Source organism: Zingiber officinale, chromosome 6B (assembly GCF_018446385.1).
Source record: "Zingiber officinale cultivar Zhangliang chromosome 6B, Zo_v1.1, whole genome shotgun sequence".
Taxonomy (NCBI): domain Eukaryota; kingdom Viridiplantae; phylum Streptophyta; class Magnoliopsida; order Zingiberales; family Zingiberaceae; genus Zingiber; species Zingiber officinale.
This window is the reverse complement of record NC_055996.1, coordinates 49,848,103-49,920,191: the sequence shown is the minus strand read 5'-3', so window position 1 is coordinate 49,920,191 and position 72,089 is coordinate 49,848,103. Positions and strand designations below refer to the sequence as shown.

Genomic DNA, 72,089 nt, shown 5'->3' with positions numbered 1-72,089 from the left:
ATACTGCAAACAGGTGAAATCGCTTGCTCGTCCAGTATCTTCATCGCACTCAACCCAAGGTCATCACGCGGGAAATAAATCATGATAATCGAGAGGGTAAATGATGGATGAGGTACACAGAGTCCGGATATTTACACCCCGACATCCTTATAATTCGACCCTGTGTTCTCAGCTACAAACGTAACCAACCATCACTTACCATCTCAGATAATCTCGTGAGATTCTTGTAATATATATTCTGGTGGTAAAAGGTGAATACGCTCATCCCCAGTATCCCTGCCAACCTGTCCTAAGATTAATACGGAGAAGATAAATCATGGACGACTACTAGTCTTTGGAATAATAACTAACACATAAAAAAAATATTTATTTCAATTTTATCGAGATTCAAATCTTAAATTTCATAATAACAATATCTCATATGTTAATCACTAGACTCGTATGGGAAGACACTTTGCAATATATATCCTGCACATCAATTGAGAGTAAAACGAATAATTAATTATCGAATGAGTAGGATAAGCGTGCAAGAATCAAGTTCACATGTTTTGGTTTGTGCTGAATGAAAAATTGGCGCTGGAGAAAGGAGTCATGTCAACAGTTGCATCAATGGTATAATTAAATTGCACTACTAGAAAAGTCATTTTGTTAAATTGGTTGATAATCCTTAGAGAGACCTTTATTTTACAAATCTTTATGTTAGTCAATAAATGTTTGTGCTAAATGTTGTTTAATATTTACTATTCATCTCTTATTCTTCTTATTATCTCTTTTGTTTGTTGAAATTAAATTGTAGGTCTAATATTTTGCATATCAAGATTTCTTTATTATTTTAAAAATCTAATTGTAATACTCATTTTTTGTATATTTTTTATAGGTATTGGAGGGTTGATGCGAAATGGACTTTTTGGAGATCTTAAGAATGCCAACATTTTTATATTATGAAGACTTTATAGAAATGAATACTCTTGATGTAAATGGATTTGAATTTTACAAGTTTAAGAGGTAAAGCATGAACTAATGGATGATATTTTAAGAAATATGGTATTTTTATTTTTAATATATTGTGGTTAAACTTTTGTTAGCCTTATTTCATCTTTAATTAATATTTTGATAGGTTCGGAAAAATAAATTGCGTATAGGTAATAAGAATGAAATAAACACCTATAACGACGGTATTTTTGACCGTCGTTATAGCTTTAACAATCATTAACCGTCGTTGTTGTTATTAATGACGGTATTTATGATCATCGTTTTTGTCATTAACGACGGTATTTAAATCCGTCGTTACTATCATTAACGACGGTAGTGAATACCGTCGTTAAGAACTATTAACGACGGTATTTTATTTTCCGTCGTTAATTAATTTTCGATGGGTACTTTTAGCTACAACTTCTTACGATATTTAATCCCGTCGTTGATGAATTTTATCGATGGGAATTAGCCTTTTAACGACGGGAAATCTCGTCGTTAAAAGGTCTTTTTTTTTAGTAGTGTTGGGAGGATTTTCAATTTAAAATTTTACTACTGTCGAAAAATAAATAAATTAACCTCACTTCCGTCCAAACTAACGAATTGTCCCATATCAATGGTTCATGTGATACTTCTTGGCATTTTCTATGTGCCAGGACAAATACCTGTGAGTTTATGCTTTTAAAGTGGCACGGGTGTTCCTAATGAATTGATTATGTTTAATTGTTTAAAATATTACATCTGTTTTTTTGTTAATTATAAATATCTCCCGATCTTTTGAAGTATGATTAGCTTATTAACTGGATGTATAAATCAGATTAAATCTTCTGTCCTCAAATTTCTTTATCCCTGTGTCCCCTGTCGATTAGATGGATCAGATTATATCTCAAAGATGTCTTGCACATCACAGAGGATACTGCACACATCTTAAAGATGTCATGATACCTTGAGATATAATCTGATCCGTCCGATCAACAAGGGGACACGGAACATAAAATTTTAGGGATAGAATTTGATCTCTCTATAAATATGTGATTACCTACTCTCTCCCACGATATCTGGGACTATTTCTACAACTATTTTATAATTTATGAATTTATTCTAAAACGCACACAGGTAAATAAAGGAGTTTAAAAATTTATTAATCTAATTTTATAACTTTTTACATTGAAAATAAAATATTAATTGATTGGATCTATTATTGTATGACCGCAAGTATATTGATTATGTCACCAAATAATAAAATATTAATTATATAGGGACTGTGGATTAAACACTAGCTGAGCCTACGAAATAAATTATTTAGACTATCGGATGCTATTTGAAAGCTTAAGAACAAGAGATTAAGAGAGAGAGAGTTGAGAGCAAGAGGTCCGGAGGATGTGAAATTGAAAAGTCGGTTGGGAAATGATTTTAGGATTTCAATTTCATCGTAATACTAGTTGATGTACTATGTCACATTATAGGGATTCTAATTAAATACCGATACAACTTTGCGATTGTTACATCAGAGTGTTTAACCCGTTGGATTTCAATGCTATTAAGTAGATGAGGTAACACAGAAAATCCGATTAAAGGGATATCTCTTGTCACATGAGGATACCCCTGTCATACAGTCTAAATTATACAGATCATTTCCTAGCATGGAATTGGGACAACCCCATAAAAGTATAATTAAATAATCCATTGTAGAGAATTGATCTCCATTTATTATATGAAAAACTCTCATTAACAACGGTTTTTTGCCATTGTCATAAGCCCAAAAAATCATTGTTAAAAGACGTGTTGTTAAAAGGGCCCTCAAAGATAACAATTAATTTTTTTTTTTTTTTTTGTTAACGACAACAGTTTGACAACGATTTTTCACCGATGTCATTTAGTGCGATCGACAACCGTTTAACAATAGTTTTAAATTGTTGTCATTGAGTGCTTTAGATAACAATTTCACAACGTATTCAAATCGATGGCTTTGGGTGGAGTAGACAATAATTTGACAATAAATAAAAACTGTTGTCTTTTGTTTGAGGTAGACAAAGTTTGATAAAAAAAAATTGTTGTGTTTTCAATTTAAAGGCAATACTTTGACAATAGTTTAAAACCGTTATCTTTGGTTGTATTGTGCTTTATTTTAAAGTCATTATTTTATTTAAATAATATATTTACAAAACCATTGTTTTATATTTAAAAGATAAATTATTTAAATAATTAAAAAAATATTGGGCTAATGCAACTTTGAACTATATCAATCAAACCTTACATAAAATCAATTTAAACATTATCAAAGTATGTAGCCAAATTCCACAAATTTCTTAGTCAAGTTTACAAAACTAAATAGTACCCACAACAGATAGAGATCTTTCAAGGTGATACTCTAGAATATCTAATTAAAGGAATATTCTCTATCACTATGGGTCCCTCGGTCATACGATCTACAATATCTCTCTTACATGGTGATCAATCCTTTATATCCATTCAATCAAACATACATTTAACAAGCATTCAGTATGCACACACATTCAATCAAACAAGAATAATGCATAAACATGTTATTGAAATAGGAAATTTTCAAATCCTTAGTGTTTACATCAATATCACTTTACAATTACTCTCTACATCTTATAATTCAAAGATCTACTCCATAATAAGGGAATTACAATCCAAAGACATTAAAGGAAGGAATCTACAACTCAAATCTAGAAAAGAAAAGAGGAGAAAGCTTAGCCGGATGAATCAGAGTTTTTGGAAAGATATCCTTGTTTGGATGATGGATCTAATGATGAAATTATCCTCGGATTGTCGAAGAATTGTCAGAATCAGCCATGCATCTAGATCTCGTGGGTTTCCCTAAGGGGAAAACTCTTCTTTCCACAAAGGGCGACTGTGCCTTTGGCCATGATCCTACCATGTATCTTTTTGGATATGTAGTTGCTAGGCTCTTGGGAGACATGACCGTGTCAGCTAGTAGAACATAGTCATGCCAAGGGGCATGACCATGCTTGTTGTTTTCCTCCAAAGTTGCTCCAATGTTCACTTTTATTCTATTTAGCTCCAAAATACATCTTATAGATGAAAAATATATAAAGAGCGTATCTCTAAATAAAAAAAGTAATTATGCTGATATAATGATGAAATAGGGTATGATATAGTAAATCATACTCATGTAATGGAAGTATCTGTGTTTCAAACAATGTATAAAAATATATATAATCTACACATTACACCCCCAAACTTAAATATTTGCTTATCCTCAAGCAAAAACCTACGATTAAGACTCATGTATTAGTATAGTACATCATAATCCTTAGAGAATCAATCTAACTCTATCAAATAGTTTCATTAATGAGAATGATAATAAAATAATATGAGTGTGGCCTTAGTAGAATTCCTCCATGAACAGTGCTATGAGTGGCCTAAAATTTTCAAGTTTCAATCTCTAAGCTTAGTCAAGCCGTCATCTAACTGTGTTTCTTATGCTCTCAACGATAGACAGTTATCTGCCATACACATGGTCCATCCCTTTCAAACTACATAAGTGTAGCGCCCGCCTCCTACTGTCTAGACTGTAAGGTCGGGGGTTACATTATGCTAAACTATTTTGGACTATCACTAAGTGTCCAGGTGCTGAAAATCTAAAATAATTAAAACTCTCTGCTATTTACCATAAAATCTGGAAATCATACTCAGAATACACTTATGAAGTTGTACATGTGCTAAGAAGGGAACCTAACCTTCCTATTTGATCAAAAACTGAAATCAGACACTTCTAGTTGAAATCAAACTTTCCAATCGATCGGTAGATCGATTGGAGTGGTTTGATCGATCCACTGGTCGATCCAACGTGTTACTGTGCATGGAAGTCCCGTCTGGATCGATCGGCTGATCGATCCAGTCTGGCCAATCGATCCAGAGATCGATTCAGAAGCTCTCTGTTCGTGGGAGTAAATTTCCCGATCGATCGGCTGATAGATCCATGACCGATCGATCAGCTGATCAACTCATCAGCTCTCTGTATGCGGCAGATCGCGTTTCGATCGATCGGATCGATCGAGGACTCCTCAATCGATCAGCTGATCGACCCAATAGCGTTCTGTACGCGGGGACTTCTTCCAATCGATCGGCTGATCGATTGAGGGCTGCTCAATCGATCGACTGATCGATTGAGTTTCTGATTTATGCAGAAATCAGACCCGACCTTGTACAAAACCTTCAGAATTCAACTACAACCACAACGCTAATACAAGACATGTCATTTCTCATGATTAGCTATCTAATATCCAGACAACGAGTAATCTAAACTTAATGCTCATAACTCAAGACACCCAAATAACTAAAAGTGTGAAAAAGTAACACTGTAATAAATACTGAGTTCTTAAATTTGCTGGTTTCCCCAAAGATCTTCATTCCAAGTTCCTGCTCACACACATCTTGACGCATTGCCCTCCAGCCTCCGCTAATCCAACTTTCCTTTGCCTTTATCTGCAGTATAAGGAAAAAATGAAACTATAAGCTTGGGAGCTTAGTAAGAACCATCTACCTCACAAAAACATGCATTTGAAGAAATCATGCTTTTAAAAGATGCTATGCTGATATGCAAGCTGAGAATCATACTAGAAAGGCTAAAACATGGCATACTGACATACAAGTCATGGCAATCAGCTACTAAACATAAAGTACCTGTCGTATCAACAAAAGAACTGAACTGTACTGAATTCACATAATTGATTTGTGAAGTTTTGAAAACTATTTTCATAATAGATAAAAATACTAAACATGCTGCTGATGGGCCCGACAACTGTACTTGCTATGCGCACATCCCTAACTAGGCCTGAGGTAGCAAGTCCCGAATCCAGTAGGGTTACTAGGTTATCTAAACCTAGGGACGACTATGGGAGCCCAACCCAATGACAACTGAGGTCCAGTACAGTGCCACTATAAAGTAAAATACTGTTTATAAGCTGATTTATCTTATCTTGCTTTTACTAGGTTATCTAAACCTAGAGCTAGGTTATCTGAACCTAGAGACGACTGTGGGAGCCCACCCATTGGACCGTAGTCCCATATAAACTGAAACAAGGCTACGTATGCTATCTAAAATGCATCTATGGCATTTAACTGGGTTATTAAAATGCCTACGGTAGCATATAACTGTACTAGGCATTCTATCGATCACCTGGCGTGCTCTAATTCTGCATAAGGCTGCACTAAGGGTATAAAAGCGAACTAAGAACATAAAAGTATACAATTAACTACTTATACTGCAGGTGAGGGGTTACTTACATTCTGCGCTAGATTTCTTACAATTCCGATCGCTAGGTTTCCGGAGGAGAAGATCTTTTCGACGATCTTCTTACGTCTATGTGTTCTTCTCACGGAGGGGAGCTTCCTCGTATCAGAGACGTCGCCGGGAGGTGCTCCTTCAACCCTAGGGATGGAACCCTAGGTCTCTTGAGGCTGGCGTGCCAAGAGGGTGCGGGAGAAGAGAGGGGCGGAGTGATGGTGAGGGGAAAAAGTTGTCGATCAAAAATAATAACTCCCCACTTAATTTTTCTATTTATATTTAGTGATTAATACGACCCAACTCACCCATAAATATAATTATTCTCCTCTTCTTTCGGCACACCCCTGCTGGGGCCCCTTGGTTACTAAAGTCACCCTGTAAGCATAGGGTCCATAGGTCTTAGGTTCAATTCCCGCTTAGGCTATTTTTTATTTTTATTTAATTTTGCTACTTCTGCTACTCCAAAAATTTCATAAAAATATTCTAAAATTCTAGAAAAATAATAGAATATTTCTAAAATTAATTTGAGAATTTTTCGGGCATTATAATAAGGTCTCAAAGGAGCGCTCAAAATTAAGAGAAACATAGTAGTTTTTTTCCCAATAACCTAACTTGGTCCTAAAAGGGAACCTTACTATTTTCTACTCACGATAACTCTTTTTTATATCCTTTATTTAAGCCTTTTTTTAGTGCTTTAAAGATGTAGCACTAACACAAATACAAATGCACAATTACAAATGTAGGGTGATGTGCGTAGATTTTATACACTTGTTTAGCATATTTTGACGCACATTCCTATATTTTATGCATGTTTTATCTATGCATTTTCATACTCCTTGCTTTACTTTTAGCATATTTACTCTTCTTTGTTCGGAGATCTCCTCTTGTGCATTTTATGTTTACAGGAGTCAAATTTGGAAAGGAAATGATGTTCGTGTCGAATTTGATCAATGAACAAAGGAAGTCAGCGCTAGCCATGTGTGCCACACGACCATGTCAAAGGAACAGGAAGGAAAATGGTCATGGCCATGTGGAGCAGACCGGGTGTGCAGCATTAGTAGGAGAGGGGGTTGACATGGTCATGTGGTATCACACGATCGTGCCACTTTTGAAGCAGAATCATAACATGGCCGTCTAGATCTACACGGCCGTGCAACCTTTCTAGAGGCCAAGCATTGCTAGGCCATGTGTGCCAGATGGTCGTGCAACCTTTCCAGAGACCAAGACTGGCATGACCGTGTGTGCCACACGTCCATGTAAGCCGTCCAGAGGTGGAGCATGGCATGGCCATGTGAATCTCACATGGCCATGTGACTCTAGCCGATAGCAAAATAGGCAAGGTCGTGTGAGGGTCACACGGCCGTGACACGGGTCGTGTGGCGCCCAAAACCCCTTCTCTATATAAAGGGTTCTTACCTCTTTAAAAGGGGGAGGCTCTCCCTTTGGGGAGATCCAGTTTGAAGGTTCTTCTCCATCTTTTGGGTGTCGATCCGGCGATCTAAGGATGTCTCCATTCCTGATTCGAATCCGGTAGCAAGGATTGGTTCCGAAGATTACTCGTCGTCTCTAGGTAAGCATTTCTTTTTTATCTTCTTAATTTGGATCGAAATGTTTACGATCTTCTTGTCTTCAGATCTTTTCTTTTGTTCCATGGAGTAGATCCCCTTGTTCTAGGATGGAGGGAGTATTTGTGATGTGAATTGATGTATGAATTCAAGGATTTGCCAACTTCTTGTTTCTATGATGTTGTTATGTTTTGTATCAATTCAATCTTGTGTGGATTGTTGTGTTTGGATCTAATTATCATTCTTGATTGAATGTTTGTAATTCTTGTGGATCTTGTTGAGGAATTCTCTAGGTTGTATGATCTGTTGGATCGAGACGCGCTAGAGGGGGGGGTGAATAGCGCTCGCGGCTATTTGTTCGATTATCGGAATCGTAAAATGTTCATAGAGTAATTAACGTAGCGGAAAGAAACAAACACACAGAAAGACAAGGGAATTTACTTCGTTCGGAGCCTGTGACGACTCCTACTTGAAGGCCCGCGATCCTTGATCGCTTTCCGTGGGCAACAACTATAAGCTCGACAAGAGTACAAGTATTACAGTTAAGTATAATGAAAAAGTACAGTTATACCGACGACAATATCGTAATCTGAAGATTTCGGAGCTCCGGGTCGTCGGTGTCTCGTAGCAGCACTTCGGGATCGTCTCGTGAGCAGCTTGTAGCAGAAAGATCGCTTGGAAGTTGTTGTAGAGAGCTGTTGGTCGAGACCCCTTATAAAGAGGGTTCAAGGCGCCTTATACTGTTCATCAAGGCGCCTTGAACGAGCCGAGTCACCCGCGTGGATCAGCACTGACCTGGTCGAACTCTATCTGGTTCAAGGCGCCTTCAGCCTATCCAAGGCGCCTCTAACCTCCGGTCCAAGGCGCCTTGAACTCCATTCAAGGCGCCTCTAGCTCGTACCCGAGGCGCCTCCAAGCTCCATGGAGGCGCCTCGGACACTGCTCATCCGAGTTGTAACTTGCTCCTTTGTTCCTGCAAAATGTGTTAGTCCCAAACACATACCCTGCAAAACAAAGTTAGCACAGAAACATAATGAATAAAAGATTTGACAGCATTCGAACTGTCCGGTCTAACTTCGGGTTTCCAACCGAAACCCTAGGTCGACCCGACGCCTCCCTCTACGGGAACGCGTCCTCACCTACTCCACTTGGAGATTTACCTATTGCCAGATCCTCCGGATCATCGACTTTCTCGGCTCGATGCTTGGACTTTCTTGAACATCCGCTTCACCGGACAGTTCAGACTTCGCGACACCATGACTTTCCACCTAGGTTACCACCCCTAGGACTTTGCCTGAAGCCATCGACCTACCAAGACTTTCCATAGGGTTACCACCCCTATGACCTAGGGTTACTACTCCCTAGGGTTTTACCTTGCCTAACCGCAGCTAGGACTTTCTGCATATTAGAAACCAAAGCACCTTAACTTTGAATCCTTTGCCATTATCAAAACTTAGGTTCGATCGTCGGATGCTTCCCGCACCAACAATCTCCCTTTTGATTATGGCAATGTAATTCAAAGTTAAGAAAACAAATGAATAAATAAAGTTAACAAGCTTAAGTAAATAAACTTCAAATGCAATAACAGTTAAGCTGGAAACTTTTAACTTTGTAATATAAGACTCCCCCTTAATAAAAGCCCTCCTTTTATTAAATACTTGAATTTAACTTTACTTTACCTACTCTCTGCTTTGAATTTTCCTTTAACTTTAATTTACCTACTCTCCCCCTTTGCTATATATCAAAAATAAACCAGTTTGAAAGTAGATTTGTATTTTTCGGAAGGAAAATTTTCAAAAGAGGGAAAAAGAACAATTTTCTTCTTAGCAAAAACGACTTAGCTTTTTGAGTTTTGGAATTTGCCAAATTTGAAAATACTTAGCTATATACTCAGCTTCGAAATGTTTGTATTGAAAAAATATTTTGCCAAGTAACTAAGTTTAGAGTACAATCTAACTAAGTCTAGTTAAAATAGTCTTAAAACTAACTTTGAAAATATGAGTACTTGAATTTTCAATAAAAGGATTTGCTTAGCAGTTATAAAATATGAGGGTCATTAAAAATAACTTTAAAATGTTATAACAAGGTGACTAGATTTGAAAATATTTGAATACTCATTTTGAAGAAACTTTGATATTAAAGAAAAATATTTAGTTTTAGGACAGAGGGAGTAGCAGTAGTTTGTTTTCTAGTCCAAGCATGAGTCAAATTAAGTTATTGAGTTTAATTTGATTAAGTATCAGAGCCTTAAAATAATCAGGTAAGGTAATTTGATTAGAACCTTAAAGTACAATTATGCTTAAAAAAAAATTGAAACACACTTTTCCCAATTGTCTAACCTTTAGCTACTTGTTGATTGCCTAGAGGGCAGTAGCTTTCACATGGTTAGTCAAATTAAGTCCATTTGGTCCAGTTATAGTTGGCTAGAGCTGGAAGACTTGACTTGATTATTATTTATGATGTGTTTAACGCCCAGACTCATATTGATGCACAAATATAAGCATTCCTGAGTCCAGGCTGTACCCTATGCATCTCACGCCATTCTAAGTTTTTTAAAACACAAGCAAGGTAGACCTAGGTGTTTGTGAGATGCTCTGGCTTAAAGCTAGAGGAACATGTTTTCTAGGGGGAAAACCTAGGCTTAATCCGAATTTTTTTGAAACTTTTAAGAAATTGGAATTTTGAAATAAGTGTTTTCCTAGAATTTTAAAAGCAAATGATAAACCAATTTAAAAAACATTGTCTATTCTACCCAACACATTCCTATTTGTCTTCTAAGTGAGCTGAACTCAAGTTCAGGTAAGGGTTTTGTGAAGATGTCAGCTAGATTTGATTTTGACTCAACATAGTTGAGTATAATATCACCCTTAGCTACATGATCCCTTACAAAATGGTGCTTCACTTCTATATGTTTAGTCCTTGAGTGATGAATTGGGTTTTTTTGTTAAATTTATGGAACTTATATTATCAATTGAGATTTTTGTGTTATGATAGTTCAGTTGATAGTCTTTAAGAGTGTGCATCATCCAAAGTAATTGAGATGTGCATTCACCTAAGGCTATATATTCAGGTAGATAAAGCAACACAATGTTGCTTTCTACTTGACCAACTTACTAGGCATTGTCCTAGAAATTGACAACTACCACTTGTGCTTTTTCTATCTAACTTGCATCCGGCGTAATCCGAGTCAGAATAGCCAAGAAGGTCAAAGGTGCAAGTTCTAGGGTACCAGAGTCCTATATTTAGAGTACCTTTAATGTACCTAAGTATTCTTTTAACATAGGTTAAATGTGACTCTTTTGCACAAGATTGGTATCTTACGCACATACCAACCGCAAATAATATGTCGGGTCGGCTTGCAGTTAGGTAAAGCAAGCTTCCTATGGCACTCCTATAGTACTTTGGATCCTTCAGGGTCAGAGTCTATGTTAATGTTGGTGGCCATTGGAGTATTTATTATTTTTGAATTTTCCATGCAGAATTTTTTAATTAATTCCTTTGCATATTTAGTTTGATAAATGTATATTTCATCTTTAGTTTGTTTTATTTGTAAACCTAAGAAAAAATTAAGTTCACCAACCATACTCATTTCAAATTCATTTTCCATTAATCTAATAAATTCTTTTAAAAATTTAGAGTTATTTGATCCAAAAATTATATCATCAACATAGATTTGAGCTATGAAGATGTCTTTTTCTACAGTTTTTACAAATAGAGTTGGATCTATTTGACCTTGGTTGAAACCTTTGGATATTAAGTGATTTGATAATCGTTCATACCATGCCCTAGGGGCTTGTTTAAGTCAGTACAAGGCCTTTTTTAACTTAAATACATGATTAGGATATCCTAAGTCCTCAAATCCTGGGGGTTGGCTTACATAAACTTCCTCCTTAATAAATCCATTTAAGAATGCTGACTTGACATCCATTTGATATAGTTTAAATCCTTTGTTTGCTGCATAGGCTAACAACATTCTAATGGATTCGAGCCTAGCTACTGGGGCATAGGTTTCATCATAGTCCAAACCTTCAACTTGGCTAAATCCTTTAGCTACAAGCCTAGCCTTATTTCTAATTATTTCGCCTTGATCATCTAGCTTGTTTCTAAATACCCATTTTGTATCGATTATTGATTTATTTGAGGGTTTAGATACAAGTTCCCAGACTTGATTTCTCTCAAATTGGGCTAACTCTTCCTGCATAGCTATGATCCAGTCCGGGTCAGGTAGTGCTTCTTCTATTGTTTTTGGTTCGATTTTAGAAATTAGGGCAATCTGACTATGGATTCTATAGGAGGATCTAGTTCTGACTCCTAGATTTGGATCACCCAAAATTTGATCGGATGGGTGAGAAGTCTGGCCCTAGTTGGTCTTATAAGTGGGTCAGGGTGGTTCCTCTGGTTTATTCAGATTTGGTTGAATTTCATCATCTTCTATATTTCTTGGATCAATATCAACATTCTCATTTATATTTGGTAGATTATTTTCTTCATCAAATATTATATTAGTTGTTTCTTCAACTTTTAGGGTGTTTTGATTGTAGACTCTATAGGCTCGACTGTTTGAGGAGTATCCTAAAAATATTCCTTTGTTAGATTTGGGTGTGAATTTTCTTAAATAATCTTTAGTATTTAAAATGTGAACTTTACATCCAAATACTTTTAAATAATTTAAGTTAGGAATTTTATGATAATATAGTTCATAAGGGGTTTTCTTGTGAAATTTGTTGATCAAAATTCGGTTTTGAATATTTATTGCTTCTGCCCAGAATTGGTGATTTAAATTATATTCATTTAACATGGTTCTAGCGGCTTCTTATAGAGTTCTATTTTTACGTTCCACCAGACCATTTTGTTGGAGGGTTCTAGGACATGAAAATTCATGTTGATATCCATTTATTTTACAAAATTGGGTAAATTTATGATTTTCAAATTCCCCTCCGTGATCACTTCTTATTCTTTTAATTTTAGTATCTTTTTCATTTTCTATTAATTTACAAAAGTTACTAAATATTTCATAGGTTTCATCTTTAGTTTTTAGGAATTTTACCCATGAAAATCTAGAGTAGTCATCAATTATTACTAAGCAATACTGGTTCTTGCTTAGTGACTTAGCTCCATGTGAATCAAATAAGTCAAGGTGAAGGAGCTCAAGTAAGGAGCTGGTTCTTTCAAGATTTGTTGATTTGTGTGTTGACTTAGTTTGTTTTCCCTGTTGACAAGCATTACAGATTGAATTTTCAATGAATTTTAGTTTTGGTAAACCTCTAACTAGACCATTATGACTCATTTTTGAAATGAGTCTAGTGTGAGTGTGACATAATCTTCTGTGCCACAAATCAGTTTCCTCTTCTTGTGTTAGAAAACACTTTGTTGAGGATGTCGGTAGATTAATTGAATACATATTATTTATCCTAAGTCCCTTAAGTAAGATTTCAGGATTTTCAATGTTTTTAACTAAACACCTGGTTTTGTCAAAAGTTACTAAGTATCCGCTATCACACAATTGACTTATACTTAGTAGATTAAACTTGAAATTTTCAACTAAAAGGACTTTTCGAATAATAAAATCGGAGTTGAGTTCGATATTACCTCTTCCGATTACCTTAAGTTGACCTTCGTTACCGAATGCAACTGATCCTAAGTTCTTGTACGTGAGTTTAGTAAACTTCAATTTATCTCCAGTCATGTGTCTGGAGCAGCCACTATCCAACATCCATTGATCCAATTCCTACATAGGAAGTGGTTGAGTTTTAAAATAATTTTGAAATTGAGTTTTTAAAATAATTTTGAAGTTGAGTTTTAAAATAATTTTGAAATAGAGTTTTAAAATAATTTTGAAATTGAGTTTTAAAATAATTTTGAAGTTGAGTTTTAAAATAATTTTGAAATTGAGTTAAAAATAATTTTGAAATTGGGTTTTAAAATAATTTTGAAGTTAAGTTTAAAAATAATTTTGAAATTGAGTTTTAAAATAATTTTGAAGTTAAGTTTTAAAATAATTTTGAAATTGAGTTTTAAAATAATTTTGAAATTGAGTTTTAAAATAATTTTGAAATTGAGTATTAAAAATAATTTTGAAATTGAGTTTTAAAAATAATTTTGAAATTGAGTTTTAAAATAATTTTGAAGTTAAGTTTTAAAATAATTTTGAAATTGAGTTTTAAAATAATTGAGTTTTAAAAATAATTTTGAAATTGAGTTTTAAAATAATTTTGAAATTGAGTTTTAAAATAATTGAGTTTTAAAAATAATTTTGAAATTGAGTTTTAAAATAATTTTGAAATTGAGTTTTAAAATAATTTTGAAATTGAGTTTTAAAATATTTTTAAAACTTAGTCATCTTACCCGATCTAAATTTTCAATCAGGGAATCCTATGATTGATGTGAGATGATTTATTGTTGAATTCAGGAGTTTTGGTTTAACTTTGTGTTAGATTCAGATTTGGCTTTGGGTTCAACAAGTAAGCATTCTTTGGATAAACTTCTGGGCTATGGTGAGTCACAAGGAGCTCATTAAAGTAACCATGCCTTTGAGGTTTTCCAAATAGTCCTACCCATTGAACTTAATACCAATCCTTGGTCTAACTAGTCAGGATCCATTTAAGGGTAGCTTCGGTCAGTTCCACTTGGCCAAATGCACCAGGTCGAAGCCATATCTTCCTAGTCATGCGATGCTCAAGCTTCCCTAACGTACTATCATCCAAAAACTTCACCAGTACTGTGGTTCAAGTTAACCTTAGTCCGTTTTAATCTAACCTTAATTACCCTACCGGGTAATCTACTCTTGTTTTACCCATTTCGGGTAGATTAAGTTCAGTTACCCTGCCGGGTAGTTTAGTTGGGGGTGCCAGCGAGTCTGGAACCTCCATCTTTATTTTGAGTTTTAATTTATGATTTTATTTTGACTTTCAATTTCGAATTTTGAATTTAACTTTAATTTTTTAATTTCAATTTCGAATTTTGAATTTTAATTTTAATTTTTAATTTCAATTTCGAATTTTGAATTTTAATTTTAATTTTTAATTTCAATTTCGAATTTTGAATTTAACTTTAATTTCAATTTCGAATTTAATTTTTAATTTTTAATTTAAATTTTGAATTTAGAATTTTAAATTTTAATTTTTAATTTCAATTTCGAATTTTGAATTTTAACTTAATTTTGAAGTTTATTTTATTTTTGAGTTTTGAATTCATAATTTAATTTCAATTTCGAATCTTGAATTTAACTTTAATTTCAATTTCGAATTTAATTTTTAATTTCGAATTTTGAATTTCAATTTCGAATTTAATTTTTAATTTTTAATTTAAATTTTGAATTTAGAATTTTAGATTTTTAGGATTGTTTTTCTTTTTGCTCCCCCTGGATCATGGCCTCGATATGGTCTTTCGAGGTAGTATATTTGATCCTTCGGAACCCAGTATTGGCCAAGTCCAACTTGATTGACCAAGTTAGACTTGGAGACCCATGCTTGGACTGATTTAATACTTTATTTGTTTATTAGTGATAAATAAGATCTATATTTACTTTTGTATCCCAACCCAGTTCTGTTGTAGACGGCTCTTTGTGTCCCAAGAATCAAGTCCAAATTCTTGGAGCCCAAAGTAAACCGTTCTAAGGTATTTTCTAAATCTTTAACGTTATTTGTTAAACTTGAATTTTCTTCCTCAAGTTTTTGAACTTGAGTTGGAAATTCAGTCTGACTCTGGTCAGGTATGGGTTTGGTGTTAGCCACTTCTTTAAGGACACTTACTTCCTTTAGAAGTGACTTAACTTTCAGGTTTGACTTAGCTAATTTGCGCAATAAATAGCTAACTAAAATGTTCAACCGGGAGATACTTACAGCGGGGTCTGGTCCTTCGGAAACGGATACGGATCCGTGGCTTTGCTCGGACTCGCTCTCGCATCCGTATTCGACGACTTGGTCCCGGGCCATTAGTGCGAGTAGACTCGTTTGTTCGAGCTCGTCGTCGTCGTCCTCTGATGAAGATTCGTCCCATGTTGCCTTAAGGACCTTTTTCCTTCTTTGCTTTTTGACCTCCTTCAGGTTAGGGCAGTTGGATTTGATGTGCCCTCTTTGGTTACACCCGTAGCATGTAACTTCAAACTTCATCTTTGTATTTTGTGGGCCTTCCTTTGATTTTACTGCCTTCTTTAGATCCCTTTTGTCGAATCCTTTCGTCTTGTAGAGCTTCTTCACGAGATTTACCAGCTCGGTTGTAATGTCACCTTCTTCATCATCAGAGTCTGGTTCAGCTTCCGATGCTGGTTCGGTTCTCCGTCGTAGTCTCGGTTCCCGGGTTCGGCTTGTACCTGCAACCAACGCAATACCTTTCTCGGTAGGCTGTGCATTAGTCTGCTCATGAAGTTCAAATTCACTAAAAAGTTCATCTAGTTTTAAAGAAGATAAATCCTTGGAAACTTTGTAGGCATCTACCATTGATGCCCACAATGTATTCCTTGGAAACGAGTTTAGGGCATACCTTATTACGTCCCGATTTTCTATCTTCTGGCCAATTCCGTGAAGAGAGTTAAGGATGTCTTGTATTCTCGCGTGAAGAGAACTCGCCGTTTCGCCTTCCTGCATTTTTAGATTATATAATTTATTAAGTAAAAGATCTCTTTTACTTACCTTGGTGTCGTCAGTGCCTTCGTGGAGTTCCATTAGCTTTTCCCAGAGTTCCTTTGCAGAGGAGAACGGGCCAACTCTGTTGAGTTCTTCCTTGGTAAGACCACACTGGAGGGTGCAGGTAGCTTTGGCGTCGGCTTCCACCTATTTTATTAGAGAGGCGTCCCACTTCTCGCAGGGTGTAGTTTTACCGTCGTCATCGACTGGCAGTTTCAGTCCCGTCTTTATGATCATCCACGTTTCGAATTGTATCTTTAGATACGTTTCCATTCTTCCCTTCTAGTAGCCAAAATCCTCTCCGGAGAATAGCGGTGCTAAAACCCTCTTGTTGGGCCATTTATAATATGTAACAAAAGAAAACAACAGAATATGTTCCATGACTAAGTCTTGGATTAGTAGTGCTGGAATAAAGAATAATAAAAACGAGCTCGAGTGGTGTTGCACCTACTTCGAGCAAAAGTCGATTCGAGGGAAACAGAAATTAGAATATAGCTATAAGGCTAAATTCTAACTCGACTCCGAAAACGAAAAAAAACTGCGAAAAATTTGTTTTGAAAGGTGGTTGCACCAATTCAAAACGACCCCGCCTCGATACCAATTGTTGGATCGAGACGCGCTAGAGGGTAGCGCTCGCGACTATTTGTTCAATTATCGGAATCGTAAAATGTTCTGAGAGTAATTAACGCAATGAAAGAAACAAACACACGAAGATGGGAATTTACTTCGCTTCGAGCTGTGACTCCTACTCAAGGCCCGCGATCCTTGATCGCTTTCGTGGGCAACAACTATAAGCTCGACAAGAGTACAAGTATTACAGATTAAGTATAATGAAAAGTACATTATACCGAAGCGACAATATCGTAATCAAGATTTCGAGTCTCGGTCGTCGGTGTCTCAGCAAGACTTGGATCGCCTCGTGAGCAGCTTGTAGAAAGATCGCTGAAGAAGTTGTAGAGAGCTGCTGGTCGAGACCCCTTATAAAGAGGGTTCACGCCTTAACTGTTCAAAAGGCGCCTTGAACGAGCCGAGTCACCCGCGTGGATCAAGCCCGAACTGGTCGAACTCTATCTGGTTCAAGGCGCCTTCGGTCTATCCAAGGCGCCTTCAACCTCGGTCCAAGGCGCCTTGAACTCCATTCAAGGCGCCTCCAGTCTGCTGCGCTGGCCTTTTCCTGGCTCCGGACACTGTTCATCCAAGTTGTAACTTGCTCCTTTGTTCCTGCAAAATGTGTTAGTCCCAAACACATACCTGCAAAACAAAGTTAGCACAAACATAATGAATAAAAGATTTGACAGCAGACTTCCGGTTTCCAACCGGAAACCCTAGGTCGACACGACGCCTCTGGGGAACGCGTCCTCACCTACTCCACTCAGAGATTTACCTGTTGCGATCCTCCAGATCGATGGACTTTGGACTTTCGATGCTTTGGACTTTCTCTGAACATCCGCCCACCGGACTTTCACCGGTTCACGACACGGACTTTCCACCTAGGGCTACCACCCCCTAGGACTTTTGCCTGAAGCCATCGACCTACCAAGACTTTCCGCATAGGGTTACCACCCCCTATGACCTAGGGTTACTACCCCCTAGGGTTTTACCTTGCCTAACCGCAGTTAGGACTTTCCTGAAACACTCAGCAACAGCTGTCAGATAACAAAGCACCTTAACTTTGAATCCTTTGTCATTATCAAAACTTAGGTTCGATCGTCGGATGCTTCTCGCACCAACATGATCGAGAGGCGTCGTGACAGGGCTGCCCTGTTAACGGACATCTTGAGGATCACCTTGAAGGGTGAATCAAGAATCTACAAAGAAGTGGGATAGATAGATGAACTGATCCCTATATCTTGATGTGAATTGATTAGTAATGTGTTTCTATGTTGTATGACTGAGGGGTATTGTGACAGGGCTGCCCCGCTAACGGACTTCATAGGGATTATGACTATTTAATTACTTAAGGTATAGATATAAGTCCCTTGTCGGTGTTTTCTACAGGAGATAACTGACGACTTCTTACGAATACATGACAATTGAGGATATAATTGATAAAATCATATTACATTGATAAGTATCATGAAGAAACCAAATCTTCTAGAACTTTCATAAAACCTAATTTTTGCATTACTTTTCAATTTCCATTTGCTTTTAGTGAGTCGACTGTTTAGCTAATTCACTTTGAAACATCTTTAGTGGTTATAATCGGTCCATGTGGATACGATATCTTTTATATTACTGACGACGTAATCGTGCACTTGCGGTGAAGTACCAAGTTTTTGGCGCCATTGCGGGGGACTGCATCTATAACATTAGAGATTATCATTTGAGTTAGACTAAATTTTTCTTTATTTTTCTCTCATCTAACTTGTAACTAGTTTTGTAATTCTGTTCTTTAATTTTTCTTTGCATTCTTTTATTATTTTTGTTTGTGAATCAAATTCTATAATCTTGTTTTTGTATGCGAAGATCTAAATTTGTAGGTGATCTATTACCTTTTGATCTCGAAATTGATAGAATCTTTCATAAAAGGAGAACCTCATAAAGACATTCAGAAGAACAAGTACATTCAAATATGGAAAACAAACCGCTTAAAGATTACGCAGTACCTTATGCCAGAGGATTTCGTTCTAGCATCACAAGACCCTCTATTGAAGCTTATAATTTTGAAATCAAGCCTAAGATAATCAGTATGGTCCAGTAGAATCAATTTGGGGGTGGATCACATGAAGATCCTAATCAACACTTAGAAGTTTTTTTATGAAATCTGCAGAACTATAAAGATGAATGGTGTTCCATCTAAAGCTCTGAGACTATTATTGTTTGGTTTTTCTTTAAGAGATAGAGCTAAGCAATGGTTAAATTCACTACCAGTAAATAACATACCATTTGGGAGCAATGTGAGCAACAATTCCTTGATAAATTCTATCTTCCAAGCAAGACTGCTCATATAAGAAATCTTATTACAAGCTTTAGACAATCAGACTCAGAATCTTTATTTAAAGCATGGGATAGATACAATAACATGCTCAAACAATGTCCACACCATTGATTGGAAAGATGATTAGTGTTACACACATTTTATAACGACATCAATTATCATATAAAGGTGTTCCTAAATTCAGCAGCTGGAGGGGCACTTATGAATAAAAGTTTAGATGAGGCCAAAGATATTATTGAGAGTGTAGCACAAAATCATCATCAATGGGCTACAGAAAGAAGTGGAGGCTATTCTTATTCAAACCCAACAAAGGCATCAGGGAAGTTTGATGTGGATGCAGTTACCTTAATGGCTGCAAAATTGGATGCTCTAACTAAAAAGATAGAAAGTATGGGAACAAATCCTATTACGGTTAATGCTATAGTATGTTGTTGTGAAACTTGTGGAAGTTCTGATCATGCTCAAGACTCATGTCCTTTGGGAGCTATTTCTACACAAATTAATCAATTGGAACAATGTGATGCTATCATGAGTTATAATCAAAGACAGAACAATCCATTTTCAAACACATACAACCCTGGGTGGAAGAATCATCCCAACTTTTCTTATTGTAACAATCAAGAGCAAGGACCATCCACGGGGGCTAGACAAAATTTCTAGTTTGGGCAACAAAATTTTCAACAACAACAGTCATCTCAGAATTATTAACTTTCTAAATTGGAGAAAATGCTTGAGGAAGTTATTTCCAATCAAAATGAAATGAAGTAGGAAATTAAATTGCTGACTCAGAGGATGGATAATTCTGACAAACATCAAAAGATCCAAGATAGCCAAATTACCCAGATTGCTTCATAACCTTCAAGAACACTTAGCCAATATCTTGGAAAGCTTGATGTTAATCCAATAGAGCACTACAATAGAATTGAGCTTAGGAGCGAACGGACTTTGGGAGATCCCTAAATGACTGCTCTAAAAGGGATGAAAATTAAAGAAGAACTCTCTCCTCTAACTCCTGAACCAATTCAGATTGAAGAAGAAGAGGAGAATACCAAAAAGGTTGAATACTCTTCCACTTCACTCACAAAGTCAAGCAATCCCTTTTCCTCAAAGATTGATCATGTTAAAGAAAGATGAAGAGTTCAACAGATTTCTTGAGAAAGTTAAAGACATTTGTGTTGAAGTTCCTTTGATTGATGTGATCCAACAAATACCGAAGTTTGCCAAATTTTTAAAGGACATCTTGTCCAACAAGAGAAAGAAAGGAGATGTTGAGATCATAGCTCTAACTGAGGAATATAGCGCTTTGATTGAGAAGAACACTTTCCCGAAACTTAAAGATCCTAGAAGCTTTTATATTCCTTGCACTATAGGAGTTGCATTTATAGAAAAATCTTTTTGTGATTTGGGGGCAAGTGTTAGCCTCATTCCTTATTCAATTTATAATAAGCTAGGTCTCAAAAACTTTAAACTTACTACCATGACACTGTAATTAGCTGATCATTCTTGCATGTACCTAATGGGTATTGTGGAAGATGTGCCGGTAGAAGTTGGTGGGAGTATTATTCCCACAGATTTTGTGCTACTTGACATGGATGAAGACCCAAAAATTCCAATCATATTAGGAAGACCCTTTCTTGCAACAGTTGGAACAATAATTGATGTGAAAAATCATAAGCTTTCATTGGTAATTGGTGAGGAAAGGTTGGAGTATGATTTGGCTAATTCTTTTAACCATGTCTCTTCTTTTCTAGTAAGTGTTTACAGCGGGGCTGATGCTTACAAGCTGGAGGAATGGAACTTCCATCCTCACGGGAGGCCGCCGGATGAGGAACATGATCCAACAAGCTTTGGGAGAAGGTCTCCCATAAAAAATAAAAACACATTTGCCCTCCGAGGGAAAGAAAGAGGGAAAAAGAAGAACATTCAACCCTAGGAGATAAATCCATGTCTCCTCGGGAATTGCCGTGAAAACGGATATGTGGTCGAGCTAATGATCTTAAACAAGCGCTTCTTGGGAGGCAACCCAAGGGTTCTTTTGATTAGAATTTACTTTCCTTTCTTTTCCATTAGTTAGTACTTTTACATTGATTTTGTTTTTGTTTTTCAGGTTGTAAATTATTTCCATGAGCTGGCCATGAGTATTTCGTGGGCATGGAAACATAGGAGAAGTCGAAAGGGAGGAAGATCATAAATAACGAGAAGAAAAGTAGCTCGACCGTGTACCAGACACGACCGTGTTAAGTCTACAGAAGAGAAAGAGTACACGGCCGTGTGACTCACACTGGCCATGTGAACTTACCAGAGGAGGAGATGTGCTTGGCCGTGTACTAGACACGACCGTGTGAATTTACCAGAGAAGAGAACTGCACTGTATGTGTCAACTGAGACGGCCGTGGAGAAATTCCTGAGAAGGAGAAGGAATCGACCGTGTACCATACACGACCATGTGAATCAAGCCGTGAAGGGGACTGCATGCCCGTGCCATTTGGCACGACCGTGTGGACATACCCGAGAAGGAGATGCCTTGGGCCGTGTAGATCTACATAGCTGTGCGGAGCAACCCTACCTTGGCCGTGTCTATAAGACACAGCCATGTCTAGGCCATGTCGGCTACACCCCCTCCTCTTTCAACCCTTTCTAATCTTCAACTTATCTTCTTCAAACTCTCAGATCTAGATCTCTACCCTATTTTTCTCTACAAACTATCTCAGATCTAGATCTAAATAGTAATTTTCTTCTCCTAGCTTCAAGATCTAATTACCTCCATTCCTAAGATCTCATTTCTTAAGATCTATTCTCTTGAGATCTCACTTCTCAAATCACAAAGCCTTTCCTTGTTTTGAACTTCAAATCATGTCTAACCTTTTGAAGAAACTTCGCAAAGGAAGTGGTGGATCAAGCGGAGGAAGGGAGCCAACAAAGGAAAAGGGAAAGGAAAAGGCCACAAAGGGTAAAGGAAAGAGTATTTCACGCGACGAAGGTAATGACAACGAATTCAATATCAATTTTAGAAATGAAGATCATAAATCTAGATTTGATATTCTTATCAATAGAAAGATTGTGTGAACAAGGTACATGGATCCAACTGTTCTAAATATTTTAGGGATTAGAGATGATGTTGATTGGATGATTGGTTCCTTGGATTGGAATGATATCATGTACACATATTTACCTACATATCCTCGTATTAAACTTGAGTTTTAGAGTTCATTAGATGTTCACTTTGATAATGAAGATGATTACATTGGTAAAATAACTTTTAGATTAATGAATCAAGAATTTCAATTGATGTTTAGTGATTCAATAATTATTTTAGATTTTCTACCGGTAGCTCTCGTAGGTTTGACTCTAGATTCAATTGGAATAATTTTTGGAATTCGATTACTGGTTTGGATCAATCTTGTAAAATATGGTGACCAGATAATAATTAAATAATAAGGTTATTTGACAAATAATCTTATTGGATTTTTTAGGAATTTTTAAGAATTTTTTTGGAATTAATTGGAGCTCGTATGATGAATTTAAGGGGATAAATTTATAGGCTTGGTAAAAGCCCGTTTAGATATCCCAATTAAGTTAGGAGTTGATTGATTTCAATTAACCTAAGTCTTATATATATAAACCTAGGTTTTGTTTTTATTTTCATTTTTTTTTCTCTCTTCTTCTTTTATCTCCTCCTCCCGATCCCCAAATCCGGCCGAACTCCTCTTCATCGTCGTCGCCACCTACTCCAGAGCCATTGCTTCTTCTCGTGCCCTAGCCATCACCGCCGCTCGAACCCCCTTCCTCTTCTCATCTCCTTCGCGAGCGATCTCCACCCGATCCACGTCGTCGCCCTCTTCCTTCCCCCTCGGTGTGGTCTTTTCCCAACACCCCGACGTCACCTAGTGCTGCGTTGCCCGACGGACACTGGCTGAGCCGTGCCCTAGCCTCCGCCTCGTGTCTCTATCCAATGCCACTGCACCTACTCGAGTGAGGCTGACCCGATGATACCGCCGCCGTCGCGAGATGTCATTGGTCGTTGCCTAGCTACGTTCTTTCCCTGACATGTGCGACACGCGCCTGTGTCGGTCCTCTTCCCTCACTTTCCTATTGTTACACCACCTTTTCACCGTGAACTGTCGCCAGGAAGCCGCATGGTAACAAACCCCTCTACCTAGGCTCTTTTGTGCAGCTTAATTTATCAATCACGTTAGTTAGCATTAACAAGACGGTTAGCTTGTTAATCCTTGAGACGAAATTCGATTGTGGTGGTGGTGGGTTGAGCAATTTCAGTTAGTAGTGAGGTGAGGTGATGAGTTAGGCTCCACTGGATTAATTATCACATGTAAATTGTAAGGGTAAGATTAGTTAAACCCTATTATTAATTTGGATGGATTAATTAATAAGCTTATGATGTAATTAATTGATCTATAGTGTAATTAATACGTGGATTAAACAAATGGATAATTATTGATCTGAGATTAATTAAGCCATGGTGTATAAGGAACGCGGGGATATTACGATGAGTTAATAAGTGTTTTTCCTTATCGGTTTAGGATTGGGAATGTGATAATTAATTTATGTTTTAACCAAGCTACACTATACACTATGTGATTGCAGGACTTTAATTCAAGACGAGCGTATCGACGCGTGATTTGGTTTAAACTACATAGTAAAGGCGGGTACTTCTTGCTTTGTTTCTTTTAGGACTTTGACCTTGGTGCATGAACTATATTGGATAAGTAACCGTTTTTACCTTGACTCCACTCTTATTTTCCTGCGCTTGATACTTCCACTCAAACCTTTGAGTTATTCATTTCTATATCCATACAGTCTCTTGTTGTCATCTATGATATTTAGCATATATTAGATACCAACCTTATATGCTTTGATTATTGTTTATTTATGTACTGTATTGAGCATGCTGGCTTCATGTAGCATACCTGATTCCTGTTTATATTTATATGATGACTATTGTATGTTGCACATCATATCATGGCATGTATGTCAACGACAAATTCTCCCTTGCGGTCGAGAGAGTCGTTGACCAGGGCTGCATCCTCAGCCACTCGAGCGAGTGGTAGCTGGAGTTGATGCCGCTTGTCCTGTCATGCCACACTCGACCACTCATGGATAGTGGTATCTGGAGTTGCGAGCAGCAGGGCCCCCCTTCGTTGTATAGCTAGTTAGCTACTCAGCACCTGTCCATTCGATCACTCGAAAGTAGTGGCGACCTTTAAGTGGTACAGTTGTCATCGATCTGGCCTCTCAACCATACAAGGGTTGTGGTGCAGAGAGGTGGGAAGGGTGACCATCCGTGCATACGCTGTTATTATACTTGCTTTGGCTGTTGCTGTTTACATATGCTGTTATTGCTTACTTATGATGTTGTTGCTAGTTTATGCTACTGTTGCTTACTTATGCTAATATGTTTACATAGGTTGAGATATATATCTGTTGTGTGTGTTTAGACTGACTTACTTATTGGTAGTATGTATATACCTCACATGTTACCCTTGTAGTTATGAGTAGCTCTGTAGCAGAGTTGTTCTACTCTCGATTTTACTAGCCTAGGATATGGTTACAGGTATCAACATTTATTGCGATTTTATTTTAGTATCTGCTATTTCTCTTATGAGACTGTATAACTGTTGACACTCTCTATTTGGATATTATGTTCATGCACTATCTTTCTTTTACCTGCTGAGTCCCAGTACTCACCACCCCATAAAATGATTTTTCTTTTGCCAGGTAGCAGATAGATGAGTCATGGATGCTTGGAGAGATGCTGCCTGCCAGTCCTGTGTCATATCCGAGGAATGATTTTAGTTTTGTTTCTCTTTACTTGCATTTCGTATTCATTGGATTTGGTGCTGTGAGAACTAACTATATTTTGATACTTGTTTTGTGGACTTTATATCTGTGATGTTTTGTGGACTTTGCATTTGTGGGTTTTCTTTCCATTATTTCGCCGTGTTTTCAGTGCAGCTGTGTGGGCTGTTAATGTTTTAAACTGCGTGGGTGTTGTTGTTTTGTTCCAGCCGAGTAGGCTGTATTATATAAATTACGTGGTTATGTGTGTTCCAGCCATATGGGCTGATGAATATGTTTATTATGTTGTTGTGTATGTATATTACTTCATGTTGTCATCGGTACAGGGGAGATGCTGTCGAAATTTTGTCGGTAGGGACTCCTTTGGGGGCGTGATAATTTTTAGGTATCAGAGCGGGTTTGCGATGCCTATTTTTAGTATTTTGGATTTTTGAGTTAATCTGATACCAATTTTGGTATCAGAGCATTGTTCGAGTTAAATGTTGGGTTGTGTATTTTTGGGACTTCGATTTTGTTTTGATTTATGATTTTTCGAGTTAATCTGATACCAATTTATTGATATCAAAGCCTAGTTTTACGATGCCATTTTGCTGTTTTAGTTTTCCTTTCGTAATTTGATTCCTCAATGTAACTTTCAAGTATTGGGACCAGACAGCGGCAGGACATCTTCAAGCTATACGAGGTATGTTTGTAAACTGTTATCATACATATTTATTAGTACTTGACTAGTTGTTTATACCATGTGTACTTGTATAGTTATTCGTACCATGGGTTTATACCAGGTATATTGTCTAATTGTCTATACTATGTATGATAGGTGTTGGGTCAACCATCGTATTTAGGTCCATCAAACCTTGTCGGAAATCATGGATTTCAGTCTCATAGGATTTCTCCTACAATACCAATAGTATTACTAGTTTTGCTATTACTAGTTGGGTAGTAGATAGTATCTATATACTCATGTTGACTTAGGTTGTAGAGGGCTGATTTATATTGTTGATTTGATTAGTAGAGAATTAATTTACTCTTGTTGATTCGGTTGATAGAGAACCGATTTAACCTTGTTGATTTAAGCAATTGTGGATCAATTTACCTTAATTGCTTTTGTCGAGGATTCAACCATGGTATGCAGATCTAGAGGATTCGGGAATTTTGTTTCTCTTCTTAGACCTAATTGAGGTTATTGATTTTTTCTTCGGGTTCGACGATGAAATATGCTCGATTTTGTGGAGACTACAGATTTAACGATGTTTTCCAATCTGTCGTTGGACTATTTTGATTTAAAGGTGGAGGTAGATGGTGGAATTTGGGGGCATTCTAATGGGGTCGAATCTTTGTTGCTGATCGTTTATCAATCTGTGGCTTTATGAAAACATCAAGATCTACATTTAGGTGTCGTTTCCTTAGTTTTGATGTTGAGATTATGACAATATGGATCCACCATATTTAGGTGTGCATAACTTAATGTATTGAATACACCTGTACCTGCTTCTTCTTGAGTTTCAATTAATGCTGCATAATTTAGTTTTAAGGTTGTGTTAATTTTTTAGTGCTATTGTTATGTTTATCTACACAATTCTTGTTCCAAATTCTTACCATAAATGCTTGGTCACTGATTTAAAGGTTAGGACAATTTCCTAATTCGATTAGGGGCACTTTGATCATGTATAGTTTAGAGTAACTATGTAAATCTAGTGGTATCATCTTCCAACTCATGTAACAAATAAGTTAAAAGTTGATGCTGCACCTTCTTAGTGGTAGAGGATAGCTCGTACATTGGTTCAGTTTAAGGTTTCACATTTGCTTAGTTTAATGTTTTCCTTATTGGTGTTTAAAGGTTTGCTAGTAAGGAATTATGTTGCATGTACCACCAGTAGGAGTAGCCATGACCGAACCATGCAAAGATATATATGTATACAAGTTCTAAATGCCATGATGGATTTCGGAGATAGTGGTGGAGACCATTTATGTTTAGTAAAAAAAGGTAGATCCGCTACCTTAGCGGCCCCCCTAGTGCCGGCCCCACGGATATGGAGGGAGGTTCATGCAGGTACACAGGCCATAGGCGCATGGCGGGGTAAATCCCAGGTCGTCAGTTCCTGAGAATCGACCCCTGGCCATTACGCCAGAGATACCATGCGCCCACCGTCTGCGCTATGCCCTGGGGGCAACCATTTATGTTTAGTAAATCTTACCTTCAGTGGTTAGATAGTAGCATGGAAACAACGGAAGTAGGGGTGAGCTCATAACTCAAAAAGTCATATCTTACGTTTGGAGATTGGTTCATGATATTTGGTTGGAGTAGTATATGAGTATGTTGCTTGGTTGATGCTCTTAGATAAGAATCCCTGAGTTGAGTAGTAAATTTGGGGATCAAATTTTTATTAGTGGGGGAGAATGTAAAAGACGGTGCCCAGATAATAATCAAATAATAAGGTTATTTGATAAATAATCTTATTAGATTTTTCAAGATTTTTTAAGAATTTTCTGAAAATTAATTGAAGCTCGTATGATGAATTTAAGGGGATAAATTTATAGGCTTGGTAAAAGCTCGTTTAGATATCCCAATTAAGTTAGGAGTTAATTGATTTCAATTAACCTAAGTCTAATATATATAAACCTAGTTTTGTTTTTATTTTCATTTTTTTTCTCTCTTCTCCTTTTATCTCCTCCTCCCGATCCCCAAATCTGGCTGAGCTCCTCTTCGTTGCCGCCGCCACCTACTCCGGAGCCATCGCTTCTTCTCGTGCCCTAGCCATCACTGCCGCCCGAACCCCCTTCCTCTTCTCGTCTTCTTTGCGAGCGATCTCCGCCCAATCCACGCCGTCGCCCTGTTCTTTCCCCCTCAGTGTGGGCTCTGCCCAACACCCTGACGCCGCCTAGTGCTGCGTTGCCCGACGGACACTAGCTGATCCGTGCCCTAGCCTCCGTCTCGTGTCTCTACCCGATGCCTCCACACCTACTCGAGTGAGGGCGACCCGATGATGTCGCCGCCGTCGTGAGATGTCATTGGCCGTTGCCTAGCTCCCATTCTTTCCCTGACATGTACGACATGCACTTGTGCTGGTCCTCTTCCCTCGCTTTCCTATTGTTACACCACATTTTCACCGTGAACTGTTGCCAGGAAGCCGCATGGTAACAAACCTCTCTACCTAAGCTCTTTTGTGCAGCTTAATTTATCACGTTAGTTAGGATTAACAAGATGGTTAGCTTGTTAATCCTTGAGATGAAATTCGATTGTGGTGGTGGCGAGTTGAGTAATTTCAGTTAGTAGTGAGGTGAGGTGATGAGTTAGGCTCCACTGGATTAATTATCACATGTAAATTGTAAGGGTAAGATTAGTTAAACCCTATTATTAATTTGGATGGATTAATTAATAAGCTTATGATGTAATTAATTGATCTATAGTGTAATTAATATGTGGATTAAACAAATGGATAATTATTAATCTAAGATTAATTAAGCCATGGTGTATGAGGAACGCGGAGATAGTAGGTTGAGTTAATCAGTGTTTTTCCTTATCGATTTAGGATTGGGAATGTGATAATTAGTTTATGTTTTAACCAAGCTACACTATACACTATGTGATTGCAGGACTTTTTTTCAAGACGAGTGTATCGACGTGTGATTTGGTTCAGACTACATACTAAAGGCGGGTACTTCTTTCTTTATTTCTTTTAGTACTTTGACCTTGGTGCATGAACTATATTGGATAAGTAGCTGATTTTACCTTTACTCCACTCTTATTTTCCTGCGCTTGATACTTCCACTCAAACCTTTGAGTTATTCATTTCTATATCCATACAGTATCTTGTTGTCATCTATGATATTTAAAAGATAATATATACCAACCTTATATGCTTTGATTATTGTTTATTTATGTACTATATTAAGCATGCTGGCTTCATGTAGCATACTTGATTCCTATTTATATTTATATAATGACTGTTGTATGTTGCGTATTATATCATGACATGCATGTCAATGACAAATTCTCCCTTGCGGTCGAGAGAGTCATTGACCAGGGCCGCATCCTCGGACACTCGAGAGAGTGGTAACTGGAGTTGATATCGCTTGTCCTGTCGTGCCGCACTCAACCACTCATGGGTAGTGGTAGCTTGGGTTGCGAGCAGCAGGGACCCCCTTCGTTGTGTAGCTAGTTAGCTACTCAGCACCTGTCCATTCGGTCACTCGAAAGTAGTGGCGGCCTTTGAGTGGTACAGTTATCATCGATCCAGCCTCTCGACCATACAGGGGTCGTGGTGCAGAGAGGTGGGTGGGGTGACCATCCGTGCATACGCTGTTATTATAGTTGCTTTGGCTGTTGTTGTTTACATATGTTGTTGTTGCTTACTTATGCAATTTTTGCTAGCTTATGCTACTGTTGCTTACTTATACTGATATGTTTACATAGGTTGAGATATATATCTATTGTGTGTATTTAGACTGACTTACCTATTGGTAGTATGTATATACCTCACATGTTACCCTTATAGTTATGAGTAGCTCTATAGCAGAGTTGTTCTACTCTCGATTTTACTAGCCTAGGATATGGTTACAGGTATCAACATTTATTGTGATTTTATTTTAGTATCTGCTATTTCTCTTATGAGACTGTATAACTGTTGACACTCTCTATTTGGATATTATGTTCATGCACTATCTTTCTTTTACTCGCTGAGTCCCAGTACTCACCACCCCACAAAATGGTTTTTCTTTCGCCAGGTAGCAGATAGATGAGTCATGGATGCTTGGAGAGAGCAAGCCTACCAGTCCTGTGTCATATCCGAGGAATGATTTTAGTTTTGTTTCTCTTTACTTGCATTTCATATTCGTTGGATTTGGTGCCATGAGAACTAACTATATTTAGATACTTGTTTTGTGGACTTTATATCTGTGATGCTTTGTGGACTTTGCATTTGTTGGTTTTCTTTCCGTTATTTCTCTATGTTTTCAGTGCAGTCGTGTGGGCTGTTAGTGTTTTAAACTGCGTGGGTGTTGTTGTTTTGTTCTAACTGAGTAGGTTGTATTATATAAATTATGTGGTTATGTGTGTTCCAGCCGTGTGGGCTGATGAATATGTTTATTATGTTGTTGTGTATGTATATTGCTTCATATTATCACCGGTATAGGGGAGATGCTGTCAAAATTTTATTGGTAGGGACTCCTTTGGGGGTGTGACAAATCTTATGAGCCCTCTAGAGCTAAAGCTTCCCATATGCAAACCCCCATTTTTAGGTACTTACATCGAGTTATGAGTAAAACTATTTTTGGTAGAGGGGAAAGCGATGGAGTTGTTATGAAAGTAAAACTTTATGCTTTGTGGGCTATGTTACATAAGGTTGTTTTGGATTATGGTTTCCATTTTTTGCAAACCTTGGTGAGAGCAAGGAAGGCATCCTCAGGATTGATCAGTTTTGGTGGTTTGATTACTCAAGTAGCTATATATTTGGGTTGTGATATAGATGAGCTAGAGATCATTCATGGTAATAATATGATTGATATTGATGCATGTCTTGCTATGAAAATGATTTGTCGGGATGAGAATGGTTTTGCTTTTCCTAGGAGGGATGATTTTCCACTACCCCTTCCTTATCCTGAGCGGACTTCTCTTCCCAATCCTACTAATTGGGTGATCATTGATGTAATCCTGAGAATGCTCCTTCTTTATTCGAAGACACTGAGCCCCACCTTGAGCCTCGTCATCTGGACACCACAGCCCTCCGGGCATCTAGAACCTGCTAGGCATTCTTTCACCTATGGTATGGGTCATTCCATATTTGATTTTTCTAGTTTTTGCGCATCTCTATACTCGCTTCATGGGAAGCAAGAGGCCCAATGTGTGATGTTAGAGGGTTGCTTTTCTTTATCAGATGATCAGTTTAGAGAGGTCCAAAATCATTTTCAGTTTATGAGGAATTTTCAAGGTCAAGTGGCCGAGTTTGTTCAGGACTATAATATTGATCAAGCTAGATAAGAGAATTCATGCAGGGTATGAGTATTACTAGTCAACAAGTTGTGCCCTTTATGAATATCATAAGTTCTTGAGTAAACTCCGGGTTTCCCTAGTTTTCCTATTGGTCGTCCATGTAGACCCCCACCTCCTCCTCTACCACCATATTGATTTTATCGGGATGATGAAAAGTTTAAGTCTGGGGGGGGGGGTGGTTTACAACCTGAATTTTTTTTGAATTTTCAGTTTCATGCATTTTGTTTATTTTTGTCTTGCTTTTGTTATGTTTGTTTTGAAATAAGTTATTTCTTTTGACTATCATTTGACTGTCTTTTGAAGTGTTTTGTGACATTCATATTGAGAACATCAATCCTCATTTATATGCTTACTTGTCTAAAAGCAAAATGGTTAGCATATTTTTTGTTGGACCCTGTGGTAGTTTTGATATGATCAACCAAGTTGGTTAGGTCCTGCTTTGTGTTTGATCCCTGTGTCTGAGTGTGCAATAGCTTAGGAGCACAGGAAGTCGAGCGGAAGACGCAGCTAGCGAGAAGGACGGCACGGGAAGGGAGCCGATGGTCTCGGTGCGTCCGAAGGACGAGAGAGCTGCGGAAGAGTACTCCGATGGGAGTGAAGAGCGTGTGCAGCGTTCGAGGGATTCTGGTTGGCCGCAATCACCCAAAAGATCGGAGCGTTGGAAGTCAAAGCAAGCTGGAAATGAACCCAAGAAGCTGAGCTGCCAGCTTGAAGGCGCCTTCAGCCAGGTTGAAGGCGCCTCCAGCTTGAAGGCGCCTTCAGCCAGGTTGAAGGCGCCTCCAGCTTGAAGGCGCCTCCAATCTGGTTGAAGGCGCCTCAAGCTGGTTGAAGGCGCCTTCAGCCTTGTTTAAGGCGCCTTCAACCCAGTCAATCCGACCATTTGCCTTCGGATAGAGTTCTATCCGATCACTTGCTTAGAGGCGCCTTGGACCCTCATTGGAGGTGCCTTGGAGCTTCGAGATCAGATTTCCAGAGGCTATTTAAAGGCCCCTGGAGCTAGGAATCTAACAACAACTCAAGCAATCATTGTGTAGCCATTCCTAGCAATAGTTCTAAGCTTCCAAAGTGTAAAAGGCTTCTCCGTCTTCAGAGAAGGAGAATTTTTCTACTGAGCTCTTTATCGCCCTGGATTAACAATCGTCTTGGTTGTAACCAGGTTAACTCCCAGTCTTCTCTGTCTTTCTATATTTTCGTATTGCTTTATTAATTTATCATTATTGCACTAATTGAGTTGAAAGTACGAGGAGGGTATATTTTATTTTTTGTTTTCAGCAATTCACCCCCCTCTTGCCGGCCTCCGCTGAACCTACAATTGGTATCAGAGCCCGACAACCTCAGAAGGACTAACCGCCAACTAAAGCACTACGATCAAGACTATGGCCGGAGCGAACATTCATCCCCCGAAGTTCGACGGAGACTTCGCCACATGGAAGCGCAAGATGGAGGTATTCTTTAAAATAGACTTTCATATTTTAATTACTATGAAATATGGTTTTGCAGCTCCTAAAGACAAAGAAGAAAACACGTGGAGCAAGAAGGAGCAAGCCGATTTCGTCGCCAACGGAAAAGCTGAATTCCACCTCCTCAGCGTTCTGCCACCTCAGGAGGTAGGTCAGATCGGAAGCTACGACTCAACGAAAGATCTCTAGGAGAAATTCCTGGAGCTTCACGAAGGTACCTCTGAAGCGAAGCTGGCATGACGCGACATCCTCCAGACACAACTAACAAACCTCCGGATGAACAACGGCGAGAAGGTAGCGCAACTCCAAGCGAGAATCAAGGAGCTGATAACGCAACTAACGAACCTTGGAGAAGAAGTAACCAACCGGGATTCCATCCGATACGCACTCAATGCCTTCCCGAGGACTTCAGAATGGGCGTCCTTAGTAGATGCTTACTACATCTCTAAGGACTTTGAGGTAAGTAGTTTAGAAAACTTGTTTCCAACTTTCGAACTTCACGAGTCTCGACTTGCAGAAAAACCAGTAGAGAAGTCGAACCTTAACATTGCCCTACGAGCTGAAACGGATGATCCAGACTCCGAAGCGTCAATTGATGAAAACGAAGCTACGTTAATGGTAAGACATTTTAATAAGTTTTTTAAATCTAACAAGTTTAGATCGCAGTCAAGTAAACGTCATCAAAAAAGAAGGACAGTCCGTTGCTACAACTGCAACGAAGAAGGGCACATCAAGGAGGACTGCCCAAAATTGAAGAGCAAACAGAAGAATAAGGAAAGGAGCAAGAAGCCAGCTCGAACCAAACACAACCTAAAGGCCACGTGGGATGATTCGTCATCTTCCGAATCTGAAATCGAAGAATTCTCGGGACTAGCACTGATGGCCAACCATCAGCTAGAAGAAACGTCTAGCTCAGAGATGAGCATTGATGAAGGGGGAGGAACGTCAGAAGAAGAAAGCAGCAGTGAAGGGGGAGCGCCACCGAATCAGGTAAGTCAGGTACGAAATCTAACCCCGACTCAATCGTTTCGCTTTATTAAATCGCTTTCTAAAGACTTATTCGATTTAGAAAAAGAAAATAAAGAATTGAAAATGAAATTAGCAAAAGCATGTCCACTTGAAATGTACGATAGCGTAAAATCAGAAAATGATAAATTAAAATTAGAAATTGAAAAATTGAAATCGGATGCATGCTTAAATAAATTTCCTAAATCAAAATTAAAAATTTATGGAAAATTAAATTGGTACATTAGAAACCACCAGGGTCAACTTAGAAAAGTGCCCAAAAATCATGTACCCCCTAAGTTTTTGACCAACCCTGTAGGAAGAAACCTTTATTGAGTTCCAAAATCTCTGCTAGTTTAAATTTTCTCTTTTTGGTTAAAAGCTTACAGTGAGAAAATTAAACATTGAAATTCTTTATGGAAGCTTTGTCTAAGGAAGTGGTTGTTGCTCCAATAACCAAGAAGGTCTAGTGCCTCGCCACGACCTGGAAGCTAAAATATTGAAAGAAAATATTTAATTAACATTCTGAAAAAGCATTAAAAATAAGAATTAAATAATGCTTTGAAAATTTATCAAACATTTTTTTACTTAGAAACTTTTCTTGAAAATTCAAACTTAGAAATTTTTGGGAACATTCAAAAAGTTTACTTAGGATTTTTCTTTGTTAATTGACTTAGAATTTTATTTATAAAATTCAGTTTAACTAAGAATTTTTTTGTAAAATTCTAAAAATTCATTCTTGCTTAAATTTTTTTTTTAAATTCAATTTAACATAGAAATTTTTTCTAAAAATTCATTTTTGCTCAGAATCTTTTCTACCTTAATAATTTTCCAAATCAAACTGCAGTATATAGATGTTTTCTATATCAATATACTATGGATCATACATGAAATGCCTTTACAAGTTCTTCATTTCATTCTCAAGCAATCACTAACATGCATAGGGCAAGCTCATAGGGTAAATCAAGGTTTCACATCTGCCTCGGAACATGCTTGTTTAGTGAAAGGTATTTCATTTGGTAAAACATGCTTGCTATAAATCTCTATGAACAATAATATTTTAATATTATCATACAGAACACTGTGAAATGCAGATCTTAGTATTAGTGGAGAGACAAAAATGGCAATCCAAGTAATATTCATGCCACATGAACAAAATGACATTTAGTATTATAACACTATGATTCTCTATATAAGTTCCATCGGATTTGAAATTCTTTGTTCAAATCAAAATATTTTAAAAAAAATACTATTTATCCTACATGGAGTATATACAATCAAATCCAGCATAAATATGCACAAGTACAGGTAAGATCACCTTAAGAAGAAATGAATCAAGTTTAAATGGCATCCAGATAAAAATGAAATAAACTTACCTGCGGTATTAGACTCTTAAGATGCACTTCCCAAATTTCTTCTCCTTGTGCAGTCCATGTTGCAACATTTCCATGAGTGTCAACTGTCACTATTTCATTAATATCAGCTGCCACAGCTGGTGCTTGAATCTCAGCCATCTCAAGAGAAAATTTGTTTCTCACTTGGCCTACACGAAATTACTTTCAAAAATAAAATCAAGAAATTGAAGCTTTGTGCTCGGCTCTGATAATTTAAGATTACATAATTGCATATTTGAGATAGAGAAAGAGCAAGAGACATGTTAATAATATCCTTTAAATTTACATTGTCTTCTCTTTTTGAAAATGAAATACAAGAGATATTAATGTCACATAAGTGTCACATATAGGAAAGTCTTAAGTAAATAAAGGCATGAGTTTGCCATTAGACCTAGTACATTTCAGTTCAAGATTAGTGAAACTTGGTGAGGACCCTAATTCCCAAACATATACCACAAACTCTAATGTCAGCAACTAAACTAAATCCACCCTTAGGATACACAACCACAAAATTTGATCTCATGTCAAATTCCTATTTCTGCTAAATAATTCACTGACTTCTATTCAGAGAGGTTTCAGTTTGTATTCTAAATTTCTACAAGTTCTAACAGAAAATCCTACTCAAACTGCAAAATTTACCACGATAGTAAAGATGCAATTCCTCCAATATATATTGGGTAAATTGCAGTATATAAACATGAAGATGTTGCAGTTAATAGCATTACAAAGAACACATTGACTTACCAAAGATAATAATTACAACTATAAAATGAAACAAAAAAAAATTACCATGATGATCCAAAATATAAAACAAGCCATAGGAAGTGCCAACAAGAATGTCCAATTTTCCATCACCATCCAAGTCAACCACAGTAGGAGAAGAATAAACATATGCACGGAAATTCCCCGAATCGACACTTAAATCAAGATCTTGAATCCATTTGACTTGCTTTGTATCAAGGTTGAAAACTACAATCCCACTTGCTACATATTTTTCAATGTTGATACCCCCTAACTTAGCTGAATGCTCTGGATTATCATAATACCTGCCAACTTATCAACTGTAATAAGAAAGAATTGAATGCACAAACAACCTTAGATATATATGACATTCACAAAAAAAACCAGTACAAATGCATTAAATATACAAGAACAAAATGATAGTAGTATCTCAGTTGAATACAACCATAGTTTGGGTAGATGAAGAATCAATTATACAAGCCAACATTGTGAGAATCATGACCTAAGACTAAGACCAGTAAGAATAATTACACACGGTTCGCATACAACCATTAAATTTCTGAAAATTGCATGAAAAGCAGTGTAAAAAAGTATGCTGATTCTTCCTGTAATAAACTTCCATCAATATTGAGTTGTTATTGTAACATTGTAACCTACATAAGATTAATATATCATATGTCAGATGTAGAAAGTATCAAATTAGTCTATGACTTTGGCACCGATTTTCATTTCAAGAAATAGAATGTCTAGGAAGATGATATCATCATACAAGAAAACTTTTTAAACAAAAAGTAGAGAAGTTGCTTACCACAAACTTTTCCACAGAATAATTACATCCAAAAGAAAGTACCAGAAATAGTTTTTGTATCATTATGGGCAATTTTTCATGTAAAAATACCACAAATGTATAAAGTAAAAATTCTTACTTGTGGTCAAAGAAGTATGAAACAACCACAACCATTTCTTTAGTACCATCATTATCTATGTCAGCAATTACCTTCATAGAATATTAAAAATGTTGGTCAAGCTTTTAGGAATTAAATTCCCTGATTTTTTCCTTTTTCTGTATGATCAACTCCAATGGAACTTACTAGAGTGCAAAGTATGTGTGAATCTATGCTAACATAATCTTCTGCTGTCTCATGGCTCTCTTCTATCCAATTTTCATCCCCCCACATTGATTCATCAATATAATCATCATAGTCATAATTATACTCATCAACTAACTCATCTGTATCTCTAAAGAAATCAAAAGATGAATCAGCTTCTTCTTCCAGTTCTTGGTCATTTTCCACAGTTGCTCCTTGCACTCCATCACCAGTGTTATGGTCTTTCGAATGCCCATCGTGGGCCCCTTGATTATCAATTTCTTCAAGAAGCCTTCTTTGCGTTTGTGTTTGATTTTCCTCTGTACCATTTTCCAATGAAGCGTCCCTTTTGATTGTGTCATTAAGATTGCTTGACACTCCATTATATTGACTAGTTTGGGCAAAATCAAGTTTTCCTCTGTCCTCAAGCTTAGATGTATTCATTGAGAGGTTGTTCACAATGTTTGTAGAATCATAATTATTTGACCCATTCATGCTCCCATTTATATCAGGATAAAAAGCAACAGAATTTTCCTAATTTGATTCATAATCAGAATTTCAAAAAGGAATATGTGATACTTGGAATATTAGTTTATAAACCCATATGCTAATTTCTCAATCATCGTATAACATACTTACAAAATTTGACATGTTAATCCTAATATATTTACCATAGCAAAGCTATTTAAGACATCTTAAATATGTTACAGGAGTTGCAAAACACAGTGTTTCACATTTAAATATGTATAAAAATGCAAACGCAAAAAGTTCACGAACAACAACAATCAGCACAATTATAATATGGCTAATTGGCCAACATCCTCAGGAAATAGAAATAAAAGCAAAGGTGATTGCAGTTGGGTTGTGATCACATACGAGATATTGAGTTCTTAGTAGAAGCCTCCTTGGAAATTGAATCATCATGGACATCTGGATGTGAACGATCCACTGGATCTGGATCCAAGCCAGCATACCAATTTTTACGAACCTTTCTACGAGGTACTTCTAGTTTATCCATCATCAGATAGCCAGAGACCCTATTATAGCCACCAAATTTATGTCAATGTGCAGCAATCCACCAAACAATTGTTGAAGCTACTTACCTGAAAAAATTTACAACTCCATCATAGGTAGCTAACGCTATTTCTCTTGTACCATCCTTGTCTATATCATATAAGAGAGGGCTGGAATGGACTGTCGATTGGTGAAAAGCAGGCCATCCTGATGAATTTGGAATTTTCACATCAATGGAAATTATATGCTATTATGTGTTGAGTAACTACAAAAAGCATGCAAAGGAGCTACCAATAAGATATTGAAATTTATAGATAAATGACTAGATAGCAGAAATAACATTAAAGAGATACCTGGCATTTTATCACCATCAGAACCCTCCAATACTTCGAGGTAATAGACAAATGATGGTACCACTATCTCTAGCTTGCCATCACTGGAGTTGCAAGAATACAACAATAAGTCAACCTCTCAGTTAGCACAGATACGACTATTTTCACTATTCAAATAAAAGTGGCGAGCCGTGCAAGAACTAGAAAACCTATCCGAACACACTATTTCGACCAATAAAAGTGAATAATAAACAGAAATCGATGCTTAAAACTGACACCTTCAGAGATCAAACACCACAAACTTTGACATATGAGCAGGTAAAGGGCATGATGAAACAAATCAAAAACTAAAAAGAAGAAGAAAAGAGAATGTTGCGCTTGCAAATATAAGCATAGTGGAATCAAAAGTAGGTTTCATTTTTTGAGACAAAATTTATGAACGAAGACAAGACCTAGGTTATAAATCTACCTTGACTATGGCTCTAGCACAAATCCAAAGAAGACAAGACCTAAGTTATGAATCAATGGAGTAGGAGTGCCACCTTTGGCGAAGAAATACACCTCGTCCGATCAAAAGGTTCCACGAGTGAAAGAAGCAGCAGTCGAAGGTCAGAGGGCCTCGTCGAACTCAGAAACCCGCTCACCAAGAAACGAGAGGAGCACACCATCGTGGAGGAAGATCTAGCGGAGGCTTGAAGAGATTGTATGAGGAGAGGGAAAGAAAATTGCCTTAGGTTCGGGAGCGCGAAGGAAAAACACGGCGCTGAAAAGAAAACAGCAAGGGAAAGGAAAACAGCGAGGGGGGGGGGGGAATGACCAAATTCAATTACAACAGTTTTTTCAAAACTGTTGTCGTAGCCACTAAAAACGCGGATAAAGACAACGGTTTATAAAACCGTTGTAAAAAGTGTTGTCGTTTTAAAAAAAATCGCTCAATGACAACAGTTTTACAAAAACCGTTGTCTTTTATATATAATGGGGAGCTCAAAGACAACGGTTTTGAAAAAAACCGTTGTCTTTGAGCAAATACGCAACACTTTCTCTTAAAACCGTTGTCGTAGGGGTGTTGTCGTTTGCAGTTTTTGTTGTAGTGCTAGGTGGAGAAAAATCCTAGGGGCGATAACCCTAGGTCCTAGGGGGTAGTAACTCTAGGCAGAAAGTCCAGTCGGTCTGGAGGACCAGACTGGCAGCAGGTAAATCTCCTGAGTGGAGTAGGTGAGGACGCGTTCCCCGCAGAGGGAATAGTAGGCATCGGGTCGACCTAGGGTTTCCGGTTGGAAACCTGAAGTCAGACTCGGACAGTCCGGAGACTGTCATTATCACTTCTATTATGCTTTATGTGCTAACTTTGTGCTTCAGGGTATATTTGGAATTAATATATCTTGCAGGGACCAAAGTGCAAAGATTAACCTCGGATGAACAGTGTTCGAGGCGCCTCCATGGAGATTGGAGGCGCCTCGGGTGTAAAACTTGAGCTGGCTACGAAGCAAGCTTCAAGGCGCCATGGAGAGGCTGAAGGCGCCTTGAACAAGTTGATGAAGGCACCTTGGAGAGGTTGAAGGCGCCTTGAACAAGATAAAGTTTGACCAGGTCAGTTCTGATCCACGCGGGTGACGCGGCCAGCCTGAACAGTGTTCGAGGCGCCTCCATGGAGATTGGAGGCGCCTCGGGTGCAAAACTTGAGCTGGCTGTGAAGCAAGCTTCAAGGCGCCATGGAGAGGCTGAAGGCGCCTTGAACAAGTTGATGAAGGCGCCTTGGAGAGGTTGAAGGCGCCTTGAACAAGATAAAGTTTGACCAGGTCAGTTCTGATCCATGCGGGTGACGCGGCCAGCCTGGAGGCGCCTTGGAGGGGTTTAAGGCTCCTTGAACACCCTTTATAAGAGGGGTTTGAGTAGCAGCAATACACAACGAAAGAAAAAGCTTCCTCGTGCTGTGTTCTGCTCAAGTATTGCTTCCGAAGTGCTGCTGCAACATTCCGACGACTCGGAGCTCAGATTTTTCTACCACTATTGTCGGTATAACTTTAATTACAGTTACATTTGTAATTAGTTTGTAATAATTATACGAGCTTATAGTTGTTGCCCACGGAAAGCGATCAAGGATTGCGGGCCTTCGAATAGGAGTCGATCTAGGCTCCGAACGAAGTAAACGATCGTGTTCTTGTGTGTTTATTTTTTTATTCCGCTGCTTTAATTACTCGACGAACGTTTTACGATTCTGATAATCGAACGAAATAGCCACAAGCGCTATTCACCCCCCCTCTAGCGCATCTCGATCCAATAATAACAACTCAAGCAATAATTGTGTAGCCATTCCTAGCAATAGTTCTAAGCTTCCAAAGTGTAAAAGGCTTCTCCGCCTTCAAAGAAGGAGAATTTTTCTACTGAGCTCTTTATCGCCCTGGATTAACAACCATCTTGGTTGTAACCAGGTTAACTCCCAGTCTTCTCTGTCTTTCTATATTTTCGTATTGCTTTATTAATTTATCACTATTGTACTAATTGAGTTGAAAGTACGAGGAGGGTATATTTTATTTTTTATTTTCAGCAATTCACCCCCCTCTTGCCGGCCTCCGCTGAACCTACATTTTTATCTTGATTCATGATGTTGTAAATGATGCTAGTATGTTTAGTGTACCTCTTTTATCTATCTTAAGTTGCATGATGTGAGCTAAGTATTCTATGGAAATAAGTTTGAGTTTTGGCTTAACATTAAGGATCTTACTTACACTTTACTTGAGCTTGAATAGTTGATATCATTAAAATAGTCATGATTCATCTTATTTGTTTAGTACTTGGTTTCCATGGTGATTTCTCAAACTTCATTTTGGTTACGGGATGAGGCTCGAATCATGTAAGTTCATTTGGAAAAACTAAAATATCCCAACATTTGTGCAGTGTATTTGTGTTTAAGTGTTGCACCTTACAATCACTTAGAAAAAAATGAAATGAAAAAAAAAGAGAATAAAAAAATGATGATGAAAAAAAGGGATATAAAAAATAGTTGTCATGAGTGGAAACTAGCAAGTTACCCCTTTGAGACCGAGTTAGGTTACTGGGGAAATGACTGCTATGCTTCTCTTGATATCGAGCATGCCTTTGAGACCCTGAGTTGATTGAGAAATATGAACCAAGTGTATGGTAGGTAAGTGCCTATCACTGGAAACATTAGGAACTCAATTGGATGATGAGTTAACTAGGACAAAGATTGAAACTTGAAGAGTTGGGTCACTTATTTGTACTATGCACAAAGAGACTTATGCTTAAGCCATACTTGGGTTATTTCTATTATCATGTTCATCAATGAAACTTGTAGATAGAGTAAGGAAAGTGCATTAGGGATTATGATTCATTATTGAGCATGTGAGTTTTGATTGTGGCATTTTGCTTGAGGACAAACAAAAGTTTAAGTCTGGGGGTGTGATGTGCGTAGATTTTATACACTTGTTTAGCATATTTTGACGCTCATTCCTATATTTTATGCATGCTCTATCTATGCATTTTCATACTCCTTGCTTTACTTTTAGCATATTTACTCTTCTTTGTTCGAAGATCTGCTCTTGTGCATTTTCTGTCTACATGAGTCAAATTTGGAAAGGAAATGATGTTCGTGGAAAATTTGATCAATGAATGAAGGAAGTCAGCGCCAGCCATGTGTGTCACACGACCATGTCAAAGGAACAGGAAGGAAAATGGTCATGGCTGTGTGGAGCAGATCGGGTGTGCAGCATCAGCAGGAGAGGGGGTTGACATGGCAGTGTGGTATCACATGACCGTGTCACTTTTGAAGCAGAATCAGAACACGTCTGTGTAGATCTACATGATCGTGCAACCTTTCCTGAAGCCAAGCATTGCCAGGCCGTGTGTGCCACACGGTCGTGCAACCTTTCCAGAGACCAAGATTGTCACGGTCGTGTGTGCCACATGGCCGTGTGAGCCATCCAGAGGTGGAGCATGGCATGACCATGTGAATCTCACACGGCTGTGTGACTCTGGCTGATAGCAAAATAGGCAAGGTCATGTGAGGGCCACACGGTCGTGACACGGGCCGTGTGGCGCCCAAAGCCCCTGCTCTATATAAAGGGTTCTTCCCTCTTTAAAAGGGGGAGGCTCTCCCTTTAGGGAGATCCAATTTGAAGGTTCTTCTCTATCTTTTGGGTGTTGATCCGACGATCTAAGGACTTCTCCATTCCCGATTCGACTCCGGTAGCAAGGATTGGTTTTGAAGATTACTTGTCGTCTCTAGATAAGCATTTCTTTTCAATCTTCTTGATTTAGATCGAAATGTTTACGATCTTCTTGTCTTCGGATCTTTTCTTTTGTTCCATGGAGCAGATCTCCTTGTTCTGGGATGGAGGGAGTATTTGTGATGTGAATTGATGTATGAATTCAAGGATTTGCCAACTTCTTATTTTAATGATGTTGTTATGTTTTGTATCAATTCAATCTTGTGTGGATTGTTGTGTTTGGATCTAATTACCATTCTTGATTGGATGTTTGTAATTCTTGTGGATCTTGTTGAGGAATTCTCTATGTTGTATGACCGAGGGGCGTCGTGACAGGGTTGCCCCATTAACGCACATCTTGAGGATCACCTTAAAGGGTGAAGCAAGAATCTATAAAGAAGTGGGATAGATAAATGAATTGATCCCTATATCTTGATGTGAATTGATTAGTAATGTATTTCTATGTTGTATGACCGAGGGGCGTCGTGACAGGGCTGCCCCACTAACGGACTTCATAGGGATCATGACTATTTAGTTGCTTAAGGTATAGATATAAGTCCCTTGTCGGTGTTTTCTGCAGGAGGTAACTGACGACTTCTTACGAATACATGACAATTGAGGATATAATTGGTAAAATCATATTACATTGATAAGTATCACGAAGAAACCAAATCTTCTAGAACTTTCATAAAACCTAGTTTCTGCATTACTTTTCTATTTCCATTTGCTTTTAGTATGTGTAATTCTTAGTTAACTGTTTAGCTAATTCTCTTTAAAACATCTTTAGTGATTATAACCAGCCCTTATGGATATGATATCTTTTATATTACTGATGACGTAACCGTGCACTTCCGGTGACGTAACATAGGGATATTGATTTTTCAAATGAGTTGATATGATTTGAGATTTATCTAGTAACCTATATGTAATTGAGAAATCACGATGGAAACATAAGTACTAATCAAGTTCTATGAATCATGACTATTTTTGGAGTTATCTTTCATCAAAACTAGGCAACGTGAAAAAAGATTAAAAAACTAGGCCATCACTCAAATTTTTTAAAATAAAAACATTGCTGTCTTCATGCTACTAAAGATAGAGAAAAGTAGATCATCAAATATACTAACACTATAAATCATAACAACTTGAGTCCAAAACAAGCATGCTAGAATTTTTGCTCTGAGAACAAGTCAGCAGTAATGTGATAATTGATACACTACACATGCCACAGATAAACCTATACAAATTGAAAATAAACTAAATATATCTAAGCAAAATGCATAAAATGCAATCAAACTAAAATTAATGCAACTAAACTGAAATAAAAAATAAGCAACAAATATGTACATATGTACAACTCTCCCTCAGACTTAGACTTTTCATTTTCCCAATAAAATCATTATAATGGTGGAGGATGATATGTTGAAGGGCGAAATGATGGAGGTGGATATGGTGGCTGAGGGTAATCCTCAGGTGGTGGAGAGCATGACCTAGGAGGGAATCTCGATACTCGCGGTAAGTTGCCAAGGTGCTCATGATACTTAAAAAGCATAGCAACCTGTTGTCTAGTCAATTCCATGGAGCACCTAAATCCTTCATTCTCCCTTACACATAGTAATAATTGTTCACAAATTCTGAGACCTACCCTTGAAAATTCCTCATCATCCAAAAATGGTACCATATTTCTTGGAACTATTCTTGAGTCAATGCAAATTTTCCTCCAACATGTGTTGGTGGATACTATGCTTCTTATGAAGAGTGTCCAAAGAAGCAAAGAAATCCAAATAATCAAATCTATAGGTACCCATATCTCCATAAGCGAATGAATGTCTAACCGACTTAGAATATTTGGCCGGCTCAAGGTATCTAGAGGAGGAGGGTTCAAGGTGCTCCTTGGGGATGGAGGCATCCTTGGGTGATAAATCCTTAACAATCCAATTACCAAAGTTATGAATTGTGGTTCCATCGGGGTTAGAGAGGAGAAGTGGAAATGCATTTCTCCTAATGAAACCAAATCCATTCTCTCCCCAACAAATCATTTTTACTGCTAGACAAGTATCAATATCAATCTTAGAGTTGCCATGAATAATATGTAGACCATTTAGTTCACACTCTAAGTTTTAACAATTTGTATGATTAAACCATCAAAAATAATTGTACAAGTAGTAGCCTTGCTGGATCTCGCTAAGATTTGAAGAATGTGGAACCCGAATCAAAATCAAATTTGTTTAACATGGCTCAAAAAGAGTAAAGCTCAACTTTTCTAAGCACCTCGTCACTCTCACCTCAGCTAAAAATGATTTTACTCATGACATGGTGGAGGTAGCGAAAAATAGGGTCTTTGAATAGATGAAGCTTTGGAGACAAATGGATCATAGGGTTCATTTAAATCAGTAATTTCATTTCAAAATGAATTACTATTGAAAGTGTAGTCAAACTTATGAGATCACTAGTGGGAAAGTCAAAGCAATTATTAAAGTCATAAAGAGATCATTGGTAATCATGATTCATCAAATGAAAGATAATCTTTCCATCATGATCATCATCCAAAGTAAAATGAGTCTCTAACAAAATAAAGAATTCAAGAGTAATGCGGGAATATGTTTGATGATTCATATACATCAAGTCATTACAATCTAAGTTGTTAATTAACCAATCAATGTTATCCCTAATTCCCGAAAGCATTTATAGTGTAAGAGTCAAGGTATCTTGTACAAACTAATTTACGAGCAACAAGAACATTAAATCTAGATTTTTGTTTATTATTTCTAAAAATAATTCTAAGATAATTTTATGTTACCCTCGTTGTACGCTTGATGTTTGCCTTTGTCTTTACCAATGCCTTCCCTTTTCCCTTGTTAGTCCCCTTTCCTTTGTCCTTGTCCGGGTCGTTGCCTCTACTGGATCCACCACTACTTTGAAGTCTTTTCAATATATTGGACATGATTGCAAGTCAAGAGGGGAAGGAGAGTTTGTGAAAGAGAGGAGATGGTGATCTGTTAATTTAGGGGATAGAGGAGAAAAGAGAGCTTCTTGCTTTGGGGAAGGAAGAAGATCTTGAAGAGAAGAGAGACTCGGTGAAGAGAAGACTAAAGAATCTTGAAGGAAAGAGAAGAGTTTCTTGTGTAAATTAAGAGGAAAAGAAGAGGAGAGGAGTAGAGATCTTGGTTTCAAAGTGGATGAAAACTTAGATCTAGCTCTTTAAAAGAGTAGATCTTTCTCAAGGTGGAAGAGAGAAGAATAAAATCGAGAGAAAGGAGAAGAAATATAGGGGAGAGGAGCTTTTGCAGAGTCGACACGGTCGTGATAAAGTCAGGAACCACTGTGTCTAGGGTTTAATACCCTAAGATCCTTGCCACATCGCCATGAAAAAATGACATGGCCTAGGTGTGGATTTCTATGTTCTAGTGACATAATCGTGTCAAAATGACATGGTCGTGTTATGTATCTCTTTGTAAGCTTGGTACTGTCGTGTTGGAAAATACAGTCGTGCCATGCTTCCTTCTAGACAAACACGACCCCTTCTTTTTCTCTTTTTTTTTTCTTTCACGGTTGTGTCACATGAGACACGACTGGAAAAATTCTCAAATCGCCATGGCCATGTTGAAAGACATGGCCATGCCATGCCTTTTTGTCACCATGAGACATAACCGTGTGAGCTATTGTCCAAGTTTTTCTTCAACATGACCTTTCTTTGTTTGTTCTTCCAAAATGTCTTCACACCCATACAAAAGTCCATGACCAGATCGTGAAGGCCAATAAACCTAAAAATGAGAATAAACTTGAATTAAAATAAAAAAAAATAAACTAAAATTAAAAACAAGAACAGGAAAACAAACCCTTAGGATGCCTCCCAAGAAATGCTCATTTAGGGTTATGAGCTCAACCCCTAATTTGGCTCAACTTGGAGCCTTTGCCTTGAAGGGGAGGTATTCCCTGTTGGGGTTGCAAGGTTGAAAACATAGTCTCATATTAGAAACACATGGGAAAGATCATGGGTTTATAAGAATTTAGATATCTCCACAATAGCATGATATTGTCCACTTTGGGCCTAAGCCCTCATGGTTTTGCTCTTAGGCTCTCCCCAAAAGGCCTCATGCCAATGGATATATCTTTTCTCTTATAAACCCATGATCTTTCCCATGTGTTTCTAATATGGGACTATGTTTGCAACCTTGCAACCCCAACAATCCCCCCCTCACACAATGGACCATAGGCTCCCCATGTCTGATCCTCGACCCACCAGGTCTTACTGCCCCTCGGTCCACCCGACCTACTAGGACTTCCTTGCCTAGTCGCAACTAGGACTTCCTGCCTGGTGTCTGGTCCTCTTGATCTGAACATAGGAGCCCCCACTTTCTTTGTTCGAGGTCAATATTGTACCCACATGGCTCAATCAGACCATAGCTCTTGTGCACAGTCGGTGGTTAAACCTTCTGGCAGTCCGGGCTCTGATACCAATTGTTGGATCGAAAAGCACTAGAGGGGGGGTGAATAGCGCTCACGGCTATTTCATTCGTTTCAGAATTGTAAAAGCGGTCGAGTAAATAAATGCAGCGGAATAAAAACAAACACACAAAAACAAGGGATTTACTTCGTTCGGAGCCTGTAGCGACTCCTACTCGAAGGCCCGCGATCCTTGATCACTTTCCGTGGGCAACAACTATAAGCACGAAATTATTACAAGCTAAATACAATTTAAAATAGTAATTAAAAATACCAACGACACTTAGGAAATATCATATTTGGAGCTCCGGGTCATCTAGTTGACAGCACGTTAAAGAAAGGTTGCTTAGAGGAAGTTTTGTCGAGTTGCTAGTCGAGTGCTGCTTTTATACAGTGCTCAAGGCGCCTTGAAATCCATCCAAGGTGCCTCCAGGAGGGCCGAGTCGCCTGCGTGGATCAAGCCTGAACTGGTCGTGACTTATCCCTTCAAGGCGCCTTCTGTGCTCTCCAAGGCTCCTTCCCGGCTTCGGCTAGCACCCGAGGCGCCTCCAAGATCCATGGAGGCGCCTCGGACACTGTTCATCCGAGGTCTAATGTGCTCCTTTGGTCTTGCAAAAGTGTTAGTCCCAAACACATACCCTGCAAAACAAAGTTAGCACAAACACAATATATGATATAATAGATATGATGACTGTCTGGACTGACTTCAGATTTTCGACCGGAAACCCTAGGTCGACCCGACGCCTACTGTTCCCTCTACGGGGAACGCGTCCTCACCTACTCCACTTAGGAGATTTACCTATTGCCAGTTCTATCCTCCAGATCGACTGGACTTTTTCTCGGTGCTCGATGCTTCCAGACTTTCTGCTGGACTTTCGCTTCCCGGCTGGTCCAGTCTTTCACCTGGTTCGCGACACCAGGACTTTCCACCTAGGGTTACCCTCCTAGGACTTTTGCCTGAAGCACTCGACCCACCAAGACTTTCCGCATAGGGTTACCACCCCCTATGCCCTAGGGTTACCACCCCCTAGGGTTTTCACTTGCCTAACCACAGCTAGGACTTCTCCTGAAACACTTAAACAGATTTGTTAGATCACAACCTAACCTTAACTTTGAATCCTTTGCCATTATCAAAACTTAGGTTTGATCGTCGGATGCTTCCCGCATCAACAATAAACCACATTCTTATTTATGTATACACACAAACACACAAACATATATTACAAATTTACATATATTACACGTTCCTCTGAGCAACCTTTCTTTAATATTACCTTATAGTTATCTACCCAACACATTCCTATTTTAGTAAACAACTAAAAACCAATAAACATGAGTAAGTAGAAGTCAACCATATATTAGCCTTTTAAACTTAGGTGAATAATATTCCTTTTAAGTCCTTTATCTCACTTAGCTAACAGTTTTTACAGTAAAATTTAATTATAAGCTAAGTGTTACACAAGCATCTTTCAAAGCCTTATCTATTTTTCTAAAAATTTAAAACAAGTTGTAAAATGGCTTATTTTTGATAAATGGCAAAGGGAGAGAGTAGGGAAATTCAAAAGTAAAAGAAAGCCCTGTATTAAGGGGGAGCTTCACAAAGTTTAAGTGACAGCTTAAGTTATGCTTGTATTTGAATTTATGTACTTATGTACTTAAGCTTGCTCACTTACACTCTTTAAGTAGATTTATGCATTTGTTTTACTTAATTTTGAATTCCAGTTGCCATAATCAAAAAGGGGGAGATTGTTGATGTGAGAAGCATCCGATGATCAAACCTGAGTTTTGATAATGACAAAGGATTCAAAGTTAAGGTTAGGTTGTGATCTAATAAGTCTGTTTAAGTGTTTCAGGAGAAGTCCTAGCTGTGGTTAGGCAAGTGAAAACCCTAGGGGGTGGTAACTCTAGGTCATAGGGGTGGTAACCCTATGCAGAAAGTCTTGGTGGGTCGAGTGCTTCAGGAAAAAGTCCTAGGGGGGGTAACCCTAGGTGGAAAGTCCTGGTGTCGCAAACTAGGTGAAAGACTGGACCAGCCGGGAAGCGAAAGTCCAGCAGAAAGTCCGGAAGCATCGAGCACCGAGCAAAAGTCCAGTCGATCTGGAGGATCGAACTGGCAACAGGTAAATCTCCTGAGTGGAGTAGGTGAGGACGCGTTCCCCGTAGAGGGAACAGTAGGCGTCGGGTTGACCTAGGGTTTCCGGTCAGAAATATGAAGTTAGACCCGGTCAGTCCAGAGACTGTCATTATATTCTATTATCATATCTATATTATTGTTTTGTGCTAACTTTATTTTGCAGGGTATGTGTTTGGGACTAACACTTTTTGCAGGACCAAAGGAGCACAACTTAGTCTCAGATGAACAGTGTTCGAGGCACCTCCATGGAGCTTGGAGGTGCCTTGGATGCAAAGCTGAGATGGCTACGAAGCAAGCTTGGAGGCGCCTTGAAGGAAGCTCAAGGCGCCTTGGACTGGTGGATGAAGGCGCCTTAGAGAGCACAGAAGGCGCCTTGAAGGGATAAGTCACGACCAATTCAGGCTTGATCCACGCGGGCAACTCGGCCCTCCTGGAGGCGCCTTGGATGGATTTCAAGGCACCTTGAGCACTGTATAAAAGCAGCACTCGACCAGTAACTCGACAGAACTTCCTCTAAGCAACCTTTCTTTAACGTGCTGTCAACGAGACGACCCAGAAGTGATGCGAATACTTCCCGACGACCCAGAGCTCCAAATCTGACATTTCCTAAGTGTCGTTGGTATTTTTAATTACTGTTTTAAATTGTATTTAGCTTGTAATAATTTCATGCTTATAGTTGTTGCCCATGGAAAGCAATCAAGGATCGCGGGCCTTCGAGTAGGAGTCGCTACAGTCTCCGAACGAAGTAAATCCCTTGTGTTTGTGTGTTTGTTTTTATTCCGCTGCGTTTATTTACTCGATTTCTTTTACGATTCTGAAACGAACGAAATAGCCGCGAGTGCTATTCACCCCCCCCCCCCTCTAGCACTTTTCGATCCAACATTCCCATCCATGGTAATTTTCCTCTGGTCCCTCTTTCATTTGGGCTCTTGCTGGAATGATGTATTTATTGTTCTTGGCTCTAGGACTTTTCTCCTTGCTTGCTGGACTTGGTGTTTCATTCGGAAGTCTTCCATTGGAGTGAATCTCATACTCCTCTTGTTGGAGTTCATCCAACCTATAACAAACACTTTTATTGTTGGAAGAGAATTAGTGGCCTTAGATAAATCAAACTTTAGTATGTATACTAAATATATACTAAAAGTCTAGCTTTTTATATTAACATTTATTTAGGAATAAGAATCACATTGGTAAAATGACTACATTTATACTAAGTGTAGTTGTCCTTTTAATTTATATTGTAGATAACATGGTGTGAGGAGACACACAGAAGTTCATATTATCAGTTCCTTATAAATTATAAATAGTAGCTCACAACCAAGATGGAATGGGACAAACCATTGGAGTGGTTGTAGTGTAATTTGGTATTAGTTTATCTTAACTATAAAATTACACTAGTACACTAGGTGTGTATTGAGCAGGACCATTTGAGGTAGTTCTTTTTATACTGACTTAATAAAAGAACAAGACCTCTGTTATTATGAAAGTGTATGCTCTTAATCTCGATATAATAACAAGCACATATACTTAGTATTTATTTCTTTAATTTATCAATGGATGAGATTTAGTTCAATAAATCAATAGTCACGATAAGTTGGAAAATAATATTATTTATATGGTGTGTTGTTGAATATAGAAGGAAACTATGTCCTAGTAATTTTGTTTGATAATGCCCCCTTGAGAAGCTCATAAGGATAGTCATGTAAACCCTGTAGGTGGACTTAGTCCGACATGACAATAAAGTTGAGTGGTACTACTCTTGGAGCTAGATATTAATTGAGTTGTCAGTAACTCATTTAATTAATTGACATTCAATATCTTAAACACAGGGAGATTAATGCACTCATAATAAGAAGGAGCTCATAATGTAATTTGGAATTGGTGCGGTAGTTCAATAATAACTCTTTAGTGGTATGGGTTATTATTGATGAACTTGAGTTGGGTGTTCGGGGCGAACACAGGAAGCTCAAGCTCATCGGGAGACCAAAACCAATTTCTCCTCTCGGTCCCTATTGTAGCCTCTATAAAACCTTGTATCCACTAATTCCACTTCTTATCCAAGTAATGGGTCGGACACAACCTTGCTTGGAGCAAGGGGGTCGACCAAGTATAGGCTTGGAGCCCAAGTAGTGGCCGGCCAAACCATGCTTAGTGTCCAAGCATGGGGCCGACCACATAGGATTAAAGGAGTTTTTAATTTTTGTTAAAATTTTTCCTTTTATAGCCATTCATGAAAGGGATTTAAAAGAAAATTTTTATTTTTAAAATTTCCTTTTATAGTCATCCTCATGGTTTTAAAAAAAGAGTTTTAGATTTTAAAATATTTCCTTTTATAGCTATCTACAAAAGATTAAAGAGAGATTTTAATTTTGTTAAAATCTTTCCTTATTTGTAGTTGTCTATAATGTTTTAAAAAAAAAGATTTTAATTTTTGATAAAACTTTCCTTTTATATAACCATGATTTAAAAAGATAATTTTAATTAATCTTTCCTTTTTTGTAGTTGTCTACATGTTTTAAAAGAGAGAGATTAATTTTAAAACTTTCCTTTATTGCCATGTACAATAGGAAATTTTAAAAGAAAGATTTTAATTTTTATTAAAATTTCCTCTTTTAGAGGGAGGCCATAAATAAGGAAGTTTTAATTATGTTTAAAACTTTTCTTTTTGTAAACATCATGGTTTAAAAGGAAGCTTTAATTTTTGTTGTAATTTTTTTTCCTTTTTAGTATACCATGATGTGGCCGGCCATAAGAAGATTAAAAGGACGTTTTAATAAAACTTTTCTTTTTTACCAAGACCAAGTATTATAAAAGAGGGGGAGAGGGTGCCTCATGGATAATACAACCTATTCTTATTCCCTCTCTATTTCCTTGGTGGTCGCCCATGCTCCCTTCCTTTCTTCTTTCTTGTGGCCAAGGGCACCACCTTCATCTTGTCACCTCTTTTGCTTCCTTAGGACCGGCGGCATCAAGGGTTGCTATATCCTTGTGGTCGGTTGCTTGGAGAGGAAGAAGAAGAAGAGGAGTAGCACTTGGTGGTCGGTTGCTTGGAGAGGAAGAAGAAGAAGAGGAGTAGCACTTGGTGGCCGGTTGCTTGAAGGAGAAGAAGAAGAAGGAAATTTCCTATTTTGGCATACCTTGATGGCTCAAGAGTCTTGGAGAAGAAGAAGTGGTCATGGTGGAATTCATCTTGGTAGATCGTCGCCCACACGACATCCAAGAGGAGGTGAGGAATACAACAGAAGATCAAGAGGTCTTTAGCTACAAAGAAAGGTATACTAGTTGGCTTATTCCGCATCATACTAGTTTTCTTTGTACGGATTTTTGAAATAGCAAACACAAGAGACTAACGATTCTAGGCAATCTATTTTATGTTTCAATTTTGTGTTTCTTTTATTTTTTTTATCTTGTGATTCGATTGTTCTTAGTGGTTAAACCTAGGGTTACTATTAGGAGATTAAATATTGAATTTTGTTGAAAGGATTTGTCTAGGAAGTGGTGGATAATCCCATACCCAAGAAGGCCTAGTGTCTCGCAATATTTAACCTGGAAGCTGAGTATGTGGCATCCTCTGAGGCAGCCATAGAAGTTGTATGGCTCAGTAACTTCATGATGGACTAAGATGTGATTCCTGGTTTGCCCAAAATTATTACAGTTTATTATAAAAATAAGTGGTGCAGTAGCAAACTCGAAGGAACCACGAGCCCATAAGGCAAGTAAACATATAGAGCACAAGTACCACCCAATACGAGACATCATATAACGACGAGAAGTTGTTGTCGTCTAGATTGCATCAGGAGATAACCTGGATCTTTTCACTAAGGCCCTTAAGGCAAGAGCTTTTGATGGGCATGTTGAAGGGATGGGAATAAGATGTATGGCGGCATATATGACAGCATAGTCTTTTAGTATAAGTGGGAGATTGCTAGAATGTATACTAAAAGTCTAGATTTTTGTATTAACATTTATTTAGAAATAAGAATCACATTGGTCAACTGACTACATTTATACTAAGTGTAGTAATCCTTTTAATTTATATTGTAGATAATATGGTGTGAGGAGACACACAGAAGTTCATGTTATCAGTTCCTTATAAATTATAAATAGTAGCTCACAACCAAGATGGAATGGGACAAACCATTGAAGTGGTTGGAGTATAATTTGGTATTAGTTTATCTTAACTATAAAATTACACTAGTACACAAGGTGTGTATTGAGCAGGACCATTTGAGGTAGTTCTTTTTATACTGACTTAATAAAAGAATAATACCTCTGTTATTATGGAAGTGTATGTTCTTAATCTCGATATAATAACAAGTACGTATACTTAGTATTTATTTCTTTAATTTATCAATGGGTGAGATTTAGTTCAATAAATCAATAGGCCCAATAAGTTGGGAAATAATATTATTTATATGGTGTGTTGTTGATTATAGAAGGAAACTGTGTCATAGTAATCTAGGTTGATAATGTCCCCTTGAGAAGCTCATAAGGATTATCATGTAAATTTTGCAGGTGGACTTAGTCCGACATGACAATAAAGTTGAGTGGTACTACTCTTGGAGCTAGATATTAATTAAGTGAGTTGTCAGTAACTCATTTAATTAATGGACATTCGATGTCTTAAACACAGGAAGATTAATGCACTCATAATAAGAAGGAGCCTATAATGTAATTTGGGATTGGTGCGGTGGTTCAATAATAACTCTTTAGTGGTATGAGTTATTATTGATGAACTTGAGTTGGGTGTTCGGTGTGAACACAGGAAGCTCAAGCTCATCAGGAGACCAAAACCAATTTCTCCTCTCGGTCCCTGTTATAGCCTCTATAAAACCTTGTATCCACTAAGTCCACTTCTTATCCAAGTAATGGGTCGGACACAACCTTGCTTGGAGCAAGGGGGCAGACCATGTATAGGCTTGGAACCCAAGTAGTGGCCGGCCAAACCATGCTTGGTGTCCAAGCATGGGGTCGGGCACATAGGATTAAAGGAGCTTTTAATTTTTGTTAAATTTTTTTCTTTTATAGCCATCATGAAAGGGATTTTAAATAGAAATTTTATTTTTAAAATTTCCTTTTATAGTCATCCTCATGGTTTTAAAAAGATAGTTTTAGATTTTAAATTCTTTCCTTTTATAGCTATCTACAAAAGATTAAAGAGAGATTTTAATTTTGTTAAAATCTTTCCTTATTTATAGTTGTCTATAATGTTTAAAAGAAAGATTTTAATTTTTGATAAAACTTCCCTTTTATGTAACCATGATTTAAAAAGGAAAGTTTTAATTAATCTTTCCTTTTTTGTAGTTGTCTACCCGTTTTAAAATAGAGAGATTAATTTTAAAACTTTCCTTTATTGCCATGTACAATAGAAAATTTAAAAAGAGAGATTTTAATTGTTATTAAAATTTCCTCTTTTAGAGGGAGGACACAAATAAGGAAGTTTTAATTATGTTTAAAACTTTTCTTTTTGTAAACATCATGGTTTAAAAGGAAGCTTTAATTTTTGTTGTAAAAAATTTTCCTTTTTAGTATACCATGATGTGGCAGGCTATAAGAAGATTAAAAGGAAGTTTTAATTAAACTTTCTTTTTTTACCAAGACCAAAGATTATAAAAGAGGGGGAGAGGGTCCTCATGGATAATACAACCTATTCTTATTCCCTCTCTATTTCCTTGGTGGTCGGCCATGCTCCCTTCCTTTCTTCTTTCTTGTGGTCGACGACACCACCTTCATCTTGTCACCCCTTTTGCTTCCTTAGGACTGGCAGCATCAAGGGTTGCTATATCCTTGTGGTCGTTTGCTTAGAGAGGAAGAAGAAGAAGAGGAGAAGCACTTGGTGGCCGGTTGCTTGAAGGATAAGAAGAAGAAGGAAATTTCCTATTTTGGCATCCCTTGATGGCTCAAGAGTCTTGGAGAAGAAGAAGTGGTCCCGATGGAATTCATCTTGGTAGATCATCGCCCACACGACGTCCAAGAGGAGGTGAGGAATACAACAGAAGATCAAGAGGTTTTTAGCTACAAAGAAAGGTATAACTAGTTATCTTATTCCGCATCATACTAGTTTTCTTTGTACGAATTTTTGAAATACCAAACACAAGAGGCTAACAATTCTAGGCAATCGATTTTATGTTTTGATTTTGTGTTTCTTTTTTTTTTTCGATCTTGTGATGTGATTGTTCTTAGTGGTTTAACCTAGGGTTACTATAAGGAGATTAAATATTGAATTTTGTTGAAAGGCTTTGTCTAGGAAGTGGTGGATGATCCCATACCCAAGAAGGTCTAGTGTCTCACTATCTTTAACTTGGAAGCCGATGTTTGAAATAAATATTTAATCAACTTTGTAACATGGGTGGATTTGGATTAATAATGTTAAGTATCGTTTGTGATCCAAGTTTAAACCTCTAAGAAAAAATAAGTTGAACTTGGAATCAATAATGTTAAGTTCTGTTTGCGATTCCAAGTTTAATTTCTAAAGAACACAATAGGTTGTTTGGAAAGGTTCATGACTTGTATAAAATTTTTGTACAGGGGAACCAGTATGATATTCCGAGTAGCAACCAACACTTTTCTCCTTGCTTGCTGGACTTGGTGTTTCATTCGGCAGTCTTCCATTGGAGTGAATCTCATACTCCTCTTGTTGGAGTTCATCCAACCTATAACAAACACTTTTATTGCTAGAAGAGAATTAGTGGCCTTAGATAAATCAAACTTTAGTTTCTTCTCGCCAATCACCAATGAAAGTTTGTGATTTTTAACATCTATAATTGCTTCCGCTATAGCGAGGAAAGACCTTCCAAGAATAATAGAAATCTTTGGGTTCTCTTCCATGTCTAATACCACAAAGTTTGTAGGGAAAATAAAGTTTCCTACTTCTACTAGATCATCTTCATTGATACCCATTGCATATCTACAAGAGTGATCCGCCAACTGAAGCTCCATGGTGGTTAACTTCAAATCATTTAGTCCTAGGTTCTTACAAATAAAGTATGGAATGAGACTTATGCGTACTCTTAAATCATAAAATGTCTTACCAATTATAGTCATGCATATTTGCAAGGTATAGAGAAACTTCTTGAATCTTGAAGCTTAGGAGGTAGCATGTCCAGCAGTATTGCACGACACTCCTCAGTTTGTCTTGTATCCATCACTTTAGCATTTGTTTAAAATAATCTCCTTCATAAATTTGGTAAATTTTAGTATTTTTTACAGAGTATCCTTAAGAGGAATCTCAATGCATAACTCTAGGCTTGATTTCAAATTTACTTGAGTAGGATTTCCCTAGAAGTAATCATCTCTTTGATCTTGTGAAACCTCACATCAATATACTTGGTTATCACATGATACACCAATGGTAAAGTTGTTGCCATGTGACCAAAAAGGTCACGGGTTTGAATCCTGGAAATAGTCTCTTGCAAAAAGTAGGGTAAGGCTGCGTAGAATGGATCCTTCCCCGAGACCCCGCATGGCGGGAGCTTCGTGCACCGGGCTACCCTTTTTTTATCACATGATACACCTGATTCTTTACTAAATAGATAGCACTCTGACTATCACATAACAACTTGACTTTACCATATTGAATGCCCAGTTCTTTAACCAACCCTGTGTTATGATTCCGCAAGTGCACAGATTCATCGTCAGTAATAAAGATTATCGATCCCACAAGCACTGGTTATAAGCACTAGCGATGGCTCACTTAGGATTAGATAAACCACCGATGGTTGTAAGTTATCTAAAGAAAAGAGATTTGGAAACGGAAATGAGAACTAGCAAAGAAGAAGTAATAGACTTGGTTTATGAAGAGTCCTAGGAGTTCGGTTTCATTGTGGTGGTATTGATGTATCACATTCTATCCTTTACTCATTGTCCATCAACATGTATTCGCTGGAAGCTAAAGTATCTATTCTTAGGTACCAAATAAAGAAGATCCCTATGAAATCCTGTTACGGTTAACCCCTGTCACTAGGGCACCTCGGTAGATCACAAGAACACTACTCTAATTGATGTCACTAAGGATAGAGATAAGGAGCTTAGTTTGGTCGCTTACTTCCTTGTGGATGAGTTGCCTCTCCTTTCAAGGAAGTACCCTAGATGTCCGTGAATGGGTTACCCCTGTCACTAGGGCCCCTCAGGTATACAATCTAAGATATTCTCTCTACGAGATAAGCAATTCCTACACAATCAATTAACACGATATAGAGATCAAGTAGTCGAAACAAAGCAAGTGAAATCATCCAATGAAATAGACACATAAGTATGAGTCTTACATCAAACCAATCCACAACTACTCCCTTATCCTAGAATAAGGAATCTACTCCATAGATGCCGGAGAAAAACCCGAAGACATAATGTTAAGCATATAATTCTCAAACAAGAAGAGAGAAAGAGAAATGACGCTTATCCAACGACGACGAGTGATCTTTGGATCCAATCCTTTGCTTATGGGGTTGATGTGGTGATGAAGGATTGCTGGACGGAGGTCATGGATGGCGTGGAACGACACCAAGTTGATTCTCTCTCTGAAGGTTCGCTTCCCGGCTATCTCCTCTTGAGGAAAAGGGTTAAAACCCTTTTATAGGCTAGGGCACGGCTGCGGCGGCACGACCGTGTGAGAATGGCACAGCCCATGCCCTTTCTTGTCTCTGGCCGCGCTGCACGGCCATGCCAATTGGCACGCCCGTGTGAACTTTGGGCTCGGTTCTTGGGGCACGACTGTGTAGGGTTGCATCGTCGTCCCTTACTTGGCTTTGGTCGTGGGGGGGGGGGGGCATGGCCGTACAAGTATGCACGGCCATGCTCTGATCTGCCTCTGGGTTGGCCGCACGACTGTGCAAGAGTTGCACGACTGTGCACTTTCCTTCTTCTGTTTGGCCACACGGTCGTGTGCGGTTGCATGGTCGTGTTCTCTAGCTCATTCTGGTGCATCGACAATCGCTGTTTTATCTCTGAAAGTTGTCCCTGTCAACACAAAACCAAACAAAGTGTAGATATCTGAACAAAAGAGTATATATGATGAGTACATGATAAAAGAGGCGATCATGCAAAGAATATATACATATAAAGCAAGTGAATGTGCGTTAAAACATGCATAAACGATCATAATATTTATGCACATCACCCTGTAAGCCATAAAACTTCCTTCACTGCTTCAGTTGCTGCCATATACTCTGACTCTGTAGTAGACAATGTAATAATAGATTATATCATACACTTCCAACAGATATGTCCTCCTGTTATAATGAACAAGTATCTTGTAGTAGACTTCCTATCATCTAAATCTCCTTCATAGTCTACATCTATGTACCCAACAACTAAAGGATCTTTAGGGTGTCCATTGAACATGATGCTATAATCAGTTGTATTTTTCAAGTATCTGAAAATATACTTCACTACATCCCAATGTGGTCGACCATGATTTGATAGATACTTTCTCACTATACTAAGTGCTTGCGTAAATCTAGTTTCATGTAAACCATGGCATACATCAAAAAACCAACTGCATTGGCATCTCTTAGATCTCCTCATCCATCTTTGGTCACTATGTAATGGATAACTTGAAGTGATGTGCCAGGGTGTACTCATCGTCTTTACATTCTTTATGTTGAACATATCTAACACCTCAACATAACTACTTTAAGATAACCATAATCTTCCTATAGCTCTATCCCTATGAATCTTCATCCCAAGAATCTTCTTGGCCTCGCCCAAATCTTGCATATCAAATTTCTTGCTCAACGACCTCTTCAATTTGTCAACCTCTTTTATCTTTTTTGCAATGACCCACTTGCACTCTATAGCTCGTTTTCCCTCAGAAAGTTCCACCAGATCTCACGTTTAGTTCTCATGTAGCAACTCCATCTTCTCTATCATAGCACCTTCCCACTTATCCTTCTTAGAGTTGTGTACCACCTCCTGAAAAAATGTAGGGTCTCCTCTATTGGTGATAAGTGTATAAGATGCCAAGTCTTCGAATCCATACATGGTGCATGTCTTTACCACTTATCTCATTCTGCCACCAACTATAGTATGATGCTCTATGTGCTCTAAGATAGAATCATCGAATTCATGACTCTCTAGTTCCACATGCACAACATCACTCTCTTTATTGATTTGTGGTGTTTTCCTTTCCCTCTTCCTGAGTATGCTATAGTATAACCTTCTCATAAACACCATATCTCTACTGATTACCACCTTATTTGCCTTAGAATCCCAAAGTTGGAAGCCTTTAACTCTTTTCTACTATACTAGAAAAATACATTTCTTTGACTTATCATCTAGCTTTGATCTTTCCTCACTATATATGTGTATATAGGCTAGATATAAAAAAACTCAAAGATGAGATTAATCTACTGGATTCTCTATCCATACTTCCTCTGATACTTTGCCTTTTAGTGCTGTCTTTGGTGATCTATTAATAAGATAATATGTCATATTAACCAATTCCACCCAGAAATTCTTTGCTAGCCTTGAATTCAATCGAGACATCTTGCCTTCTCAAATATTATCATATTCAGCCTTTCTGCCACACCATTTTGTTGTAGTGTCATACGAACTGACAAATGTCTCAAAATCCTATGTTGCTCATAAAATTCCTGAAACTTTGAATCTGTGTACTCAGTCTTATTGTCTAACCTAAGACATTTGATCTTCCTTCCAGTCTGGTTCTCCATTTTAATTTTCTACAGTTTAAACTTTATAAAAGTTTTTGACTTATGATGCATAAAGTGTTAGAGTGTATACTAAAAACCTAGCTTTTTGTAAACATTTATATTTGAAATAAAAGAATCACATTGGTCAATATCTATATTTATATGCTAAGTGTAGTTGTTCAATTGATTTATATTGTAGATAACATGGTGTGTAGTGTCACACACAGAAGATCATATTATCAATTCCTTATAAATTATAAATAGTAGCTCACGACTAAGATGGAAAGGAACAAACCATTGGAATAGTCGTAGTGTAATTAGGTATTAGTTTATCTTGACTAATAAATTACACTAGTACACTCTGAGTGTATTGAGCAGGACCATTTGAGATAGTTTCTTTTTATATTGACTAAATAAAAGAACAATGCCTCTGTTATTATGGAAGTGTGTGCTCTTAATCCTAATATAATAACAAGCACATATACTTAATATTTATTTCTTTGATTTATCAATGGGTGCAATTTAGTTCGATAAATCAATAAGCCTGATAAGTTGGGAAATGATATTACTTATAGTGTGTGTTGTTGATTATAGAAGAAACTGTGTCCTAGTAATCTAGGTTGATAATGCCCCCAAGAGGAGCTCATAAGGATTGTCATGTTAAACTCTGCAGGTGCAATTAGTCCGACATGACAATAAGGTTGAGTGGTACTACTCTTGGACTAAAACATTAATTAAAATGAGTTGTCAGTAACTCAATTAATTAGTGGACATCCAATATCTTAAACACAGGGAGATTAACACACTCATGATAAGAAATATCCCATAATGTAATTTGGGATTGGTGCGGTAGTGCAATAATAACTCTCTAGTGGAATGAGTTATTATTGATGAACTTGAGTTGTGTGTTCGGGGCGAACATGAGATACTCAAGCTCCTCAGGAGGCCAAAACCAATTTCTCCTCTAGGTCCCTGTCGTAGCATCATTAATGCCTCACATCCACTCATGAAAAGGTCATCTTGGTGTCCAAGAGGGGGGCCGACCCAAGGCTTGGTGACCAAGCCAAGGGTCGGCCACTATCTTCTCAAAGGGGGTTGACCCCTTGCTTAGTGCCCAAGCAAGAAGGGGGTCGGCCATATAATTCAAATTAGGAGGGGCGTTTTGAATTTTTAAAATATTCTCTTTGTAGATATCTACAAGTTTTAAAAAGAGGGATTTTTGAATTATAAAATGTTCCTTATTTGAATTAGGTCACATTGTTTAAAAGAAAGTTTAAAAGTTTTAAAACTTTCTCTTTTTAACCATCCTCATGGTTTTTAGAAAAAGGAAGAGAGTTTTAAATTTGAAACTTTCCTTTTTTGTAACCATGTTAAAAAAGGAAATTTTAGAAGATAAATTTTAAATTTTAAAACTTGGTTTTAATTTTTAAAACTTTCCTTTTTTAACATCTACTTTAGGGAATTAAAAGAGAGGTTGTAAAATTTTATAAGTGCTTTTCTTCATTGCTTATAAAATTTTTACAAAATTATTTTTCCTTCCTCTTAGGACCGGCCACCCTTGCTTGGTGCCCAAGAAAAGGGGTCGGCCAATCAATTAAACCAATCAATGATTGATGATTAAATCAATCAAGAGGAAAGAAAAGGGAAAATAAAAAGGGAAAAGGAAAAATAAGAGGAAGATTTTAATTTTTTGAAAAAGTCTTTCCTTATTTGCCTTGGGCAAGTAATAAAAAAGAAGGGGAGGGGAGGCCTCATGAGAGATCAATTCTTATTCTCTTGTTGGAGCTCTTCATTGTGGTCGGCCCCTCTCTTCTTTCTTTTCCCTTTGCTCTCTTTTGTTCCTTTGTGGTGGTGGTGGCTGAATACTAGAGAAGGAGGAGGAGCTTTGGGTGGTGCTCATCTTGGAGGATCGTCGCCCACACGACGTCCAAGAGGAGGCGAGGAATACGGCAGAAGATCTCAAAGTTATTAACATACAAAGAAGAGGTATAACTAATAATTATTTTCCGCATCATACTAGTTCTTCTTTGTTAGAATTCCAAACACAAGAGGCATATGATTCTAGAGTTTCGGATTTGTTTTGAAGTTGTGTTATTTTTTGTTTTTCGAATTTGTGATTCGATTGTTCCTTTTGGTTAAACCTAATGTTATTTTAGGAAATTAAATATTTAATTTCGTTAAAAGGTTTTGTCGAGGCAGTGGTGGATGTACCCATACCCAAGAAGGTCATTTGCCTCGCCATGATTGTCCTGGGAACCGATTTCCTAAATAGATATTTAATTGAATATGTAACATAGGCTGATTTAGATCAATAGTGTTAAGTTCTGCTTGCGATTCAAATATAAACCATTAAGAACAGATAAGTTAAATTTGGAATCAATAATGTTAAGTTCCGTTTGCGATTCCTAATTTAATTTCTAAAGAATACAATAGGTTGTTTAGGAAAGGTTCGACACTTGTACAAAATTTTTGTACAGTGGAACCGGTACGATCTTCCTAGCACCAACCAACAATTGGTATCAGAGCTAGGGTTTGCCTCTGTGTGTTTTGGTTTTCAGTTAATTATGCACATGTCATACATAATTTAGGCAGGATAATAATAGGATGTGCTAATTTTGTTATTGCAGGCTCCAACTATTATGGCTTATGGTTGTTGTGTGTGATTGGACCCTTGGACATGTCAAGGGCCTTTTATTATGTGTGCATGATTGTAATATTAAATACAGCAGGAGCTGTATTAGTTATTAGGATTTTACATTTTGTTTCGATCTAGATTACATGTACATTCCTTTATGGAATAAAGGATCGATATATGTAAAATTCTATTTTTGTCGCGGATCGTATCCTTGCGAGGTGTGGTGCTATTGGAGGACCAAAGGCGCAGTAGAAAAGGAAGCTCGATGGACCCGACGGTATGATCCCTAGGGATGGCAGCACGCGAAGGATAGTGATGGAAGAAGCCATAATAGTTAGAAAATTAATTTCCATATTTATTGCTTTTATTTACTGTGATGTGTGCATGTGGTGTATGCTGGCATATGTTAAAATTCCTCACTTTAAATAGCAAAGTGGGAGAGAGATTTTTAGATAAATTCCATGGTCTCCATTACTGATTTGTAAGTGATGTAACAAACTTACGTGTTGGCTCTGAGTGCCTCCCTCCCTATCGGATGAGTTTGTTTGCGGATCACTAGATCAAACTTCCATTTTGGATGGTTATAGGAAATTAATTAAGAGCGTGTGATCTTCCCCATCGAAAGGGGCATAATCTTATTTAATGGACTAAGTATCAAGTAATGGTATACACTTAGACACATTTAATAGTATCCTCCCCATCGGATTCACTACTATTATTTGTGTGACCGAAGGAAAACCAACTATTAATTTGTCATAAAGATAGGTTGACAAGATAATAAAATTAAAACTCCCTCTTACAAATGTTAAGATTTTGTATACATCCACACTATCGTGGCATACAAAATTCACAGTGTTTGAGGTAATTTTATTTGTTAGGTTGACAAGATAATAAAATTAAAGGGTCAAACCCCTCTTACAAATGTTTGAATTTGTATACGTCCACACTATCATGGCATACAATATTCACGGTGTTTAAGATAATTTTATTTGTTATAAAGATAGGTTGACAAGGTTATTAATGAGTATAACCCTCCTCTTACAAATGTTCAATTTTGTATACGTCCACACTATCGTGGCATGCAAAATTCACGGTGTTTGAGGTGTTGGTGGATTTAAATGATATTGTTTTGAGGAATCAATATTATCTCAAATTCAAAGTTTTGACCAAATATTTGATCAAAGATAGATCAACCATTAATTTTATTTGTCATAAAGTTAGGTTGACGAGATAATAAAATTAATGGATAAAATCTCCTCTTTGATTTTGTATACGTCCACACTATCATGGCATACAAAATTCACGGAAATTTTAAGATGTTGGTCTTGACCAAATATTTATATGATTCTTAGGATCATATGTTTGTCAATCCCCTAACTGTTATACTATAGAATAGACTTAGTAGTCCTAATTAAGATTGGAAACAAAAACTTGGACTCTAAGATGGACTGTCCTCTCAGAACCAAGAAAAATATAAGGGTATTTAATTCATTAGTTGTTAAAGCATGTTTAGTGGTGTTATCTACCGGTACCTGGTGTGTAGATACGGGAGCCACTGATCATGTCTACAATTCATTACAGAGGTTCCAGGAAATCTAACAACTATATGAAGATAAAATCACCATGGGCACTACTGCGAAAGTAGCACCTGTTACAATGGGAGATGTTTATCCTTCGATAGGAATAAAACATGGATTTTTGAGAAATTATCTTTACGTACCAAGTTTAGAAAGAACTAGTTTTCAGTTTCTAAACTATTCAAAGAACTTGATATTCTGCCTCTTTTAATAACAAAGTTGTTATCAAGAAAAAGAGGGAAGTTATCTGTTCTGGTACGTTGGTTGGCAATTTAAAAAAATCCAATAACTCCCATGATGCAACAAATGGAAATTAATAGCATATCTTCTAACTCTAATAAGAGAAAGCAACCTTCGAAAATGAACTAATCATATCTTTGGCATCTAAGGCTAGGTTAAATTAACTTGAGTAGGATTCAATGGATAATAGCCGATGAACTTTTGAGTTCATTGGTAGTAGAAATCTTTCCAACTTGCGAGTCTTACTCGGAAGGAAAAATAACCAAGAAGCTGTTTAAGTCTAAGGGGTATAGAACCAAAGATGTGTTGGAATTGGTTCATTCTGATTTGTGTGGATCTATGACTATCCAGGCGAGAGGTGGTTTCAAATATTTCGTCTATTTTATAGACAACTATTCAAGATACGGGTACATTTACTTGATGCACCGCAAGTCTAAGTGCTTTGATAAGTTCAAAGAGTACTATGCTGATGTGGAGTAACGTCAAGGTAAAAGTATCAAGATACTACGGTTAGATCGTAGTGGCAAGTACCTCTTGGGAGAGTTTAGGAGTCACTTGTCAGAAGTCAGAATTCAATCCCAACTAACTGCACCTGGTACACCCCAACAAAATGGTGTAGTAGAAAGAAGGTATAGGACTCTTATAGAAATTATTAGATCGATGATGAGTTATTCAAAAAATTACCAAATTCATTTTAAGGATAGACTCTAGAAACGGAAGTGAACATAGTACATCCTAAGTCAGAACTCTCTACTCCCATAGAATTACAGAATAGGCGTAAGCCTAATATGAAGCATATTCAAATTCGGGGTAGTCCAACACATGTGCTGAAGGGAGACACTGATAAGTTGGACAGAAGTTCAGTTGTTTGTAGGTTATCCTAGAGAAACGAAAGGAGGTTTATAGTCCTAAAAATCAGAAGGTCATTGTAAGCACCAATGCCTGATTTTTAGAAGAGGACTATAAAATGAACCACAAACCCATAAGTAAATTTGTTCTTAAGGAAATAATAAAGGGCACGTCTAATCTAGTACCAACTGTACAAGATGAAATATCACTAGAAATTACAATACGTATCAGAAAAGATACACAATTACAGAAAGTGCCTCGTCGTAGTGGAAGGGTTGTTAGACAACCTAAAAGATTCATGTTTTGGGAGAGTCTTTGGACTTAATCCCTGGTGAACATGAACCTGATCCCCGGACATATGATGAAACACTCCAAGATAAAGATGCAACATCTTGCCAAAAGTACAATGAACTCTGAAATAGAATCTATGTATTCTAATAAAGTCCGGAAGCTTGTAGAAGCACCAGATGATGTAAAAGTTATTGGGTGTAAATAGGTCTACAATAGGAAAAGAGGGATAGACGGGAAGGTGGAAACTTTCAAAGCAAGGCTTGTTGAAAAAGGAAACTTTTTCATCGTTAGCCATGCTCAAGTCTATCCAGAATCTTTTGCTGCTCATATGGATTATGAGATTTGGCAAGTGGATGTCAAGATAGCTTTTTAATGGAAGTCTTGAAAAAAAACATCTATATAAAGCAAGCAGAGGGGTTTATTGCAAAGGGCAAAGAGCATCTAATATGTAAGTTCAATCGGTCTTCTTACGAACTGAGGCAAAGCTTCAAAGGTCTTGGACATCTGGTCTAATGAAGTAATCTAGACCTATGGATTTATTCAGTGACCCGATGAGTCTTGTGTATACAAGAAGTGTGATGGAAATGTGGTGATATTTCTTGTACTATACGTAGATGACATTTTTAGTAGTTGGAAACAATATTAAAGTGTTGTCGGAAGTAAGGATATAGTTGTCCAAGCAATTCGATATGAAAGACTTGGGAGAATGCGCACATATTCTCGGGATCAAAGTGATCACAAGAAAAGAATGTTGTGCTTATCCCGAGCTTCAAACTATTCTAGCTCGTTTTAGCATGCAAAACTCCAAGAAAGGTTTCTTACCTTTTCGGCATGGAGTAGCTTTATCTAAATAGATGTCTCCAAAGACATCAAAGGAGATAAAGGACATGAAGGCAGTTCCTTATGCTTCGGCTGTCGGAAGCCTAATGTATGCTATGTTGTGCACGAGACCTGATATCTATTTTTCCCAGGGCATAGTTAGCAGATATCGAAGTAAGCCAGGACCGGGACACTAGACTGTCGTAAAGCATATATTAAAGTACCTTAGAGGGACTAGAGAGTATTTACTAGTTTACTAGGCAGATGATTTGATCCCTGTGGGTTACACGGATTTTAACTTCCAATCAGATAGAGACAATAGTAAGACGACCTCGGGGTTTTGTGTTTTCTTTAGGAGGTGAAGTTATAACTATGGAGGAGTATTAAGCATAGGTGTTTTTTCGGACTCCACCATAGAAGCTGAGTATGTGGCAGCCTCTAAGAAAGCCATAAAAGTTATATGGCTCAGAAACTTCATGATAGACTTAGACATTATTTCTGGTTTGCCCAAAAATTATTACAATTTTTGTAATAATAGTGGTGCAGTAGCAAACTCGAAGGAACCATAAGTCCATAAGGCAAGCAAACACAATATAGCGCAAGTACCACCCAATACGAGACATCATATAATGAGGAGAAGTTGTTGCCGCCTATATTGCATCAGATGATAGTCTGAGAGATCCTTTCACTAAGGCCCTTAAAGTAAGAGTTTTGGACGGGCATGTTGAAGGGTTGGGAATCAGATGTATGGCAACAGATATGGTAGCTTAGTCTTTTAGTATAAGTGGGAGATTATTAGAGTGTATACTAAAAGCCTATCTTTTTGTAAACATTTATATTTGAAATAAAAGAATCACATTGGTCAATATCTACATTTATATGCTAAGTGTAGTTGTTCAATTGATTTATATTGTAGATAACATGGTATGTGGTGTCACACATAGAAGATCATGTTATCAATTCCTTATAAATTATAAACAGTAGCTCACGACTAAGATGGAAAGGAACAAACCATTGGAATAGTCGTAGTATAATTAGGTATTAGTTTATCTTGACTAATAAATTACACTAGTACACTCTGAGTGTATTGAGCAGGACCATTAGAGGTCGTATCTTTTTATACTGACTTTATAAAGAAACAAAGACCCCAATTATTATGGAAGTGTGTGCTCTTAATCCTAATATAATAACAAGCACATATATTTGATATTTATTACTTTAATTTATAAATGGTGAAATTTGGTTCGATAAATCAATAAGCCTGATAAGTTGGGAAATGATATTACTTATAGTGTATGTTGTTGATTATAGAAGAAACTGTGACCTAGTAATCTAGGTTGATAATGTCCCCAAGAGGAGCTCATAAGGATTGTCATGTTAAACCCTGCAGGTGCAATTAGTCCGACATGACAATAAGGTTGAGTGGTACTACTCATGGACTAAGACATTAATTAAAATGAGTTGTCAGTAACTCAATTAATTAGTGGGCATCCGATATCTTAAACACAGGGAGACTAACACACTCATGATAAGAAAGAGCCCATAATATAATTTGGGATTGGTGCGGTAGTGCAATAATAACTCTCTAGTGGAATGAGTTATTATTGATGAACTTGAGTTGTGTGTTCGGGGCGAACACGGGATACTCAAGCTCGTCGGGATGCCAAAACCAATTTCTCCCCTAGGTCCCTGTCGTAGCCTCATTAATGCCTCACATCCACTCATGAAAAGCCCATCTTGATGTCCAAGAGGGGGACCGGCCCAAGGCTTGGTGACCAAGCCAAGGGTCGGCCACTATCTTCTCAAAGGGGGCCGACCCCTTGCTTGGTGCCCAAGCAAGAAGGGGGCCACAAAATTCAAATTAGGAGGGGTGTTTTGAATTTTTAAAATATTCTCTTTGTAGATATCTACAAGTTTTAAAAAGAGGGATTTTTGAATTATAAAACTTTCCTTATTTGAATTAGGCCACATGGTTTAAAAGAAAGTTTAAAAGTTTTAAAACTTTCCCTTTTAAACCATCCTCATGGTTTTTAGAAAAAAGGAAGAGAGTTTTAAATTTGAAACTTTCCTTTTTTATAACCATGTTAAAAAAGGAAATTTTAGAAGAGAAATTTTAAATTTTAAAACTTGGTTTTAATTTTTAAACTTTCCTTTTTTTAACATCCACTTTAGGGAATTAAAAGAGAGGTTGTAAAATTTTATAAGAGCTTTTCTTCATTGCTTATAAAATTTTTACAAAATTATTTTTCCTTCCTCCTAGGGCCGGCCACCCTTGCTTGGTGCCCAAGCAAGGGGCTGGCCAATTGTTACGCTCCGCAAGTGTACGTAAATGTCACAAGTAATATAAAAGATTATCGTATCCACAGGGACTGGAATAAGCACTAGAAATGCCTCAATGCGAATTAGCTAAACAACTATCCAATTGTTTCAAATGCAAAGTGAAGGTAAACAAATCTAATATTAAAGATCAACAAACAAGAGTTTAGTGTTTTGGGTTATGATAAGGGGAGATTCTAGGAGTTTCGATTTCTTTGTAAGATTTCTTGAATGTAAATGGTTCACCAATTCTTATCCCTCAATTGCCAAACACTTGTAGAAAGTTTCCGGTTCTCTCTTGCAATAGATAACCGGCTAAGGACTGAGAAATGTATCTAAATATGATCAATTATACGTGAACCTACGTTGTCCTTACACAGAAGCGCACCTATTACTATGCCTTCCTCGGATATCAACATAGAAGCCCACAACTTATTAATCTATCAAGATACAAGAAACTAATCACAAGATCCATCCTACTCTCTTGAATATTCCTATTTCCTAGCAATGAAAATATGAACCAACATGAAAAACTAACAAAAACTAAAACTGAAAACCAAACTAAACAGTACATGACACCGGCAACGACGCCAAAAACTTGTTACGCTCCGCAAGTGTACGGAAATGTCGCAAGTAATATAAAAGATTATCGTATCCACAGGGACTGGAATAAGAACTAGAAATGCTGTTGGATCGAGACATGCTAGAGGGGGGGTGAATAGCGCTCGTGGCTATTTGTTCGATTATCGGAATCGTAAAACGTTCGTAGAGTAATTAAAGCAGCGGAATAAAGGAAACAAACACAAGAACACAATGGTTTACTTCGTTCGGAGCCTAGGTCGACTCCTACTCGAAGGCCCGCGATCCTTGATCGCTTTCCGTGGGCAACAACTATAATTTCGTATGAATATTACAGATTAATTACAAAATGTAACTGCAATTAAAATTATACCGACAACAGTAGTAGAAAAGACATCTGAGCTTCGGGTCGTCGGAATGTTGCAACAGCACTTGAGCAGAACACAGCAGAATGGAAGCTTGGAAGTTGTGTCTTGAAGCTGCTGGTCGAGACCCCTTATAAAGGGGGTTCAAGGCGCCTTATACTGTTCACCAAGGTGCCTTGAACGAGTCGAGTCACCCGCGTGGATTAGCACGGACCTAGTCGAACTCTATCTGGTTCAAGGCGCCTTCAGCCTATCCAAGGCGCCTTCAACCTCCGGTCCAAGGCGCCTTGAACTCCATTCAAGGCGCCTCCAGTCTGCTGCGCTGGCCTTTTCCTGGCTCGCACCCGAGGCGCCTCCAAGCTCCATGGAGGCGCCTCGGACACTGTTCATCCGAGTTGTAACTTGCTCCTTTGTTCCTGCAAAATATGTTAGTCCCAAACACATACCCTGCAAAACAAAGTTAGCACAGAAACATAATGAATGATAATAATAAAAGTTTTGACAGCATTCGAACTGTCCGGGTCTGACTTCGTTTCCAACCCTAGGTCGACACGCCTCTGTTCCCTCTACGGGAACGCGTCCTCACCTACTCCACTCAGGAGATTTAGATCGATCGATCCTCCGGATCGGTGGACTTTACTCGGCTTTCGATGCTTAGGACTTCTGCTGAACATCCGCTTCACCGGCCAGTTCAGACTTTCCTGGTTCGCGATACCAGGACTTTCCACCTAGGGTTACCACCCCCTAGGACTTTTGCCTGAAGCCATCGACCTGCCAAGACTTTCCGCATAGGGTTACCACCCCCTATGACCTAGGGTTATCACCCCCTAGGGTTTTACCTTGCCTAACCGCAGTTAGGACTTTCCTGAAACACTCAGCAAAAGCTGTCAGATAACAAAGCACCTTAACTTTGAATCCTTTGCCATTATCAAAACTTAGGTTCGATCGTCGGATGCTTCCCGCACCAACAATCTCCCCCTTTTTGATTATGGCAACACGTAATTCAAAGTTAAGAAAAACAACATATGTAATAACTGTATAAAGTTAACCAAGCTTAAGTAAATAAACTTCAAATGCAATAACAGTTAAGCTGGAAACTTTTAACTTTGTAATATTAGACTCCCCCTTAATAAAAGCCCTCCTTTTATTAAATACTTTGAATTTTCCTTTAACTTTAATTTACCTACTCTCCCCCTTTGCCATATATCAAAAATAAACCAGTTTGAAAGTAGATTTGTATTTTTCTGAAGGAAAATTTTCAACGACCTAGCTTTTTGAATTTTGGAATTTGCCAAATTTGAAAATTCTTAGCTATATATTCAGCTTCGAAATGATTTGTATTGAAAAAATATTTTGCCAAATAGCTAAGTTTAGACTACAATCTAACTAAGTCTAGTTAAAATAGTCTTAAAATTAACTAAGTTTGAAAATATGAGTATTTGAATTTTCAATAAAAGGATTTGCTTAGAAGTTATAAAATATGAGGTCATTTGAAAAAAAATAACTTTAAAATGTTATAAAAAGGTGACTAGATTTGAAAATATTTGAATACTCACTTACATGGACAAGTGTTTTGAAAAACTGTAATTAAGTTTTGAATACTCATTTTGAAGAAAATTTGATATTAAAGAAAACTATTTAGTTTTTGGACAGAGGGAGTAGCAGTAGTTTGGTTTCTAGTCCAAGCATGAGTCAAATTAAATTATTGAGTTTAATTTGATTAAGTATCAGAGCCTTAAAATAATCAGGTAAGGTAATTTGATTAGAACCTTAAAGTACAATCATGCTTAAACAAAAAATTGAAACACACTTTTCCCAATTGTCTAACCTTTAGCTACTTGCTGATTGCCTAGAGGGCAGTAGCTTTCACATGGTTAGTCAAATTAAGTCCATTTGGTCCAGTTAGAGTTGGCTAGAGTTGGAAGACTTGACTTGATTATTATTTATGATGTGTTTAACGCCCAGACTCATATCGATGCACAAATATAAGCATTCCTGAGTCCAGGCTGTACCCTATGCATCTCACGCCATTCTAAGTTTGTCAAACACAAGCAAGGTATACCTAGGTGATTGTGAGATGTTCTGGCTTTAATCTAGGGGTGCATGATATCTAGGGGAATACCTAAGCTAAATCCAAATTTTAAAAATCTAACAAAATTGGAGTTTTGAAAACTATTTTTCCTAGAATTTGAATGAGTGATAAGTAAACTCAGATTTTGTGAAACTGAATAAGCATGCAAATAAGTATATATTACTTCAAGGAAGTCTAAACAAGGGAGACAACAATCCACAGAACAATGCATAACAGAGTCATATCAAATAGCAGGGTCATCTGCTCGAGGAGAAATAGCTGGAGGATCATGGGGCTGCTCAGGTGCTGGCTGACCTAGCCGTCGTATCTCGTCACGAAGGGACGTAAATTCGGCAGCCATCTCGGATCGAATAGATAGAACTATCCGTCGTGTCTGGATGGACTCGACCTCGAGTAGAGCAAGTCTGTCCTCGACGGAGAGTGAGGAAGAGGTCGAAGGTCCAGCTGAGGTGGATGGTCTGGCAGACGGGGAGGGATCTGCGAAAAGATCCTCAGCTAAGAAATCAGCCCACTCCTCTCCCTCGCCTGGTAAATCCTCGGCTGCTGGAGCGATAGGGGCAGCTGCCTGCCGTGGTCGGCCTATCCACGCTAGAACTCCATCAGCTGTGATATCGGCACTGGCTAGTCTACAACTACGGGATCCTAGCTAATCATATATAG

At 37.7% G+C, this 72,089-nt stretch overlaps 2 protein-coding genes and 1 non-coding gene across 5 annotated transcripts in view; all 3 read right to left on the bottom strand.

Annotated features, from left to right (window-relative positions):
• LOC121990147 (expansin-A2-like) overlaps positions 1-3 on the bottom strand; it is a 1,062-nt gene extending 1,059 nt beyond the window's left edge. For all 3 annotated transcript variants that reach the window (XM_042544355.1, XM_042544357.1, XM_042544356.1), the window contains exon 1: positions 1-3. This exon is cut by the window's left edge and continues 197 nt beyond it. The gene's annotated coding sequence lies outside the window, so the exon portion shown is untranslated.
• Positions 4-19,383: 19,380 nt separating this feature from the next.
• On the bottom strand, positions 19,384-19,490 carry LOC121993364. Its single transcript, XR_006115223.1, has one exon. It is a non-coding gene; the product is annotated as a small nucleolar RNA R71 (small nucleolar RNA).
• Positions 19,491-34,903: 15,413 nt separating this feature from the next.
• Positions 34,904-55,959, bottom strand: LOC121990963 (protein DEFECTIVE IN EXINE FORMATION 1-like). The gene is made up of 10 exons (XM_042545004.1): positions 55,674-55,959; positions 45,572-45,603; positions 38,236-38,323; positions 37,972-38,089; positions 37,745-37,905; positions 36,872-37,377; positions 36,707-36,777; positions 35,829-36,085; positions 35,022-35,188; positions 34,904-34,963 (listed from the first exon to the last, which is right to left on the bottom strand). The coding sequence occupies exons 1-10, from the start codon at positions 55,957-55,959 to the stop codon at positions 34,904-34,906; spliced, it is 1,746 nt and encodes a 581-aa protein (XP_042400938.1).
• Positions 55,960-72,089: the final 16,130 nt, after the last annotated feature.

What these genes read in the sequence shown, in the direction of transcription:
- LOC121990963 (XM_042545004.1), bottom strand. Translation starts at nt 55,959, where the DNA reads ATGGAGCTTCAGTTGGCGGATCACTCTTGTAGATATGCAATGGGTATC. An exon ending in TACTAAGAACTCAATATCTC is followed by an intron (nt 37,378 to 37,744) that starts GTATGTGATCAC and finishes CTTTTTATCCTG; the next exon opens with ATATAAATGGGAGCATGAAT. An exon ending in TCATACTTCTTTGACCACAA is followed by an intron (nt 36,086 to 36,706) that starts GTAAGAATTTTT and finishes ATAAGTTGGCAG; the next exon opens with GTATTATGATAATCCAGAGC.